This window comes from Cantharellus anzutake (assembly GCF_015039405.1).
Source record: "Cantharellus anzutake strain C23 chromosome Unknown EI90scaffold_111, whole genome shotgun sequence".
Taxonomy (NCBI): domain Eukaryota; kingdom Fungi; phylum Basidiomycota; class Agaricomycetes; order Cantharellales; family Hydnaceae; genus Cantharellus; species Cantharellus anzutake.
Window position 1 is genome coordinate 159,176 of NW_024067061.1, and position 67,257 is coordinate 226,432.

The window sequence follows — 67,257 nt, forward strand, 5'->3', positions numbered from 1 at the left end:
TCCGAATGTTCCGACTCGGGACCGAGCTTCCGGGATGGGAGTGGCCAAGGTTCGGTGTGCCACAACCAGACCGGAGCTGAGACAGTCAGGAGGGAAGGTGACTTGGGGAGTGGGGAGGCATGGTGTAGGGGATGGTGAAGTTGTTAGGAAGGTGTGGTGTGGTGGGAGTGCGCGGGGTCGGGATTCCGGGATATGACACTATTCCCATCCGGGGCTTGGACAGAAAACCTCTATCCAACGGCTCCATATCTCAAGTTGTGACTCTCAATGTTAAGATTGGGAATCATTCAGAATTCAAGTCATTTGGTGTTGTAAAGATGCCTTGGGATCTTCTGTTTGGTGTCGATTGGCTTCGGAGGCATAATCCTGATATAAATTGGAGTAGCGGCTCCATCCGGTTTGCTTGCTGCAATTCTGACCACTCACATGCCATTTGGTCAAAATTGGGAAATGTTGGTCCTATTGACATTGCAATGCTTTCAGCTTGTGATTTCTTTAGAATCAACGATGTTTCTCAATTTGGCCTTCTTGCTTATGATCCAACTCCAGTCTCAGTCCTTGGTGCTACAACCATGTCTTCGGGTTCAAAGGACATTCCCCAGCCCTCAGATGTTCCCGTCGCATCTAAGGTCCCAGCTAAATATCATGAATTCCTGAAAGTCTTTGTCGACAAAGAAGCCACAGAGCTTCCTCCCCATCGTCCTCACGATATAGGGATTGAGTTGGAAGAAGGGAAAGTGCCACCCTTCGGACCAATTTACTTGTTGACAGACAAGGAGAGGGAAGTTTTACGGGCTTATCTAGCCGACAATCTAGCGAAAGGGTTTATCCGGCCCTCCTGTTAGACACTGGTCCGGGGTCGGCACCGAGGGTTGCCGTTGCGGGCCGCTACAGGCCGCGATGGCCATGATGCCATGAACAAGGCCCGAGGGTAGGGCATTCGGCCTCAGCAACTCTAAAGGGAGTGCTGTGCCCCCTAGCTGTCTCTTGGCCCTCATTTCAGACTCACTGGGGTCAGGACTTGGGGGTCGTGGTCACATCGATATTAGAGCTAAGGTACAATAAAGTATCATACAGGATATATATAGGAGGAAGAAATGAATGGAAGCGGACCCGGGCCGAAGGCCGAAGGGTCCGGAAGCAAACAAGAATAAGGAGCGGGGTTGGCCGCATAGCGGCCGGCAATGACCGAGGGTCAAAACAAACAATAACAGATAAATAAAGGAAAGAGCGTAGGGCCGTGATAGCAGCGATGGTATTGTAGTGGCGCTGGACTCGGAGTTGGGCCAGAGTCAGGCATGGGGATGATAGCAGCCCTGTAGGGGCCAAGTGGGCAGGGTAGGGGAGTCGCACTGGGCACGGTGCTGGAGGCAGACTCAGGGTGGGGAGGTTGGTGCAGCTGTGGGGGAGTCGGCCAGGTGCAGGGGAGCCTAGGGGCAAGCAGGGGAGTGAGCAGGGAGTCCTCAGGGAGGATAGGGCTGAGGTTGGGGCTTGCGCTCACGCTCGCATAGCGGTAACGGGCTCGGGCGGCATCGGGACGGGCGGGGAACGGGCCGGAATGCACGGCCGTGACACCTCCACCTCCTCTGCTGCCTCGCCAATTTTGTTTATGAAGAAAGCAAACGGATCACTAAGGTTATGCATGGATTATCAGGGTTTGAATGCGATTACGAAATGGAATTGTTATCCACTGCCGCTTGTCAACGACCTTTTGGAGGCAATCCATGGTTGCAAAGTATTCACAAAGATTGATTTGAAATCTGCATTCAATCTGCTTTGAGTCGCTGCCAGGGATGAGTGGAAAACCGCATTTAGGACGAATGAAGGGCTGTTCGAGTATTTGGTCATGCCTTTTGGTCTCACAAATGCTCCTGCAGCATTTCAGAGTTTTATCCAATGGGTTTTACGTGAATATCTGGGAACCTTTTGCGTGGTCTATCTTGACGACATCTTGATCTTCTCGCGGTCCCAGGAGGAACATGATCAGCACGTTTTAAAAGTGTTACGGGCCCTTAGTGAACATGGGCTGCTCGCCTCAGTGGACAAATGCGAGTTTGACAAGGATGCGTTAGAATATCTGGGATTTATTATTGGACGAGAAGGCATTTCCATGCATCCGAAGAAACTCGAGATGATTATTTCTTGGCCAGTACCGAAGTCAACGAAGGAAGTGCAATCTTTTCTTGGTTTTGCAAATTTTTATCATCGGTTTATATCCCATTATTCCAAAATCGCATCTCCCCTCATTGAGGTCACCAAGGAGGGTCCTCTTGAAAGGTTTCCACTCAAGGGAGATGCATTGGAAGCATTTAATAGTCTGAAGAGAGCGTTCATGACGACACCCGTCCTTGCCCATCACAATCCTAGCCTTCCTATCTTCCTGTTCACTGATGCATCGGATTTCGCGATTTCAGGGATCCCCCACCAGCTGGATGAATCAGGGAACCTACACCCATTAGCATATTTTTCAAAGAAATTATCCGAATCTGAGATCAACTACAGCGTCCATGATAAGGAAATGTTGGGGATTATGGAATCATTCTGGGAGTTTAGGCCATGGTTGTCTGGAACGACTATCCCGATATCTGTCATTTCGGACCACAAGAATCTGGAGTATTTTATGACTTCGCAACATCTGAATCGCCAGCAAGCTAGATGGACTTTGGAATTGGCTGAGTACAACTTCAAATTGTCCTACGCTCCAGGTGCAAAGAATCCTGCTGATCCTCCATCTCAACAACCAGACTTTGTAGTGGGTGACAGAGATGTTCTGAAGGACATTAATGTGCAGAGGTTGTTATCTCCCTACCACACGGAGAGATTGTGGTCCAGCGATGCGGCATCCATTTCCGCTGCAGTCTCGAATCACGCAGTCATGTCAATCCAAACTATTCAATCATACTTGTCCAACGAAGAATTTAAGGAAGCTCTTTCCAGGGATGAGACCTGGAAGGATGCTTCTAGGTTGGATAAGGATAATTGGAAAGTGATCGATGGGGTCGTTTTGTATCAGGATAAAATCTACATTCTGCCCGATTTGCGTCCGATTATCATATCCGAACACCATGATAGTCCCCTAGCAGGGCATTTGGGCCCGGCAAAGACTATTAATCTGATTTCTAGGGATTACAGTTGGCTGGGACTTTCAAGATACGTTTGCAACTATGTGCGCTCCTGTGATTTGTGTCAGCACATGAAGGTGGACTGTCATGCACCATATGGTGAACTCATCCCACTGGAAATCCCTACCCGGAACTGGGAATCAATTTCTATGGATTTCATCACAGATTTGCCAGTATCCCATTCATATGACACTGTTCTAGTGGTGGTGGATTGTTTGTCAAAACAAGCACACTTCATTCCGACTCATAAGTCTTTGGATGCACCCGGTCTAGCTCAACTGTTTATTGCGAATGTCTTCAAATTGCATGGGCTTCCGTCATCGATCATGTCGGATTGAGGGTCTGTGTTTATATCGGAATTTTGGAATGCGTTGACTTCCCAATCACACATTTGGCTGAACCTCTCCATGGCATATCACCCTCAAACAGACGGGCAGACAGAGCGCATAAACCAAGTTCTGGAACAATTTCTTCGAGTATTTTGCTCATACCAGCAGGATGACTGGGTGGAGCTATTGGGCATCGCTGAGTTCCAGTATAATAATGCCAGACACGATTCTACAAAAGCATCTCCATTCTATGCAAACTATGGTTTTCACCCACGTATGTCATTTCCCCCACTCCGTTCGGTGTTACGGATACGGAGTCTCCAACGACCATATCCGTCGCATGGTCATGGACTCCTCCTCCCTATCGCTTCCCCTCTTTCTCTCTTTCGTCCTCTATCCCAATACCCTACCCTCCTTATTCGTTCTACCCTTTCCTCCCCCCCTCATGCAAAGCTTTCCCCATTGGGGTTTTGGTGCTGGCCGAGGTTACTTGTATTTTGCGGGATTTCCCACGACCTTACCATTTGTAGTTAGTCACGTGTCTTGTATGGAAACCGCCGAAGGCGGTTCCCGCTAACTAACAACTGCTCAACAACTGTCTTGCGTGTCATCTTCTGTAACAACCCTCCCTGTGACTCAACTGAACCCATGTGATTGTACAACTCTCAACATGTCTTATATGTCTGGTTATATCAAGTCCTCTAATGGCCCTCGTTGTGAGAACTCGAGGTCGCGAGTCGAAGACTCTCGACATGTATTTTGTTCTATGGAATCTGTACCCTATGGGTCCTCATCTCTCTGCTCTCCCCCCAGTACTCGACACACGATGTCCCATCACGATCATAGAGATCGTGAATACTCTGAGGCCCACTTACCCATGATGCTGGCACGTTCGCTACGCAAACGCCAAGTAGCCGCCCATCCACCGTCTGTTTCTTCCCTCGTCAGTCATCATGTTTCCCCGCCAACAGTACGTTCCCTTTGGGAATGCCAAGTCACCGAAGGCCCTGTTAGTCAATCCTCATTGCACGCTTATGATATCAACCCACTACCGGTACGTTCGCACTGCGAATGCCAAGTACCCGATGGCAGCTATACGAAGTTCTCACCCATCTCACAAGTCGCAACCTCGCACACGGTACACTCCATTGAGGAGCGCCAAGTACCCATGACTGACCCATCCATCCTGATATCTGTCATATCCATACAATCCTGACCTCCGCTCCGGGCTCCCGGAACTCCGAACTCCGACTTCCGGAGCCCTACTTCCCTTCCGTCACCTTCTCCTTGCCGACTCCCAAGAGGTTATCCCACCTCCGGCTCAGACACCACCTTCGGTCCGACTCCGGAACATTCCGGGTCCGACCCCAACCTCGACACCTTCCAGACGAGTACGCAAAACCTATGCCCCCAACTCCGGACCCCCGCTCCGGTATCCCGTTCACGTCTCGTCTCCGGAACCTCCGGTCTTAGCTCCGACCTCGGACTTTGACCCCACCTCCGCTTATACCCATTGTATTGGTTAGCTCATTCCATTTAATTACCTTTGCCAATATTCCGGAGTTTAACCTCCGAGTTCGGACTTTCCGGACTTACTCCGGACCTTGCAACTATTGCATTGTCCATTTCAATTCCGCTATTCTCCCTCATTCCTATTTGGGCTGCTGCTTCCTTTCTATTCAGTCAGCTAGCCATTCCTGACTCCCATCCTCCTTCCTTCCTTCTTGGGCCTTGGCCCTTCATTCCTCCTTTGGGAAACACCATTGAGTCAAACACTTGACCCTCGGTGTTGCTCCTCTTTCCATCTCCCTTTGTCTCCTTTTGTCCTACCCTTGTTCCTTTTGATTCCGGACCCCTCCTTATATACAATGTACCTAGTAACTTGTAACCTCAGTCCGAAATCGACTGGAATTCCCCCCAAGAGACTTTCCCTCTGCTAGATCCGAAATTAGGGACCCCTAGGACAACCAGCAATGGCACAGCGCTCCGCCTGAGTCGCTGAGGCCGAGGTCCTTCCATGCTAAGTCTCCGATTCCATTCCGGAGTCGTCCGAATCCACGCATTCTAACAATATCTCCGACTACCTACCATCAATCCCTTAATAGCTCACTACATCACCAATCGCAATTGATGGGAATTCGATCGTCCCCTCCCAGACAAGACTGGGACCACTCATCGATTACTTATCCCGTTATGGTACAGACCAGACATGACCTTCGTCATCCCACTATAAGAACAGATCGAGGAATGGGGAATTTTCCCCATCCCCGTAACATTCGGTCCAGAATCCCACTGCATCCGGTTGGGTTGAACACATGGCTGAGATTCAGGAGGAGCTGCATGCAGAATTGGCCTTAGTGCAAGATACCATGAAGGGCCAATATGACAAACATCGGAGTGCAGTGCCAGTTTTTCAGCCAGGTGAACAGGTGTTGCTTCTGCATCATAATATTCGCATTACAAGGCCGTTGAATAAGTTGGATTATCGAAAAATCGGGCCTTTTAGGATTTTGGAATCTGTGGGGAAGAATGCTTACCGTTTGCAACTACCTCCATCACTCTCCCGACTCCATTCGGTGTTCAACGTGAACCTCCTGGAACGATACACAGACCCAAATATTGTAAATGGTCGTGCAAATCTGCCGTGGCTGCAACCCAAAGTTGTATTTGAAGGAGAGAATCCACTGAATATCAAGAAGATATTGGACGTACGAAAAGTGGGACGCCGCTTCGAATACCTGGTGAAACATGTCAATTAGCCTCCTTCCAAGACTAGTTGGTATCTTTTAACTGATATTCCCGGAACTTACAACGAAGTAATCGAGACCTTCCATCGCCAACATCCAAAACTCCCATGTCCATCGTTCTTAAACTTGAGCCCAGAGCGTAAACAGAGGGAAGCACCTCACAGATCGCCGACGTACTCGCACCATTACCGAGCGATGAACAGGAGAAGGAACCAGGTTATTATACACCTCCCACTTGGACTACGACTCGCTCAGGACGTGTGGCGTGCCCACCGAATCGTGACAAGATCTTAGAACAGATTTCCAGATGATTATTTTTTTGATCGGGACTTGAGGATGAGGGCTGCGCATTTTCGGAAAGAGGGAAGGTAGTGTTACGGTTTAGCCGTAACCCCGAACAGACTTGATGGATGTCTCACGTGTCAGATTTGATGGACGTCTCGCATGTCTTTGTCTCACGTGTCTTGCCTATTTCAGTTCCATCTCAATTCATGTAGCTTTGCAACTACCTGTATGACTCGGATGTCTCTCTTGTTTCATCTCGCATGTGTTAGCCTGTTTTCATGTATATAAGGAGTTGACCAGTGAAGACGGATTCTTCAACTGGTCAACACAGGTCGCCAACCTGAATTGACTTCTTGTGATCTGGTGACTTGTGGCTCGTGATCTTCTTGCTTGTGACCTCACTTCTCGTGATCTCACAACTCTCGCTCCATTCTCACGCTCTTAGCACTGAGAGGTTTGTGACAGTGAGACTAGTTGGCGGTGAGATGGTTTGGCTGTCCACAATAGAGACAAAGATTTTCGCGGCAACGACGGTCCTTTTTGTCCTGACTGAGTCGAGGGCAATGAGTACCCTGAGGATCGTTACTAGAGCCTGAGGCGAACCTAGATCCACTCGCAGCAATCCTAGAACTTGTTCTGACAACATCGATCTCCATTGGGCTAGGACCATCCAAAGCTGAGCCAAGAGATGGGAGACCAGATTCCGTGAGAGTCTGAGTAGCAGGTATCATCTTCTTTCAGGTGATCATCTTAGACAGACGCAGATCAATCTCGATTGACTTAGCCATCAATACATCCAAATCGTTGGGCATGTTAATGATCAAGTAAGCCTGGATTGTGTTGTGTAGTCCATCAAAGTAAATCGACCTATAGTCATAATCGGAATGCTGGCAGTTGACTTTGATGTGCTTGAACTCAGCAGCGTAATCGGCAGCCTTTCCAATAGTAGTATGCTTGAGAGCTCGAAGTTTGTGATGAGCGGTCTCAACGTAATCCACATCTCCAAAGTGCTTCTCAAAAGCCTCTTTGAGATGCATAAAATCGCTCAACAATGTAGCATCAGTGCGAGTAACTCCCATAAACCATTTCATTGCGGTCTCGTTCTTGAGCCAAGTGCCAAAATATGTAGTTTTAGCGTAATCGGTATTGAACTGGTTCGGATAAAGTGTGAAGCGGGACTCGATTTCGGCGATGTAGGAGCGAACACCAGAAGGTTTGCCAGTAAAAGCCGTAGGATTGGGGAACCTGACGGTAGGATTAGAAGTCGTCACCACTGCAGAGACAGGAGCTGGAGCAGGCATCGCATTCTGAAGTTGTGTCATATCCATCCCCAGCCATCGACTTCCGATCCCTCCGATCCCTCCAGTCTACCTCCACTCCTTCTTCACTAACCTTGGAGTTCCTGTATTCCACAATCCCCTCGGTACCCCTCGATGGTCACCACCCCCTCCTTTCAATTTATTACCTACGCCTCCCTAAGTACGGAGCCCCGAAGACTTCCGGACAGCTCTGACATCCGCTAGCGCACTCCCACCTCCGCTGGGCAATACACTCACCTGCCCTGCAGAGCCCACCTTTGGGCCTATCCCTCCTTTCCGTTTCTGGGTTATTGCCTGCCTTTCCATTAACCCCGTAACCTGACTCGTCGGTAATATTCAGTCGGCTAATGTTTAACCCCGTTAGTTCCGCTCCACTTGGCTCCACCATTTGCGGACCCGTCTTCACTGTAACTATATATATATCCAACTTGTACATAGGTTACACTTCAGTAATAAAATCGACTAGAGTTTACCCCCCTTCAGTTCTGGTTGCCAGTTAGTAAGTTAGGGCAAGGACGTGTTACTTGGCACAGCGCTCCTGGCATAAGTCGCTGAGGCCGAAGCCCTCCACCATGGAGACTTTCCCTCGTCTCAACCTGGTCTCTGACAAGTTGCATCTGAACCGTGTTCATCAAAGTCTGTTGATCTTGTTGCTGCACCTGGATTGCAGTCATCAGATCCTGATGCTGAACCATCTGCTGCTGCAACAAGTTCAGCAAGACTTCCGAATTGAGCACAGTAGGGTCTTGATTGCTAGGACCAGGAGTAGAGCTTGCAGACATAGTTTGATCCGAGAAAGACATAACCTGTTCCGGAAGTTGTGTGTTTTGGAACTGGTCAAACTGTGACAAACCTCTCGGTGCTAAGAGCGTGAGAATGGAGCGGAACAGAGCAAGAGTTGTGAGATCACAAGAAGCGAGGTCACAAGCAAGAAGATCACGAGCCACAAGTCACAAGATCACAAGAAGTCAATTCAGGTTGGCAACCTGTGTTGACCAATTGAAGAATCCGTCTTCACTGGTCAACTCCTTATATACATGAAAACAGGCTAACACATGTGAGATGAAACAAGAGAGACATCCGAGTCATACAGGTAGTCACAAAGCTACATGAATTGGGATGGAACTGAAATAGGCAAGACATGTGAGACAAAGACATGCAAGACGTCCGTCAAGTCCATTGGGGGTTACGGCTAAACCATCCATTTCATTTCCTCTTCATTTATTTCGCTTTCTCTTTATTTTCTCTTTATTCTACACAGACGACCTTTCTCTGTATCAATGTACCATTGACCCACCTGCAGCGTGCTCATGACATGCCCAGCCTGGGCACTTCAGGCGACCCCCCACTATGTCCAGCTCACGCATTCACAGCAGATGCCCTTGGGATCCCCCATGGGGACACCCAGGTGACTACGGCTGTATGCGAGGATGATGTGGCACCCGTCATGTGACCCAAGCCGCATGTATATAAACATACCTGAAGTGGGAACCGAAGAAGTAGCCTTCTTCTCACCCTTTTCCACTTCAGGTAAGTAGCACAGCATTCCCTTTTAATAATAATAACACCCTTTTCCACTTCAGTCTAAGTGGCCAGGGACTGTCTCCTGAGCCAGGCCCACCAGTACACATGCCCGCTCCACACCCCATGAGACTTCTAGTGTCGGGCATCTCACCCGGGTCTCCTCTACCCCGGATGCATCCCTGACACCTTGCTCCTCGGTCTGGGCCATGCAGGCCTTAGATGCGTGAGAAGAAGACTTGGGACAATCCTTGACCATGTGGCCAGACTGACTGCAGAACATGCAAAGTTTCTTGTTGAGACGATGCTTACGCTCTTGTGGCATGAGCTTGCTAATGTCTCCGAGTTTTGGAGAAAGATTCAGCTTAGCGGAGCTGGCCTCAGACTTCTTGTTGTCCTTTGGAGGCTTGCTACTGGAAGCGGAGTTGAACAAGGAGGAGGAGGAAGGAACGGGGTCAGAGCGAGAAGCGGTAGTGGTCTTGTCAAAGACATTGGAGGAGGGTTTCACATGATGAGTTACTTCGGTTTTACGCTCCCAATAGCACACATCGAGGGTCTGTGAAAGGGTGCAAAGTTCCGAAAGGGTAGAAGGTTTCCCTACCCTGGCAATGTCATCCTTGGTACATTCCAGCAATCCATTATAGAAAAAATGATGGAGCATGGCTTCTCCATAACCGTGAAGTTGAGACGCATGTCGATTGAACTCAACGACGTACTTATTGATGTGGTGCCCGTCCTTCATATCCAGGTTCATAAGTTGGACTTCAGTGTTGCCCACAGGATCATGAGGACTGAAGTTGGTCTGAAGTTCGTTGACGAACTCCTGGTAGTTATTCATCCAACGAGGACAAAGTAGAGAATTTTGATCGAACAGCAGGTCCGGCTCGAACCAATCAAGAGCCATCCCTTTGAGGTAGGACTGCACGAAGATGACCTTGGCATGGTTGCTAGTGAAAGCAAGGGGGCATGTCAGGGACCGACCTGGGGTCAAGAGCGTCCGGGTATATCGCCTGGTGCTGAGGGCCCAGTAGGGTGTGACATGGGCATGTGTGGCAGCAGGTCCGATGCAGACAGATTTCCCTGGCCACTCAGGCTGAAGTGGGAAATGTGAATTGTTATTAATAGAAAGGGAAATAAGCTACTTGCCTGAAGTGGGAAATGTGAGAAGAAGGCTACTTCTCAGTTCCCACTTAGGCTATGTTTATATACATGCAGTTGAGGACACGTGGGAGGCGCCACGTCATCTACAGACACAGCCACACCCATCCGGGTATCTCTGCAAGAGATCCTAGGAGTGCCCGGTGCACAGGAAGTCACCCAGTGCACCCGGGTCCGGGCATGTTACATCACAGTCGGGTCAATGGTACATTGGTATAAGGAAAGTCGTCCATGTAATGAAAGAAGAGAAGGAAAAGGAAAAGGAAAGAAGAAAGGAAGGAGAAGAAAGAGGGGAGAAGGGAGGAAGCAGGGCAGCGGGAGGGTAGAAGTACTGGGTGGAGGACGACGGGATTGGGCGGGTCCGGGCCAGGCAGAGCAGGAGGGTCGACGAAATCAGGGACCTCGGAACCGAGTCCAAAGAAGTGAACTGGATCTATGGGCTGTTCCGTGGCATCTCCGAAGTCGGAATCTGCAACTGGTGATCAATTTCTAATGGGACACATGATCGGAGTCGATGGGAGAGGGGTTTCTAAATTAGAGAAGCTGCGAAACTCAACTGGGTTTCTCGCCAGATGACTAGGACCAGGCTGTGAGGGTTCAGGGGATGGTGAGGCAGAGTTAGGAACCAATGTGTGTAGTTGTGAACGAGTGCAAGGGGCTTTGGGTGCCATACAAGATGTGTACTGTCAGGGAGTGATAAAATACTGTTAGAGACCAGAAGCAAGATGAAGGAGTTGTCTCCATGGTGGAGGGCTTCGGCCTCAGCGACTCAGACCAGGAGCGCTGTGCCTAGTTACACGTCTGTGCCCTAATTTACTTACTGGCAATGAGAACTAAAAAGGGGGATCAACTCTAGTCGATTTTATCACTGGGGTGTAACCTATCTACAAGTTAAGTATATATAGTTACAACGAGGTGGGCCTGTGAATGGTGGGACCAAGTGGAGTGGAGCTAATGGAGTTAAACATCAGCCAACTGAATATTACCAACAAGTCAGGTTACGGGGTTAGTGGAATGGCAGGCGATAACCCAGAAACAGAAAGGAGGGATAGGCCCGAAGGTAGACTTGCAGGGCAAGCAAGTGAATTGCCCAGCGGGGGCAGGAGTGCACTAGTGGACATCGGAGCTGTCCAGAAGCCTTCAGGGCTCCATACTTAGGGAGGCGTAGGTAATATATTGAAAAGAGGGGGTGGTGACCATCGAAGGAGTCAGAGGTGATTGCGGAATACAGGGGCTCCAAGGTTAGTGAAGAAGGAGCAGAGGTAATCTGGAAGGATCGGAGGTAGTGGCCGTGGATGGATATGACATCTTCCCTGTCCCTGGGGAACCCCATAACCAGACAAATGGGTCTTGGTATCCTTCAGATGATGGAGTATGGAATCTTGTACTTTGACCTGTGTGGTTGGTGTTAGACACTGGTCTGGGGTCAGCACCGAAGGTCACTGTTAGCAGGCCACTATAGGCCACGATGGCCATGATGCTGTGAACAAGGCCCGAGGGTAGGGCATTTGGCCTCAGCGACTCTAAAGGAGTGCTGTGCCCCCTAGCTGTCTTTTGGCCCTCATTTCAGACTTACTGGGGTTGCCTTGCTGGGGTCGGGACTTGGGGGTCGTGGTCAAATCGATATTAGAGCTAAGGTATCATACAGGATATATATAGGGAGAAAGAATGAATGGAAGCGGACCCGGGCCGAAGGCCGAAGGGTCCGGAAGCAAACAGGAATAAGGAGCGGGGTTGGCCGCATAGCGGCCGGCAATGACCGAGGGTCAAAACAAACAATAACACATAAATAAAGGAAGGAGTGTAGGGCTGCGATAGCGGCGATGGTATCATAGCGGCACTGGACTCGGAGTTGGGCCGGAGTCGGGCGCGGGAATGGTAGCAGCCCTGTAGGGGCCAAGTGGGCGGGGTAGAGGAGTCACACTGGGCACGGTGCTGGGGGCGGACTTGGGGTGGGAAGGTTGGTGTGGCTGTGGGGGAGTCAGCCAGGTGCAGGGGAGCCTAGGGGCAAGCAGGGGAGTGAGCAGGGAGTCCTCAGGGAGGATAGGGCTGAGGTCAGGGCTCGCGCTCACACTCGCATAGCAGGAATGGGCTCGGGTGGCATTGGGATGGGTGGCTAACGGGCCAGAATGCATGGCCATGACAGTTGGGAGGCATTCAGACTTGCTCTTCATGTAAGTGTGTTCGGCAGGTGCTCGCTTGAGTTTTGATAGCTCCACTGAAAGCATGTCAGCAAGGGTGTCCAAAAACACTCACATAAAAACATACATTCCATCGATGCTTGAATTGTCTGCATCAGGGTTAAAATCGATGCCTCCATCTGTTGAGTCCTTCAGTCAGCTAGCATCCAATGCTCAAAAGAGAAAGCGAGCAGTCCGAGACCAAAGTAATAGCCTTATTGATGCATGCCTTCACGTTGCTTATATCGTTGGCGATATTTGATGCCATCACCATTCTCTTGAAGAGCCCTTGATGCTTGAGGAATTCAATATGGTTGATCTGTTCTTCCAATGCACTAGGAAGAAGCTCTGAGATTCTCCGAGTGACCAAGGGAGGAGTATGTAACATACCCGTGAAATTTTTTGAGTGGAGCAATTAATTCGGGAGGGACAGTTTGACCGGCATACAGTTCAAGTGGCTGCAGGATGGCAGTGTAAGCCTTTTGGACCTTGTCATTAAGGCCCTTAGGACTTTCATTATTGCTGTCATGTCAGGGCACAGCCCTTGACCCCACCCACCCTCAGACACCCTCACCCTTTCCCTAACCACCCTTTCCCTAACCACCCTCTCCCCACATTTCCCCATTCCCCCTATCCTTCCCCCCACTGTTTCACACAATGATGCACGTGCATGAACCCATTATGGAAAGTCAGCAGCAAGCGGGAACTGTATAGTTCCTAGGGTCCCTTTGAGTTGGCCTCACAGGGGGCTGAGAAGCTTACCCTTCTTCTCAGCTCATTCCCTGTGAAGGCTGAGGCTAGTCCCCTCAGCAACTTCGAGGAGTTAACAGCTGGGGAGAGCACCCCAGCTTCCACACCCGGCCTTGCCCTCTGGCCACTCCCAGCTGGGGTCCGGATCCTGACATGTCAATGGTCTGTGTGGGTAAGAAAAAAATGTGTCACCTGATCACTGATCGATCATGAAACCAAATTGCTATGCAAACCTCATAAGCTTGGAGCAATGCCAGAAGGAGGTCCAGGATTTGGCTGACATATGGAATAGGAGATATCTTGAGAGCAGAGGATGCGGTTTGGAGTAGGAGCTTTGTGGCGCTGAGAACTGTTTTCTTTTGATCACCATCTGGGATGGCTGATGACGAAGACGCTGGTTCTGGGGGAGGTGCAACAATGTCCATACCTGGGTGCTCTCTCTGTGTGTTGAGGATTGCATTGGGGCCATGAATGGGATATGTTATGGGCGTCGAGTGCAGGTTGTCAACACTCCGCCAAGGGCAGAATAGCGGCAGCTCCCAACCACCAAGGGCTGAAAGATCGGGTGTGGTTGGCATAGACCCTGGGGGATTTGGTGAGTCCAATAGGTTGGAATGAGGATTTCCTCTAGGGTCGCTCATTAAATGGTGCCCTGGAGACATCTGTCGTTTCGAATCTCGGGATCTGCTGGGGGAACGCAACATAGATGGGACCCCGGTAGGCTGGAGATTGGGACCTCCCGATCTATCATGTTGAACATAGCTGGTTTCATCATGGATTTGGTCTGTCCAAACTCTTGTGAAATGAATCTGGGGAAGTGAGGAAGTCAAGGGTTGTGATGACTGCGAGTCACCAGAAGATGGCGCAAAGGTGGGATGTTGAGACGAGGGTTTTCTCTTGGGAGCCATAGCACCAGCGCAGATCGTGATTGATGCAGGAGGTGAGAGAGGAAAACCCGGACAGCTTGCTCAACCACGTCCTACCCAATATAAGTCAAAGGCAGCAGATAGACACTGATGCAAATCCAATTGGGAGAACAAAGGGTTATTTGATGCTTCCCCTTTTGGAAATAGGACATCTCTAGTCAAAGCAAGGTGTGTGCATTGGCCACGAAATTGTGCAAATGAAGGGTTGCAACAGGACGTGAAGCTGATGTATCTACAATATACTTGATTTAGGTCAGCAATTTCAAAGTAGCCTTCATAGGCATGGACCACTATGATACTTGTATTATGAACAAAGAGATGTCCAATACTTCCACGGAAACAGTCTACAGAACCAGCAGCTCACTTGTCCAGGTACATGCAAACATCCGGGAGCGTTTTGTGGGCCCAGAGATTTGATGTGGGAAAATAGAGCCCCTTCATTGACATTTGGCAATTCAGGTGTCAAATGCTGGCCAATTATCCTCTGACATTAATTAATGGATGCACACGATCCATTTACATCTTGAACTGAAGCGGAAGATTTAGATTGACACTAGGTATATAGGGTGAGGCTCAAGACTCTGGGCATGTTGCAATTCATCTAAACTAAGTACTCGCACAAGTAAGGCAAAAGGAAGGGTTGGCAGCAGATAGACCTGCCAAGTGAGTGCAAAATTCCCCATACTCTAAATAAATTCATCCCACAGCCGGAAGTGTTGGATGAGCCCACAAAAATATACATTGAGAACATAACGTGTGGATGCCACCTGTTGTGGCACTCTTCCTCATTGGGGGTTTAGGATTGCATCAGGGCACGGCCTAACCAGCTACCCTGACTCCCTATGCCAGAAGGGAGTTGCCATAGGATGATCCGGAGTGATCCAAAGAACACAGGTAATCTCACTTAGCTCTCGCTTAGCATCCTGCTTCTATCTTCCATCCACATGTCACCCCTTTCCCACACCTCACTTACGATTACCTGAATGAATAGCTATCTTTTCATGTTGTCATCCTATCAGTTATCTCTTATCTCATTGTAGCTGCACTCTAGTGGGTAGCAGTACCCATGTATATAACCTCTATCTTCACTGAGGGTGGCACCTCAGCGTTAATAATGACTAGGATTCTCAGGAACACCCTCATCGCCGCAAACTGATGCACAGTCCCTGACAGATTGTTGATTATTTGGGCCCTCAGCGAAAGATACAAAATGGGGCTCGGATGTTGAACTCCTTTCAGGGTCAGCTGCGGAACGTAAATCGTATATCAAGATGGACCTAGATTAAAGGGAAGCATGCTCGGAGGAAGGTGCGAGTTGGAAGCCATGGGATTGGGATGAGTCTGGAGGTCTTGAAGACCTTTGGATGGTGATAGAAGTCTCGGGAGAAGGGAAAGAATTAATTGAACCATAAAATGGAATATAGCCATATGTCATCATGCCAAAAGCCTGCTTCATTTGGAGTCCTTCATGAGTAATGATATGGACTCCAGGAGAACTAAAAGTAGAGTCTGCATCCACGTGTCGAGTGCTGCCGAAGGGGAGTTAAAGCAATGGAAAGATAAGTCAGCTGAATTTCCCCTTGCCCACACAAGCCCACAATATTACCCGCATAAGTAGCCCACAACCTGACAAACGAACGGACCCACTGGAAACTCAAGGGGTTTAGGAAATACCCAACCTGAAGAATTTCATTATCAAGCATCGATGGACATTTCTGCTTGCACTCTCATTGGATGTATCAAGCAACAACAGCAAAAAAAAAGGGAATCAGGTTATCGGCACCTGCCACTTCCTCTTTGGTGGTGGCATGGAACGATAATGGCCAACATAGCTGTCCAGTGTTACTCTTGATAATGCATTTTCATGGAGTCCAATCTCGTGCCCTCATTCTGGTATCGTGTCAAGCTCCCAACACATTGATAGCATCTCTACAGGATTACTTATTTCTACCCTGATGCGCCTGCTTCATTTCCTCAAACATGACATCATCTAGCAGCTGATAGCCTGGTCGGGCGTGTCTCAGTGCCACTGGTGTGGAGTTGGTACTAGGCCGGATGTTGGGGGAACAGCGCTCATGTATATCCTTATCATTGAGCCACCTGCAGCCTTCCTAACATGTTGGACTTGGTTGACTACATAACTACTCCACTAAAAAGGGCTTCTACCAGGATCAACAGAGGGAAAATCCTTGCAGTGTCGTTGATTTTGACCTTGACCCAGGTGCTTTAGTTTTAGCAGACATTCTTCAGAAGTGTCCTGCAGCGCCAACAATTAAGAAGGATTTCGCAGGCTACCATGGAGTCAATAGTGTTGTATGGCACACACACATACATCTGACACATGGGAGCTTCTGATTACGAACAGGATCCGTTTCGTCATCGATGTGGGTACATTTATGTAAATTCATCTGTGCGATCGATGCATCTCACATCATTAACAAGCTCCATTGTGCACCCCACTGGATGCTAGGACCAAAACGGAATTAAGCCCAGCGCTTCCATGGAGGAGAGCCAGGAGGCTACGTCCCCTTTCTCTTCATAATTTAGGTGCATAAAGTATTTAATTTCATGCATATTAATTCCCCAGCGTCTCTCATTTACTTTGCCCTTTGCACCCATGGAGTCCCACATGTCACGCCCCATCTGTGTGAACTATTTCCCACCTTGAAGCTGTTGCTGTTCAAAGCGCCATGCAGGATCCCCCTGCATTTTGTATCCTCTTATTCGATGATTGTGTCATTAAATTCAATGACTCCATGGATGAAGCTGATACCCAGGCATTCATCTACACAGCAGCATTTAAAAGCCCTTCGAATGCACCATGCGTTCCAGAAAATTACGGGTACTTCTGTTGGGGCCGTGTCCAGTATCTTTTGTGTAATGGAGCATGTCAACCTTTCAACCAAGAGTAGGTTAGTGACACCATCAATGAGGCTGAGGTGCAGTCCTGCTTTTTGTCAGGTGGTTGCTGACGCCCTCAGCTGGCTCTTTGAGCTCCCTCCTCCAGCCAGTGCAGAAATTCGTCTAATCAATCAAAGAAATGCACACTCACATGCAAAATCGCAAAGTCCCACCCATTTGTATGGAAAGTGGCCATCCCATCCCTTTTTTGGCCACTCCAACGCACCATTTCGCTACACCACCATGCCTGCCCTAGAGCGACATATAAACACGGTGTCAGAGACCGGATTCGAGATGAGGGAGTGTCTCCGTAATGGAGGGCTTTGGCCTCAGCGACTTCTGCCAGGAGCGCTGTGCCTAGTGACACGTCCGTGCCCTAACTTACTGACTGGTGATCAGAACCTAAGGGGGGTAACTCTAGTTGATTTTATTACTGGGGTGTAACCTATGTACAAGTGGGATATATATATGGTTACAGCGAAGACGGGTCCGCAATTGGCGGAGCCGAATGGAGCGGAGCTAACGGGGTTAAACATTAGCCGACTGAATATTACCGACGAGTCGGGTCGCGGGGTTAGCGGAGAGGCAGGCGATAACCCAGAAACGGAAAGGAGGGATAGGCCCGAAGGTGGGCTCTGCAGGGCAGGCGAGTGTATTGCCCAGCGGAGGCGGGAGTGCGCTAGCGGATGTCGGAGCTGTCCGGAAGTCTTCGGGGCTCCGTACTTAGGGAGGCGTAGGTAATAAATTGAAATGAGGGGGTGGTGACCATCGAGGGGTACCGAGAGGATTGCGGAATATGGGAGCTCTGAGGTTAGTGAAGAGGGAGCGGAGTTAGTCCAGGGGAACGGAGGGACCGGAAGTCGATGGCCGGGGATGGATATGACAGTATCCCCTTCTTAGGCCTGAACCCTTGAAGGCCCAGAATTAGTAAGGTGAGGGGAGCTGTACTTACAGAGAAAGAGAAAGTGGGAAAATGAAAAACGGAAGTGAGGAGTGAAGGGAGAAGGAGAAATGGGAGAGGAGTCAGGGTTCCTAAGGAGCTTCGGGTCCAGGCTTCGCTGGGTACTGAGAGTGGAACGCTTCGACAAGGTCGGAGGCGTGATCGAGTTCACCGGCAAGGAGCCATTGTGTCTCCTCGTCGGTCCCTTCATAGCCTAGCCACTTGACCAAGTAGAGCAACTTGTTGCGTCTACGTTGGTCAATCTTGGAGTCGAGTATCTCCTCGATCTCGAACTCCATCTCGCCTTCGATTTCTACAGGAGGCGGAGGTGGCTGGTGGCGGTTCGGAATGGTGTTCAGGACGGAGGGTTCAATCTGCGATACATGGAATACCGGGTGAATGGCTCGCATGTTTTCTGGCAGGCGGAGAGTGAGGGAGTGAGTTCCAATGCGGGCGATGATCTCGAATGGGCCGAGGTTTTTCTCGGAGAGCTTTTTGGAAGGTCGGGTGGAGCGGAAGTACTTGGCCTTTACGTAGACCGAGGTTCCTACTTCGAAAGCTGGGGCAGGGCTCCGTCAGGAGTCTGCCGGGCCCTGATAACGGATCTGAGCGAGGTGCATTTCCTCGCGAAGGAAGTGGTGGAGGGAGTCGAGATCGACGGAGTACTCTTGGGCACGTACTGATGTCAGGTCTTGCTCCGGGTGAACGGTGATGTTCAGATGGTAGCCTTTGTTGGCGAAGAATGGGGAGACGCCCGTGGTGGCATTCGGAGCGTTGTTGTATGCGAACTCTGTGAGAGGCAGGAGTTCGGACCAATTGTCCTGCTGGTAGTTACTGTAGATGTGCAGGTACTGCTCGAGCGTCTGGTTCATCCGTTCGGTCTGACCGTCTCCTTCCAGGTGATAGCCGGAGGTGAAGTGGAGGCGGATGTCGAGGGCCTTACCAAGTGAACGGAAAAAATGGGAGACAAACTCCGGACCCCTGTCGGAGGTGACATGGGATGGAACTCCGTGCTTGGAGAATACATGGAGGAGGAAGAGCTTAGCCAGTTCCGGAGAGGTGATGGTATCGTGGGTAGGGATGAAAATGCACTGTTTGGACAGGCGGTCCACGACGACCAAGATGGAAGTGAATCCGGAAGAGGAGGGTAGCTGTTCGATGAAATCCATGGAGATGGAGTTCCAAGGATGTTCAGGGATGGGGAGTTGTTTGAGTAAGCCGTAAGGCTTATGACGGGGGACCTTGGCACAGGCACACGAAGTGCAGGAGGATACGTAACTCTTGATGAAGTTACGGATGCCCGGCCAGGTATACTCACAATGTACTAGATCCAGAGTCCGGTTTTGCCTGAAGTGTCCAGACAGTTGGTGGTCGTGTTTGTCTCGCAAAATGTGGAGACGGAGATCGTTAGAATCCGGCACGTAAATGCGATTGTCCAGCCTTAAGAGGCCTTCGGTGTCATATCCGTGCATACCCGACCCCGACCCGACTTCCGGACCTCCACCCTCTTCACCTCCGGGTTCATAACCTACCGTTGCCGTTCCGATACTCACCTTTGGTCTTGGCAAACACACCTCCCCCTTACCTCTCCGACCCTATCTCCGTCCGCTCCGATACTCATCCCGGACCGAACATCGCCCCACTCGCCACCCTTCCTACTACTCCGCTCCCCCTTCACAACACCTCCACCCTCCCATCATCCCCCTACACTTCCCCCGTCCGCTCCGATACTCACCTTCGGACCTGACTACTCTCCTTTCCACCACTCCTTCTCCCCTTACCTGTCCCCTCTCTCCTCCCTCCGTTACTCCTCTGCCACCCTTCCGCCAAGTTACGACCGTCCACCGCTGTTCCGTACTTCGCACTCGGACACCGCTCGTACCTTACACCGAGCCTCTGTCATAGTCCCTACCTCGGACTTTGACTCCACCTCGGTCTTAGTCCATTGCATTGGTGACCTCATACTACGTAAACACCATTGCCAATATTCCTCGGACTTCCAACCCCGCCTCTGTAACCTCCGTAAGCTCCGCAACCCCCGAGCTTCACGGACCGCCTTCGGCACTCTCGCCGCTTGTAATGTATTTCTCGCGTTTTCCCCTCATCCCTATTTGGACTACTGCTTCTTCCTATTCTAGCCAGTTAGTCATCATCCCCACTTCCCCTCATCCTCCTGCCCCTCTGGGCCTCGCCCTCCCTACCTCCTTTTGGACGTATCACAGGTCTTGCCCTATGACCTTCGGTACCGCTCCGCTCCCTCTACCCTTTGTTCCCATTCGGACGTCTTCGTTCCGATTCGGTCACCCTTTGTTCTCCTTGTGCTTTTGCCCCTTCCATTATATATATCGGCGCTTGTACATACTCGTCTTGGTTTCAGTCCGAAATTGACCTGAAATGCCCCCTAGAGACTTCCTGCTCACCTACTGTGAAATTAAGGACCAAATGGACAAACAGCAATGGCACAGCGCTCCGCTTGAGTCGCTGAGGCCAAGGTCCCTCCACGCTAAGTCTCCGATTCCACTCCGGAGTCGTCCGTTTCCGCCCCATTCTAACATTCGGCATCAACGGACCAGCGGGAGTTGGGGAGGTTGGGGGAAGCGAGATGAGAAGAGATTGAGGTGTCGGAGGAGAGGGAGGTTAGGATGTCTCAATGAAGAGCCTCTGTGTCGACGAGTACGGCTGCTCAGATTACTGTGGCAGCTAGGAACGTAGCTCATAAGGACGCAGTGAGCTGCTCTGAAGTGAAGACTGGTCGGAAGTTCTGCGGATTGATGCGAGCGTAGTCCATATCCCCTTCTTTGGGATAGACGTCCCAGCGTCTAGTCAACGCATCTGGTTTAACTCCGAGTCTTCCGGGACGGAATCGGACTGTCATGTGGAATTGGGAGAGGAACTCTGACCAGCGGGCTTGCCACCAGGTCAAGAGTTTGGTGGTGGAGAAATACTCGAGGTTCTTGTGGTCGGTGATGACGTCGATTGGGGTTCCTGAACCTTCGAGGTAATGACGCCATGATCGGAACGCATCATGAATGGCAAGCAGTTCCTTGTCATGGGTGTCGTAATTGAGCTCCGGCGCCGAGAGTGTTCTAGAGCGGAAAGCGACGGGGCGAATCTCTCCGTCATCACAGCGAACGGAAAGGATTCCGGAGATCGCGTAATCGGAGGTGTCGGTTTCTACAATGAGGGGGGTGTTGGGTAGCCAATGTGTGAGGATAGGAGCGGAGGTGAAGGCTTCTTTCAAGGTGTTGAAAGCAGAGCGACAATCGTCGGAGAATAGCCAGGGGGCTCCTTTACGCGTGAGGCGCATCAAGGGGACCACAATGTCGGAGTATTGGTGAATGAAACGCCGATAGAAGTTAGCGAAGCCAAGGAAGGATTGGACATCCTTGACTTTATGGGGCTCGGGCCAATCTTGGACGGCTTTGACCTTCTCAATGGACATGGTGAGTCCGGAAGGAGAGAGGCAGTAACCGAGATATTCCGTAGTGTCCGTATGGAACTTGCATTTCTTCGGATTGGCGTATAGGCCGTGTTTGCGGAGTCTCCTAAGAACTTCTCGGACATGCTCCTGATGCGAAGCCATGTCTTCCGAGTAGGTAAGGATGTCGTCTAGGTAGACTACCACAGAAACGTCCAAGAGGTCGGCAAAGATCGTGTTGACGAATCGCTGGAAAGCCGCAGGTGCATTCGTGAGACCGAATGGCATGACAAGCCACTCATAGGAACCATAGCGCGTGCGGAAAGAGGTCTTCCATTCGTCGCCTGCTGCAATGCGAACCAGGTGGTAAGCATGTCGGAGGTCGAGTCTGGTATAAACCGTGGCACAGCTAGGTGCGTCAAGGAGGTCGGAGATGCGGGGAAGTGGGTAGCGATCCTTTTTGGTGATCTTGTTCAGCCCTCGGAAGTCAACGCAAAGACGGAGGGATCCATCCTTCTTGTGGACGAAGAGGACCAGTGCTGCATGAGCGGAGGTAGCGGGGTGAATGAAACCGGAGGCCAGGTGTTCATCTAAGAACGCCCGGAGGGCCTCGAGTTCCGAAGGAGAGAGAGAGTACATGGTACCCAAGGGTGGGGAGGTGCCTTCCTCAAGGTCGATCTTTAGGTCGTGCTCACGGTGCGGTGCCAGCGTCGAGGCTTTGCTCTTACTGAACACATCCGCAAACTCGTGATACTCCTTTGGAACGGCCAAGAGGTCAACGTAGTCGGTGTGGGATGAGGCAGCCCTCAAGCGGCTTTCCTCGGAAGGGATGGTTAGGCTGAAGGATACCAATCCTTCAAGTCGGCAAGCCTTCGTGAATGCGGAACGGCTGACGAACTCGATAGATGGTAGCGGAGGAGTAACAGCCTGCGACTGAGGTGCTGGCGAAACATCAGATGGTTGGATGTCGGACGACGGCAGTGGTGCTGGAGACGATGGGGGAGAGCTCGGAGTAACTGTCTTGGTAGGTTCGGAAGTTCGGAACGTGATACTGCTTGAGACCCAGTCAATCAACGGATTGTAGTGGGTAAGCCAGTTGTGTCCTAGGACTAGGGAACATGATCCATCCAGCGATGTGACAAAGAAAGTCGTGGGGGTGATGTTTCCGGAAGCGAAGCGGAGGGGGATATCAACGGCGTGGGTTATGATTGAGTTGGTGCTACCGTCGAATAGGCGTAGTTGCAGGGGTTTAATCTGGTACGTCTTCAAGGCCAACTTTTTTACGAATGTGTCGTCGATGAAGCAGTCCGAAGACCCAGAATCTACGAGTGCGGGTATGTTCTCATAGGAGCGGAAAAGTTTATTTTGTGTCCTAATATTGGACGAAGGAGAAACAGGAGGAGAAAAAGAAGAGAAGCGGAGAGAGGTGGATCGATCTACGGAAGTAGTCGGAGGGGGCAGAGGAGAGAGTGGTACATCAGCAACACTATCTACAATGGGTAGAACATTAACCGAAGGGTCAACATTGAGAGGAGAAAATAGACCATTTGAAAGAGAAAAGGAAACAGGAATGTGGAGGGAGGATAAGTCGGAAATGGAAGACGCGTTTAAATGCACTTCTTTGAGCGCACGGAAGGAAGGATCGCAACCCCCGGTCCGTGTGGAGTCCATGGGGGTGCGGACTAATTTTTTGCTTCTGCGGAAGCAGATCCTTGCTCCTCGGTCTGGGCTGAACGGGCCTTAGACGCGCGAGAAGAAGACTTGGGACAGTCCTTGACCATATGGCCAGACTGACCGCAGAACATACAAAGTTTCTCGTCGAGACGGCGCTTACGCTCTTGTGGTGTGAGCTTGCCGTTGTCTCCGAGTTTAGATGAGAGGTCCGGTTTTGCAGAGCTAGCCTCAGACTTCTTGTTGTCCTTTGGAGGCCTACTACCGGAAGCAGAGTTGAAAGAGGAGGAAGGGATGGGGTCGGAACGAGAAGCGGCGGTGGACTTGTCGAAAACGTTAGAGGAAGAGGGTTTCGCGCGACATGTAACTTCCGATTTACGCTCCCAATAGCGTGCATCGAGAGTTTGGGAAAGGGTGCGGAGTTCAGAGAGAGTAGAGGGTTTACCTACTCTAGCAATATCGTCCTTGATACGTTCCGGCAATCCGTTGTAGAAAAAACGACGAAGCGTGGCTTCTCCGTAACCGTGAAGTTGAGAGGTGTGTCGATTGAACTCGACAACGTATTTATTGATGTGGTGCCCGTCCTTCATGTCCAGGGTCATCAGTTGAACCTCGGCGTTGCCCACAGGATCGTGAGGGCCGAAGTTAGTTTGAAGTTCATTAACAAACTCTTGATAGTTGTTCATCCATCGCGGACGAAGCGTGGAATTCTGGTCGAATAACAGGTCCGGCTCAAACCAATTGAGGGCCATTCCCTTGAGATAGGACTGCGCAAATATGACTTTAGCGCGGTCGCTAGCAAAAGTGAGGGGACGGTCCTGGAAATTGAGCTCGCATTGGACCAAGAATACTCGAAGTTCTCAGGGATCCTTTCCATCGAACTGTTCGGGTTTGCGGACCTTGGTCCGGAGAGCAGAGGATGGTCGTCGTCGTCGTTGTCCGGTGTGATGAGCCAGACTGGCAATGGCTTGGGCCAATTGTGCAATAGCCACGTTGGAGGTGGGTTCGGCATCGTCAGTGGTTGGGACAGTGGGGATGGGAGGATCAGCAGGAGGAGGATCGACAAAGTCGGGGACCTCGGAACCGAGTCCAAAGAAGTGGACGGGGTCTATGGGTTGTTCCGTGGTGTCTCCGAAGTCGGAGTCTGCAACTGGTGATCGATTCCTAATGGGGCGCATGATCGGAGTCGATGGGAGAGGGGTTTCAAGGTTAGAAAAGCTTCGAAACTCAACTGGGTTTCTCGCCAATCGACTAGGACCAGGCTGGGAAGGTTCTGGGGAAGGTGAAGCGGAGTTGGGAACTAATGTGTGTAGTTGCGAACGAGTGCGAAGGACTTTTGGTGCCATACAAGACGTGTACTAGTCAGGGAGTAATAAAATACTGTCAGAGACCGGATTCGAGACGAGGGAGTGTCTCCGTAACGGAGGGCTTTGGCCTCAGCGACTTCTGCCAGGAGCGCTGTGCCTAGTGACACGTCCGTGCCCTAACTTACTGACTGGTGATCAGAACCTAAGGGGGGTAACTCTAGTTGATTTTATTACTGGGGTGTAACCTATGTACAAGTGGGATATATATATGGTTACAGCAAAGACGGGTCCGCAATTGGCAGAGCCGAACGGAGCAGAGCTAACGGGGTTAAACATTAGCCGACTGAATATTACCGACGAGTTGGGTCACGGGGTTAGCGGAGAGGCAGGCGATAACCCAGAAATGGAAAGGAGGGATAGGCCCGAAGGTGGGCTCTGCAGGGCAGGCGAGTGTATTGCCCAGCGGAGGTGGGAGTGCGCTAGCGGACGTCGGAGCTGTCCGGAAGTCTTCGGGGCTCCGTACTTAGGGAGGCGTAGGTAATAAATTGAAATGAGGGGGTGGTGACCATCGAGGGGTACCCAGAGGATTGCGGAATATGGGAGCTCTGAGGTTAGTGAAGAGGGAGCGGAGTTAGTCCGGGGGGAACGGAGGGACCGGAAGTCAATGGCCGGGGATGGATATGACACACGGTATGGTTGAGTGTCAGTAGGTCTTCTAGTCAATTACTGACAGGTTTTACTACAGGCTCTCTGCGATCATCATTCAGGTAGGACCCTGCCACTAGGGGCCAAGATCTTGGACGAGCGCATGGTGACGGCTCAAGGTGACATCAAGCCACCACACATCCTCATCGACCCTCAGACCCTGCAGGTGAGCATCATCGATTCTGGCAGTATCAGTGCACTGCTGCATTCGTTTGTCACCTTCACACGACAACATTGCCGAGTTTTTGCCTTGGAGTCAGTTCGATAACTCTTTGGTGATGGAAGTGGCTACAGGGTTGTATCGGCCAAAACCGGACTGGGGCAAGAGTTTTGGTAAGCCATTCCATTACAAGTTGACGTTGGCTGAGAGCATTGACAAGGATGGTTCCCCAGTGCAGAAGGTGACATCTCGTCGAGTTCATTCCTTTGACCCACATCGAACATCATATTAGAGAATCACTTTGACAATGAGATAATTGCACATGATGAAACTGAATATGCCAAGGGAATGTGCTCCAAATTTGGTCTTGGGTTTGCCCCACAGAACCAGTCTAAGGAAGCTTCCGATTGAATTGTTTGGTGGTGATAGAGACCGGAGTGAGACGAAGGAGTTGTCTCTGTGGTGGAGGGCTTCGGCCTCAGCGACTCAGACCAGGAGTGCTGTGCCAAGTTACATGTCCATGCCCTAATTTACTTACTGGCAACGAGAACTAAAGGGGGATCAACTCTAGTCGATTTTATCACTGGAGTGTAACCTATCTACAAGTTAAGTATATATAGTTACATTGAGGTGGGCCCATGAATGGCAAGACCAAGCAGAGCGGAGCTAACGGAGTTAAACATTAGCCAATTGAATATTACTGATGAGTCAGGTTACAGAGTTAGCAGAGTGGCAAGCAATAACCCAGAAATGGAAAGGAGGGATAGGCCCAAAGGTAGACTTGCAGGGCAAGTGAATTGCCCAGCAGGGGCAGGAGTGCACCAGCAGATGTCGGAGCTGTCCAGAGGCCTTCAGGGCTCCATACTTAGGGAGGCGTAGGTAATATATTGAAAAGAGGGGGTGGTGACCATCGAGGGAGGTGGAGGTGATTGCAGAATATGGGAGCTCCAAGGTTAGTGAAGAAGGAGCGGAGGTAGTCTGGAAGGGTCAGAGGTAGTGGAAGATGATGGCTGTGGATGGATATGACAGGTGGCCGAATCAACAATAGCATCCTACCCATTGAATCAACTCTGAACGAGACCTGATTCATATCTGCACAGGACCATTGGAGTGGCTGCATCGCAAGTCTCAAGAACTCCATTGGCATGCCTATTCACAGTCAACTCCCAAATGTCACTTAGTGTTCGAGGTCTCACCTTGGCAGTGGGAACAGTGTAACAGGTCTATCGCCTAGACTCGAGACAGAGAGAAGGGGGAGGGTGGTAGTGTGTGTGGGTGTGGTTTGTGGGCCAGGTTCTGGTCCTGGGGCACTACTGGGTCTGCTAGAACCTCAAACAAACGCTCACCTACATCTCTCTTGGATGTCAAGGCTGAGGATTATGATGAGAGGGGTCTTAGACGTAAGCAACTAGCTCAGAGGGGGTGTTAGGGTCGTGGATGGCGTCTTTACCACTTGGATGTAACTTCTGCTTGTCCCTTCACGGGTCTATTCAGTACTAACTTGTTATGTACAAGCTATTATCTAGTTTATATGAGTTGGAAATGGAATGAATGGACTGGGGGAATGTAAACGGGCCGTTAGGCAACCATAAATGATGAATACCCAATTGGGAACAAAGAAACAATGAAGAAATATGAATGAATGGGGAATATATGATAACGGGTCCGAAATGGGAATTGTGAAAGTTAACTCCGCAACACTTCGCCACAGCGCCCGCCTATCCTCCCGTCAGCAACCTCCTCGTCTCCAGCTTTCCAACGAGCCCTTATTTGTCCCAATTGGTGCAGTGGTTCTTGAGATGTGGCCATTGACAGGTGCTGTCAAGACCACATGAGGCTATACACCATGCTGAACCATCCGAATATGGGGTTGCCATTCTGGGAAATGCTCCGTGGTTAAAGGAGGAAGGTATAGCATCACTATCGGGTAGAAAAACAGCTGGGTTGTATGTGTGGTTATGGAGGTCTGGAGAGGGGGTGAAATTGGCGGTGTGGTTGGGCGTGGGAATTTGGCTTGGGACTGTCGGGAATGATGGGGAAAATAAGGAAAAATAGGGAATGGGTGTATGGAGTGTTTGATAGTGTGGGGACGAGCAATGGAAGCGTCAGAGGGTATGTGGTGTATGTTGGTGGGCAAATTCTGCAGAATCCGACTTTTTGCAGTACACAGAGTTGTCCCCACAACAACGGCCTGATTGTCCCACATACTCTTTTGCTAGACAGGTCTTCCCTCTGAATAGCTCAGAAAATTGCCCTTGTTTGACCTCCCTCCAGACTAAATGCTGTGAGATACCACTATGGCTGGAATTGCCTGATTCTCGTGGTGGAGTTGGTTGGCTGTTGCTGAAATCACAGTCCTCCGATGGGTCCAAGAAAACAATGCCCATCTTGGCTTCACAGATGTGCCATCCTGGAATTTCTCGCTTTATAGCACCTTGACAGCTTGTAATTTATTCTTCGCTCATCATGCTTGTAAGACTGTTTTCTGTGCTTCAACCTGCACTTTGACACTGTCCGTATGCTGCATCTATCTTCAAGCTGGTGTTATCACCTCATTGCTACACCTTCAGCAATGTGCACCCAGCTCTCCTTGTGGCTGGGTGATCTCACATCATAGAGACACAAGAAGATGATAAGATGGGAAACCTCCTAGCTAATGGACAGTTGTTGGCCAAACACGATGGATTCAGTTTGTTCCACATCTATCTGGTTGCATGGTCTACATGCCTCGTTCTCAACACATTCAAATGACCCCAAGTGGGGCCTACCATAGATCTACACATCTGCATGATTCTCCTCTTTGATTCTGAAGCTTCGCTGCTAGATCCACTCACTCTCACTCAAATTTTGCTCTTACCATGTGCACGTCTTCATGATGCTGTCAGAAACTGTATTCGAGGTGATCATGGGAAGTGGAGCGGAGTACGGCAGCATGAGTGGTCACTTAGCTAATGAGCTACTCTGTTGCAAGGCATTGTGGGGGTTGGGACTTTGGCTTCAACAACTTGGCTAGAGCGTTGCGCCATGCATTCTAGGCTGTCCCGTATTTCAAGTTAGCAGGTGGTACCTTGCAGCAACGTTGACTTAAGTGGAGATGGGACTGAGAGGCAAACTTAAGGTGAGAGTACTTGGGGGGGAATTCTAGTCGATATTCGAACTGAAGTACATTGACAGTAAACTACAAGTATAAATACAAAAGGAGAACAGAGAAGGGGCTGGTCAGTCCGGCACGGGATGGGAGTGGGATGGCAAGTACTAAAAGAATGATGAGGACCAGGGAAATGGAACAGAAGAAATGGATGGGACAGAGGACGGCAAAGTTGGGAGGCAGAATGGATAGCCCGACAATCTAGGCACCAATATGGTGGTGGATCAGAATGTCAATATACGAATAAATCAAATGTCAATAAAGGAACAACCAAGTGTCAATAAAGGAATAAACCAAATGTCAATAAGGAGCAGATCAGCGGCGACAACGTCGACTGCTAGTAAGTTAAGCAAATGAATAAGAATAAAACGGTATCGGCCGAATGGCTGAGGAGCTCAAGTAGTGGTGGGAGAAAGAAGGAGGCGCTGCTACAGGGCCATAGATGGGAACCACTATCGGCGCTGCTAAATGACAGAAGTGGTAGAAGGGTGGGGACTTTGCGGGGCCATGACAGATGCAGACATTACTGACCAGGTAAGTTGATTTGTTGGTTGAGTAGATGATAATGTATCACTATAGCCCCATGACTGACTGTCTGGCACAATTGGTCTTTATTCTGGCTGGACACATCGAAGATTTCGAGGTTTATTTACACATGCAGATGGAATCTGTGGGGTTTTGATTCCGATACTTGGGGGCATTTGTCATTCTCTCAATGCTCTAGGCCTGATCAATTCGTTTATCCTTGCACTCACCCTTGGCTCAGTGGTGTCAATGTCCAATAATAGTAAGTCACCTGTTTTTCTGTGGTCTGCATTGTGCTACTCACAGATCTCTTGGCCCTTGATGCAGTTGTCACTTTTCAGCAGCAACCCGATTCCCAGACAATGGGAATTGGACAGGAGAACATGGCAAGGCATGCAGCTGTGCAGGCAGGGGGGAAAGTGATGATGAACACTGGCAAGATTACGATTTCACTCAACAAGTTCAATATGTGTTCACACATAAGCTTAAAATTCAACATATATATCCGGGGGCACTAGAACATCGTTATTGATATCATACTTGAACAATTTTAGAGTTGCAAATGTAAAGATGTGCATAAAATAAATAGACAATGCGAAATCCTATACAAAAGTGAAACACTAAAGCAGTCGATCTTGGGGACTATCAGATGTTTCAGAAGAAGAATCATCTGATGATATGTCACAGGGAGAAGAAGTGTCAGATGCAGTGCTGCAAGGAGAATAATCGTTAGGCACTGGGAAATCATAGTCAAGCATGGCACTCGGATACCAGGCAGCTTGGCCAATATCGACAACAATGGGAGCTTTCATCTTGCCCTGAAGCAGAAACCGAGTACCATCCTTGCTGGACTGAGGATGGTAGAAATCATTGATATAATTGATCAGTCGATCACCATACCAGGGCTGTATGCCATTGGTGCTGTTTGCCTTGACAGAAACCATGCGATACTCCTGTGGGACAGCAAGTTGTGACCTGCCATTGAACCACACTCCTAGCCAGATAGGGGAAGCATGATAGACTAGTGGGGTCCTTCCTGCAGCAAATGAATAGCCCCTTTCATGTTTTGGGAAGTGATGGAAAAATGGACACTTGATCCAAACCTCATCCAACTCTGGCCCTGCATCTACCCAGGAACAATGTGCATAGACTGTGTCACCTGCCAACAGAAGAGTGGGTTGAGTAGATACTGGATGAGGGATGTGATATGGGCAAGTAGGAGCCATGCCAGTATTTATAATCCAAGATTTGTCTCCCCGTATGTCATAATGTGCAATAAAATCACCTAATTCTGTCGACCAGGTGAAAGCGCTGTGCCCATCAAAGGCAGCAATATATCGTGCCCCTGGAGAAAATGCAACTGTGTGACGCTCAGGAAAGGCTGGCTCAGCATTGGATTGGAGGGATGGAATGGAAGGAGGAGAGGCAAGGAGCTGAATGTGTGGGTCACCTAAAATGTAGATACATGCCACATTGTTGTACCAAGGCTTTCCAGGATCCCGTAGGACTCGTATGATGAGCAATCCACTATCTGAGACTGCAGTTACAACAGGATAGGCACCTATAGGGAGAGTGCCAAGTTTCACAGGGAGCATACCATGGCTATAGATAGTGATGTTCCCATTGACATCCTCAGTAGCAACATGATGACCACCATGGATAAACTCAATCCATGCTGGTGGACTGGGTGGATGATTCTGGAACTGAGAGATTGTATGCTGATCATCAATATCAGCAATCTCAATCACACCACTACCAAACCCAAGTGCAATGTATCGACCATCTCTTGAGAGTGCTGCACATGTCACAATGCCATTACGGACATCAGGTTCATGGAATTCAGCTTCGTAATTGATCTCTTTAACACCCCACTTGTTAACCTTGTTTGGTAAACCATCTAATTTTGCCTCCATAAGCATTTGGGCATTAAGTGAAGCCTCACTCAATGGAATCAAGTGGTTCAAAATCTTGCCAGAAATGCCAAAGATTTGAACAGGGTCAGAGAGGTGGCCATATAGTTTATAAAGAGACGATTTGGGTGGGCAGAAAAGAGACATAGATCGATGAAGCAACCATTTACGGACCCCATGCATCGCTGCACCTTCTCGGAAGAGTTCAATTCCATTGTGATTCTGTCAAAAGTGATGTTCAAACAAACATAATATGAACCCACTCAGACTTACATCAAATTCATAAAATCTTGGTGGCACGAAAGGGACCCCTCCCATGTGCCGGAATGTAAGGAAGTTTTGTGTGAGGAAGGAATTGAACTCATTCTGCAATTCATTGTCATTGGACTCTCGTGAAAAGAGTCGTGCAGGGTCCAGGTGGTCAAGTACATTGCCAATGACATACTGGATGTGTTTGGGTTGATCCCGGAAGGGTGTAAAATCAACCCATTTGTCTTTGTCACTGAGAGGGGGATTAGTGGGTATCCCAAATTCATTCCGCTTGCAACAATTATTGAAAATTCGAAGGAGTAGCGGTCCGAGAAAATATCCTTTCTTGTCATTGATAAAAAATACTCTGTCATTTTCGTTACCAATCGGATTTCCCATTATGAATTCTTGCACTGTGGCATGATAGAAGTTGACACCTTTCGTATCCTCCAAGGGAAGTTCAATGATTGAGCTGATCGGTTCCAATATGGCATGGGCCTCATCCGTGGCAATTCCTAAAAGCTGCGACATAGAATACACACTGAGTGATTCATATGCCGCGATAATCGTGCCAACCAATAGGCGATACATTTTGGCTATATCCAGGGGAACTGCAGATGAGCCACGCATGTAGGCTTTTCGGAGTATTCGCAAGTACTCCGAGTTGAGATCGATGGGTGCATCAGGATTGAGCAAGCCCTGGAACTCCATTTTCAAGGTGCGGCCATGCCCGGTCCACCACATGACATCACGGATTCGGATTGAGGCCATAGCAGGCAATTCACGACAAGCCAAAGTAAAAGCATTGAGGTCTTCCTCCGAAGGTTTCCACCGAGATTTCCTGATACGATCTCGAAGGCCATCCTCCACCATGCAACGGATCGTGTGATACTTGTCCTCCTTCGTAATTTTATCCACATCTTCATATGGTATGACAAGGCCCCGTTCCCGAGCTTCATCCCAAGCCGACACAACCAACGACTCAGGACGACAGCTAACGAATACTGCAAACGTGGCTGGCAGCTCTTCAAGGATAAGGACAAGCTCCATCAGACGTTCGAGTGCCTCTAGATCTCCACACTCATCCAAGCCATCTAAGACGATGACGAGGCGATCTTTTCCAGAAGGCAATATCTCCATTAGATTACGCATAGGCTCGATAACAAGAGCCTTCATTTGCTTTTCCAGAGACAGATGCTGAGGCAGTTGCAGATCTTGCTGCCGAAGGCACCTGACAAGTGACATCATGAACTCCCTATCGAAGCATGCGAGTTGATGTGCCAGCGTGGAAGGGAACAGCTCAATGGAATCAAGGCCCGTTCCGACCTGGTTTTTATCCCAAAAAAAGGATGCTGCCAGAGTGCCCTGCGCTTTGAGGGCAGATGCAATGCTCATAGCTATCGCAGTCTTCCCTGTCCCTGGGGAACCCCGTAACCAGACAAATCGGGTCTTGGTATCCTTCAGATGATGGAGTATGGAATCTTGTACTTTGACCTGTGTGGTTGGGAGGCATTCGGACTTGCTCTTCACGTAAGTGTGTTCGGCAGGCACTCGCTTGAGTTTTGATAGCTCCGCTGAAAGCGTGTCAGCAAGGGTGTCCAAAAGCGCGCACATAAAAACGTACATTCCACCGATGCTCGAATTGTCTGCATCAGGGTTAAAATCGACGCCTCCGTCTGTCGAGTCCTTCAGTCAGCTAACACCCAACACTCGAAAGAGAAAGCGAACAGACCGAGACCGAAGTAATAGCCTTATTGATGCACGCCTTCACATCACTTATATCCTTGGTGATATTTGACGCCGTCACCATTCTCTTGAAGAGCCCTCGATGCTTGAGGAATTCGATACGGTTGATCTGTTCTTCCAATGCACTAGGAAGAAGCTCTGAGATTCTCCGAGTGACCAAGGGAGTAGTATGCAACGTACCAGTGAAATTCTTTGAGTGGAGCAATCAATTCGGGAGGGACAGTTTGACCGGCATACAGTTCGAGTGGCCGCAGGATGGCAGTGTAAGCCTTTCGGACCTCGTCATTAAGGCCCTTAAGGCTTTCGTTATTGCTGTCAACGGTCTGTGTGGGTGAGAAAAAAATGTGTCACCCTATCACTGATCGATCACGAAACCAAACTGCTACACGAACCTCGTAAGCTTGGAGCAACGTCAGAAGGAGGTCCAGGATTTGGCTGACATATGGAATAGGAGATATCTTGAGAGCAGAGGATGCGGTTTGGAGTAGGAGCTTTGTGGCGCTGAGAACCGTTTTCTTTCGATCACCATCTGGGATGGCTGACGACGAAGACGCTGGTTCCGGGGGAGGAGGTGCAACAATGGCCATACCTGGGTGCTCGCTCTGTGCATTGAGGATTGCATTGGGGCCATGAATGGGATATGTTATGGGCGCCGAGTGCAGGTTGTCAACACTCCGCCGAGGGCGGAATAGCGGCGGCTCCCAACCACCAAGGGCTGAAAGATCGGGTGTGGTTGGCGTAGACTCTGGGGGATTCGGTGAGTCCAATAGGTTGGAATGAGGATTTCCTCTAGGGTCGCTCGTTAAACGGCGCCCTGGAGACATCCGTCGTTTCGAATCTCGGGATCTGCTGGGGGAACGCGACGTAGATGGGACCCCGGGAGGCTGAAGATTGGGACCTCCCGATCTATCACGTTGAACATAGCTGGTGTCGTCATGGATTTGGTCTGTCCGAACTCTTGTGAAATGAATCTGGGGAAGTGAGGAAGTGGAGGGTTGTGATGACTGCGAATCACCAGAAGTCGGCGCAAAGGTGGGATGTTGAGACGAGGGTTTTCTCTTGGGAGCCATAACACCAGCGCAGATCGTGATCGAAGCAGGAGGTGAGAGAGGAAAAGCCCGGACAGCTTGCTCAACCGCGTCCTACCCGATATAAGTCAAAGGCAGCAGATAGGCGCCGATGCAAATCCAATTGGGAGAACAAAGGGTTATTTGATGCTTCCCCTTTTGGAAATAGGACATCTCTAGTCGAAGCAAGGCGCATGCATTGGCCACGAAATTGTGGTAATGAAGGGTTGAAACAGGACATGAAGCTGATGTATCTACGATAAGGTGCGGTATACTTAATTTAGGTCGGCAATTTCGAATTGTGGCAAAAGGTAAAAGTAACCTTCAGAGGCATGGACCACTATGATACTTGTTTAGCGATGAACAATGAGATGTCCGATACTTCCACGGAAACAATCTACAGAACCAGCAGCTCACTTGTCCAGGTACATGCGAACGGGAGCGTTTTGTGGACCCAGAGATTCAACGTGGGAAAATAGAGCCCCATCGTTGACATTTGGCGATTCAGGTGTGTCAAATGCTAGCCAATTATCCTCTGACGTTGATTATTGGATGCGCGCGATCCATTTACATCTTGAACTGAAGCGGAAGATTTGGATTGACAGGTAGGGTGAGCGCGAAAGTAGGCTCGAGACTCTGGACATGTCGCAATTCATCTGAACTACTCGCACAAGTAAGGCGAAAGGAAGGGTTGGCAGCAGATAGACCTGCCAAGTGAGTGCAAAATTCTGTTGCGGCACTCTTCCTCATTGGGGGGTTGATTATTGGGCCCTCGGCGAAAGATACAAAACGGGGTGAGGATATCGAACTCTTTTCAGGGTCAGCTGCGGAACATAAATCGTATATCAAGATGGACCTACATTAAAGGGAAGCGTGCTCGGAGGAAGGTGCGAGTTGGAAGCCGTGGGATTGGGATGAGTCTGGAGGTCTTCAAGACCTTTGGATGGCGATAGAAGTCTCGGGAGAAGAGAAAGAATTAATTGAACCGTAAAATGGAATATGGCCACATGTCATCACGCCACGCATCGAGTGCTGCCAAAGGGGAATTGAGGCAATGGAAAGATATATAAGCTGGCGGAATTTCCCCTACCTGAGCCCCACAACATCACCCGCATAGCCCACAACCTGACACACGAACGGACCCACTGGAAACTCAAGGGGTTTAGGATATAGCCAACCTGAAGGATCTCATTATCGAGCATCGATGGACATTTTTGCTTGCACTCTCATCGGATGTATTGAGCAACAAGGGGAAAAAAAGGAAGTCCGGATATCGGCACCTGCCGCTTCCTCTCTCGTGGTGGCATGGAACGATAATGGCTAGGCAGGTGACCAGCCTCTCTTTAAGGGGAAGAGAGATAATGGCCAACGTAGCTGTCCAGTGTTATTCTTGATAATGCGTTTTCATGGCGTGCTCTCGTTCTGGTATCGTGTCAAGCTCCCGACACATGGATAGCATCTGGGATTATTTCTACCCTGCTTGATTTCCTCAAAACATGATGTCATCTAGCGGCTGATAGCCCGGTCGGGCGCGTCTCAGTGCCACCGGTGTGGAGTTGAACGAGGTCGGTACTAAGCCGGATGTCAGGGGGACATTAAGCCACCTGCGGCCTTCCTAACATGTTGGACTTGGTTGGCTACATAACTAAGTACTCCGCTAAAAAAAGGCTTCTACCAGGATTGACAAATCTTTGGGGCGTCGTTGATTTCGACCTTGACCCAGGCGCTTCAGTTTGAGCAACATCTCCAAACATTCTTCAGAAGTGGAAGTGTCCTGCAAGCGCCAACAATTAAAAAGGATTTCGCAGGCCACCATGGAGCCGATAGTGTTGCACGGCACACATACATACATCTGACACACAGGAGCTTTCGATTGCGAACAGGATCCGTTTCGTCATCGATTCAGAGCGAATACGTCTATGCAAATTCATCTGTGCAATCGATGCATCCTACGTCATTAACAAGCTCCGGCCTCCATCGTGCGCGTGGCTGGATGCTAGGACCAAAACGGAACTCAGCCCAGCGCTTCCACGGAGAGGAGGCAGGATGCTACGTCCCCTTTTCTTTTAGACGCATAAAGTATTCAATTTCACGCATATTGATTCCCCAGCGTCTCTCATTTAATTTACCCTTTGCGCCCATGGAGTCCCACATGTCACGCCCCATCTGTGTGAACTATTCCCGCCTCGAAGCTGTTGCCGTTCAACGCGCCATGCAGGATCCCTCTGCGTTTCGTATCCTCTTATTCGATGATTGTGTCGTTAAATTCAATGACTCCATAACGAAGCTGATACCCAGGCGTTCGTCTACGCGGCAGCATTTAAAAGCCCTTCGAATGCACCACGCGTTCAAGATGTTTTCGGGTACTTCTGTCGGGGCCATATGTGTCCAGTATCATTTGTGTAATGGAGCCCGTCAACCTTCCAACCAAGATCGAGTAGGTCAATGACACCACCAATGAGGCTGAGGTGCAGTCCCGCTTATTGTCGGGCGGTTGCTGACACCCTCAGCTGGCTCTTCGAGCTCCCTCCTCCAGCCGGTGCAGAGATTCGTCTAATCGATCGAAGGAACGCACGCTCACACGCAAAGTCGCAAAGTCCCACCCGTTCGTACGGAAAGCGGCCATCCCATCCCTTTTTCGGCAACTCCAACTCGCCATTTCGCTACACTGACGCGCCTGCCCTAGAGCGACATATAAACACGGTATGATTGAGTGGAAGTAGGTCTTCTAGTCGATTACTGACAGGTTTCACTACAGCGATCATCGTTCGGGTAGGACCCTGCCACTAGGGGCCAAGATCTTGGACGAGCGCGTGGTGATGGCTCAAGGTGACATCAAGCCGCCAAACTTCCTCATCGACCCTCACCCCCTGCAGGCGACCATCATCGATTTTGGCGGTATCAGCGCACTGCCGCATTCGTTTGTCAGCTTTCACACTACCACATTGCCGAGTTTTTGAGTCCGATAACTTTTTGGCGGTGGAAGCAGCTACAGGGTTGTATTGGCCATAACCCAAGAGTTTTTGGTAAGTCATTCCTATGGCTAACGTTAGATTACGAGTTGACGTTGGCATAGACAAGGATGGTTTCCCGGTGCAGAAGAAGGTGGCGTCTCGTTGAGTTCAATAGAACGTATTAGACCACCGCTTCAATAATGAGATAATGAAAACCATATGTGCGATGTTGGGGAACAAGCCTCCGATTGAATTCTTCGGGTGGCTGATCTTCGTTCGAAGCTGAGGACAGTCCCCTCGGCTTCTGCGAGGAGCCTCATACCCGGCCTGGCCCCGACGTTCGTGCCTTCCGTGGGCACATCTTAACCCTGGTGAGGGGGGATTCACTCTCAATGAGACCTGCTCCATATTCATACAGGACCATTGCCCCAAGTAGAGTGGCTGCATCGTAAGTCTCAAGAACACCGTCGGCATGTGTATTCACAGTCAACTGCCAAATGTTCGAGGTCACTGCCTCGGCGGCGGGGAACGGCATGATCACCCCTCAGGCTCTTTTACTGGACGGGCCCCCCTCTGATTCGCTCAGAAAACCGCCCCTGTTAGACCTCCCCTCAGACCAAATGCTGAGAGATACCACTGGCTAGAATCACTTGATTCTCGTGGTGGAGTGGGTTGGCTGTTCCCGGATGGGTCCGAGAAAGCAATGCCCATCTGATGGCCTTTGGCTTCGCGGATGTGCTATCCTGGAATGTTGACATTTCTCGCTCTATATCTCTTTTTGTGCCTTGACAGCTTATAATTTGTTCCTCGCTCATCATGCTCGTAAAACTATTTTGTGTGCTTCAACCTGCACTTCAACATTGTCGCATCTATGTATCTTCAAGCTGGTGCTATCCCCTCGTCTTCCCCCATCCTCAGCTTTCCAGGCAGCTGCATTGCAAGATCATCGCTACTCTCTCATCCACGTGTACCCAGCTCTCCTTATGGTTGGGTGAGATGTTTAAAGTTACAGATGTAAAAAACGCACATAAAATAGACATATAATGCGAACTCCTATACAGAAGCGAAACACTAAAGCAGTCGATTTTAGATGTTTCAGAAGCAGAATCGTCTGATGATGCTCTGCAAAGAGAATGATCGCTAGGAACTGGGATTTCATAGTCAAGCACAGACTCCTCTCCAGTCGCTCTCTGGTTTATCTAAAACTTCGAGGGGAGGTTTGAGTCAAGCGTGGCACTTGAATACCAGGCAGCTTGGCCAATATCGATGAGAATGGGAGCTTTCATCCGGCCCTGGAGCAGAATCCGAGTACCATCCTTGCTGGACTGAGGACAATAGAAATTGTTGATATAATTGATCAGTTGATCACCGTACCAGGGCTGTACGCCATTGGTGCTGTTTGCCATGACAGGAACTGGGCAATACTCGTCTGGGACAGCGAGTTGCGGGCCACCATTCAACCATACCTTACGGGAGGCATGGACTAGTGGGGTCCTTCCTGCAGCAATTGAATAGCCCCTTTCATCTTCTGGTAAGTGATAGAAAAATGGACGCCTGATCCAAGACTCGTCCGAGTCAGGCCCCGCGTCCACCCAGGAATGATGCCCATAGACTGTGTCACCTGCCAACGGAAGAGTGAGTCGAGTAGATACCGGATGAGGGATGTGATATGGGCAAGTAGGAGCCAAGCCAGGATTTATAATCCAAGATCTGTCTCCCTGTATGTCATAATGTGCAATAAAATCACCCGATTCCGTCGACCAGATGAAAGCGTTGTGCCCATCAAAGGCAGCAATATACCGTGCCCCTGGAGAAAATGCAACCGTGTGTCGCCCAGGAAAGGCTGGATCGGAATTGGAATGGAAGGGTTGAATGGGAGATTCGGAAGGAGGAGAGGCAAGGAGCTTAATGTGCGGGTCATCTGAAATGTATATACGCGCCATGTTGTTGTACCAAGGCTTTCCAGGATCCCGTAGGACTCGTATAATGAAGAATCCACTATCTGAGACTGCAGTTACGACAGGATAGGCACCTATGGGGAGAATGCCAAGTTTCACAGGGAGCGCACGATGGCCATAGATAGCAATGTTCCCATCGACATCCTCAGTGGCAACACGATGATGACCATGGATAAACTCAATCCATGCTGGCGGATTGGGTGGATGATTCTGGAACTGAGAGATCGTATGCTGATCATCGATATCAGCAATCTCAATAACACCACTACCAAACCCGAGTGCAATGTATCGGCCATCTCTTGAGAGTGCTGAGCACGTCACAATGCCATTACGGACATCAGGCTCACGGAGTTCAGCTTCGTAATTGATCACTTCAGCACTCCATTCTGTAACCTTCTTTGGCAATCCATCTAATTTCGCCTCCATAGACATTCGGGCATTAAGCAAAGCCTCGCTCAATGGAATGAAGTGGTTTGAAATCTTGCTGGAAGTACCAAAGATCCGAAGAGGGTCAGAGAGGTGGCCATACAGTTTATAAAAAGACGACCTGGGTGGGCAGAAAAGAGACATAGATCGATGAAGCAACCATGGATCGAGCCTATACATCGCTGCACCTTCTCGGAGGAGTTCAATTGTGTCATGTTTCTATCAAAAGTGATATTTAAATAAACGTAATACAAGCCCACTCAGACTTACATTGAATTCATCAAATCCTCTTACATCAGGGTACCCTTCCATGTGCAGGAATGTAAGCAAGTTTTGTGTAAGGAAGGAATTGAACTCGTTCTGCAATTCATCATCATTGGACTCTCGTGAAAAGAGTTGTGCAGGGTCCAGGTGGTCAAGTACGGTGAGAATGACGTATTTGATGTGATCAGGTTGGAACCCGGAGGGTTCAAAATCTGCCCATTTTTCTTTGTCACCAAGAGGGGGATTAGTGGGTATCCTAAATTCATTCCGCTTGCAACAATTATTGAAAAATCGAAGGAGTAGCGGTCCAAGAAAATATCCTTTCTTGTCCTTGATAAAAAATACTTTGTCATTTTCATTACCAATCGGACTCCCCGTTATAAATTCTTGCGCTGTGGCATGATAGAATTTAACATCTTTCCTATCCTCCGAAGGAAGTTCAATGATTGAGCTAATCGGTTCCAATGTGGCTTGGGCCTCATCCTTGGCAATTCCTAAAAGCTGCGACATAGAATACACACTCAGTGATTCATGTGCCGAACTAATCGTGCCAACCAATAGATGATACATCTTTGCTACATCGACAGGCACTGCAGATGAATCGGGCATATAGGCCCTTCGAAGTATTCGCAAGTACTCCGAGTTGAGACTGGTCGGTGGATCGGAGAGATTGAGCAGGTACTGGAACTCTGTCTGCAGGGTGCGACCATGCCGTGTCTGCGAGATGACTTCGCGAATTCGGATTGACGCCATAACAGGCAATTCACGACAAGCCAAAGTAAAAGCATCGAGATCTTCCTCCGAAGGTTTCCACCGAGATTTCTTGATGCGATCTCGAAGGCCATCCTCCACCATACAACGGATCGTGTGATATTTCTCCTCCTTCGTAATTTTATCCACATCTTCATATGGTATGACAAGGCCCCGTTCCCGAGCTTCATCCCAAGCCGACACAACCAACGACTCAGGACGACAGCTAATGAATACTGCAAACGTGGCTGGCAGCTCTTCGAGGATAAGGACAAGCTCCATCAGACGTTCGAGTGCTTCTAGATCTCCACACTCATCCAAACCATCTAAGACGATGACAAGGCGATCGTTTCCGGAAGGTAATACCTCCATCAGATTACGCATCGGCTCGATAATAAGAGCCTTCATTTGCTTATCTAGAGGCAGATGCTGAGGCAGTTGCAGATCTTGCTGCCGAAGGCACCTGACAAGTGACATCATGAATTCCCTATCGAAGCATGCGAGTTGGTGTGCCAGCGTGGAAGGGAACAGCTCAATGGAATCAAGGCCCGTTCCGACCTGGTTTTTATCCCAGAAAAAGGATGCCGCCAGAGTGTTCTGCGTCTTGAGGGTAGACGCGACGCTTTTAGCGATCGCAGTCTTCCCTGTCCCTGGGGAACCCCGTAACCAGACAAATCGGGTCTTGGTATCCTTCAGATGATGGAGTATGGAATCTTGTACCTTGACCTGTGTGGTTGGAAGGCATTCGGACTTGCTCTTTACGTAAGTGTGTTCGGCAGGCGCTCGCTTGAGTCTTGATAGCTCCGCTGAAAGCGTGTCAGCAAGGGTGTCTAAAAGCGCGCACATAAAAACGTACATTCCACCGATGCTCGAATTGTCTGCATGAGGGTTAAAATCGACGCCTCCGTCTGTCAAGTCCTTCAGTCAGCTAACACCCAACACTCGAAAAAGGAAGCGAGCGGACCGAGACCGAAGTAATGGCCTTATTGATACACGCATTGACATCACTTATATCCTTAGCGATATTTGACGCCGTCACTATTCTCTTGAAGAGCCCTTGACGTTTGAGGGATTCGATACGGTTGATCTGTTCTTCCAATGCGCTATGAAGAGGCTCTGAGATCCTCCGGGTGACCAAGGGAGAAGTATGCAACGTACCAGTGAAATTCTTTGAGTGGAGCAATCAATTCGGGAGGGACAGTTTGACCGGCATACAGTTCGAGTGGCCGCAGAATGGCAGTGTAAGCCTTTCGGACCTCGTCATTAAGGCCCTTAAGGCTTTCGTTATTGCTGTCAACGGTCTGTGTGGGTGAGAAAAAAATGTGTCACCCTATCACTGATCGATCACGAAACCAAACTGCTACGCGAACCTCGTAAGCTTGGAGCAACGTCAGAAGGAGGTCCAGGATTTGGCTGACGTATGGAATAGGAGATATCTTGAGAGCAGAGGATGCGGTTTGGAGTAGGAGCTTTGTGGCGCTGAGAACCGTTTTCTTTCGATCACCATCTTGGATGGCTGACGACGAAGACGCTGGTTCCGGGGGAGGAGGTGCAACAATGGCCATACCTGGGTGCTCTCTCTGTGCATTGGGGATTGCATTGGGGCCATGAATGGGATATGTTATGGGCGCCGAGTGCGGGTTGTCAACACTCCGCCGAGGGCGGAATAGCGGCGGCTCCCAACCACCAAGGGCTGAAAGATCGGGTGTGGTTGGCGTAGACTCTGGGAGATTCGGTGGGTCCAATAGGTTGGAATGAGGATTTCCTCTAGGATTCCTCGCTAAACGGCGCCCTGGAGACGTCCGTCGTTTCGAACCTCGGGATCTGCTGGGGGAACGTGACATAGATGGGACCCCGGGAGGCTGGAGATGGGGACCTCCCGATCTGTCACGCTGAACATAGCTGGTGTCGTCATGGACTTGGTCTGTCCGAACTCTTGTGAAACGAATCTGAAGAAGTGAGGAAGTCGAGGGTTGTGATGACTGCGAATCACTAGAAGACGGCGCAAGGGTGGGATGTTGAGACTTGGGTTTTCTTTTGGGAGCCATAGCACCAGTGTAGATGGTAATCGATGCAGGAGGTGAGGAGAGGGGAAAGCCCAGACAGCCTGCTCAGCCTGCTCAGCCACGGTCTACTTGATATATGTCAAAGGCAGCAGCTAGGCGCCCATGCGATGCAAATCCAATTGGGAGAACAAAGGGCTTCCCCTTTTGGAAACAGGACATCGCCAGTCAAAGCAAGGCGCGTGCATTGGCCACGAAATTGTGGGAATGAAGGGTTGAGTAGTACCCTCTTGGAGACAGAGCATGAAGATGTACCTACAATAAAGTGCGGTATACTTGATTCAGGCCGGCGATTTCAGAGTAAAAGTAGCCTATATAGGCATGGACCACTATGATACTTGTTTAGTGGATGTCCGATACTTCCGCGCAGCAGCTCACTTGTCACGCACATCCGGGAGCGTTTTGTGGGCCAGAGATTCAATGTGAGAAATAGAGAGCGCCCTATCGTTGACATCTGGCGATTCAGGTGCGTCAAACGCTAGCTAATCATTGCGATCCATTTACATCTTGAACTGAGAGGCGGCTTCAAATTGACAGGTAGGATGAGCACGACAGTGGGCTCGAGACGCTGATCGATCCGGACACGTTGCGGTTCATCCGAGCTGCTCATACAAGCAAGGCGAAAGGAAGGGGTGGCAGCAGACTGGCCTACCAAGTGAGTGCAAACTCAGCCAATCGGTTGGATCTTGCAAGAGATTATCTAACTCAGTCCCGGACACCAAGATTTCCCGTGCTCTAACTAAATTTGTCCCACGGCCGTGAGTGTTGGATGAGCCCACAAAAATATACATTGAGAACATAACTTGTGGACGCCACCTGTTGCGGCAAGTACCCACTACTCTTCCTCATTGGGGGGTTTAGGATTGTCGATTATTTGGGCCTTTAGGCGAAAAATGCAAAACGGTACGAGGATATCGGACTCCTTTCAGGGTCACCTGCGGAACGTAAATCGTAGATCAAGGACAAGAGATGGACCTAGATTAAAGGGAAGCGTGCTTGGAGGAAGGTGGAAGCCGTGGGGATTGGGCTGAGTTCGGAAGTCTCCAAGACCTTGGATGGCGATAGAAGTCTCGGGAGAAGGGAAATAATTGAACCACAAAAAGAGCTTATTTGCAGTTTTAGGAGTTGCAGATTTTCGAATCGGAATCCAAAGCATAGAAGATCCAAGAGCTATCAGGGACCTGGAATATAGCCACACATCACGCATAGCCTGCTTCATTTGGAGTCCTTCATGAATAGCGATATGGACTCCCAAGTAGATATGAGAATTGAAAGTAGTGTTTGCATCCACTGTCGAGTGCTGCCGAAGGAGAGTTGAAGCAATGGAGAGATAAGTCGGCGGAATTTTCCCTGCCCACGCGAGCCCCACAATATTACCCGCATAGCCCACAACCTGACAAACGAACGGACCCACTGGAAACTCAAGGGGGGAAATAGCCAACCTGAAGAATTTCATTATCGAGCATCGATGGACATTTCTGCTTGCACTCTCATCGGATGTATCGAGCAACAACGGCAAAAAAAAGGAAATCAGGTTATCGGCACCTGCCGCTTCCTCTTTGGTGGTGGCATGGAACGATAATGGCATGGCACTTTGAACGGCAACAGCTTCAAGGCGGGAATAGTTCACATAGATGGGGCGTGACATGCGGGACTCCATGGGCGCAAAGGGAAAATCAAATGAGAGACGCTGGGGAATTAATATGCGTGAAATGAAATACTTTATGCACCTAAGTTATGAAGAGAAAAGGGGACGTAGCCTCCTGGCTCTTCTCCGTGGAAGCGCTGGGCTCAATCCCGTTTTGGTCCTAGCATCCAGTGGGATGCACAACGGAGGTCAGAGCTTGTTAATGACGTGAGATGCATCGATCGTACAGATGATTTACACAAACGTACCCGTCGATCTTCGTCATAGATCTAGAGTTCGTCTCGGCCTGCATCGATGACGAAACGGATCCTGTTCGTAATCGGAAGCTCCCGTGTGTCAGATGTATGTGTGTGTGCCGTACAACACTATCGACTCCATGGTAGCCCGCGAAATCCTTAATTGTTGGCGCTGCAGGACACTTCTGAAGAGTGTCTGCTAAAACTAAAGCGCCTGGGTCAAGGTCGAAATCAACGACGCCGCAAGGATTTTCCCTCTGTTGATCCTGGTAGAAGCCCTTTTTAGCGGAGTAGTTATGTAGCCAACCAAGTCCAACATGTTAGGAAGGCCGCAGGCGGCTCAATGATAAGGATATACACAAGCGCTGTTCCCCCGACATCCAGCTTAGTACCAACTCCACACCGGTGGCACTGAGACGCGCCCGACCGGGCTATCAGCCGCTAGATGACGTCATGTTTTGAGGAAATGAAGCATGCGCATCAGGGTAGAAATAATCCCATAGAGATGCTATCAATGTGTCGGGAGCTTGACACGATACCAGAACGAGAGCGCGAGATTGGACACCATGAAAACGCATTATCAAGAGTAACCCTGGACAGCTACGTTGGCAGGATGCCTCTGCGTTTCGTATCCCCTCGTTAAATTCAATGACTCCATGGACCTCCTTAACGATACTGATACCCAGGCGTTCGTCTACGCGGCAGCATTTAAAAGCCCTTCGAATGCACCACGCGTTCCAGAGAATTACGTCGGGGCTGTGTCCAGTATCTTTTGCGTAATGGAGCGCGTCAACCTTTCAACCAAGAGTAGGTCAGTGACACCACCAGTGAGGCTGAGGTGCAGTCCCGCTTATTGTCGGGCGGTTGCTGACGCCCTCAGCTGGCTCTTCGAGCTCCCTCCTCCAGCCGGTGCAGAAATCCGTCTAATCGATCGAAGGAGCGCACGCTCACACGCAAAGTCGCAAAGTCCCGCCCGTTCGTATGGAAAGCGGCCATCCCATCCCCTTTTCGGCAACTCCAACGCGCCATTTCGCTGCACCGACGCGCCGGCCCTAGAGCGACATATAAACACGGTATGATTGAGTGTCAGTAGGTCTTCTAGTCGATTACTGACATGTTTCACTACAGCGATCATCGTTCGGGTAGGACCCTGCCACTAGGGGCCAAGATCTTGGACGAGCGCGTGGTGATGGCTCAAGGCCGCCAAACTTCCTCATCGACCCTCAGACCCTACAGGCGACCATTATCGATTTCGGTGATATCAGCGCACTGCCGCATCTGTTTGTCAGCTTCACACTACCACATTGTCGAGTTTTTGAGTCCGATAACTTTTTGGCGATGGAAGCGGCCACAGGGTTGTATTGGCCATAACCGGACCGGGACAAGAGTTTTGGTAAGTCATCCCTCTGGCTAATGGTTACGAGTTGATGTTGGCATAGGCAAGGATGGTCTCCCCTGCAGAAGAAGGCGACGTCTCATTGAGTTCAATCGAACCACCGCTTCAACAATGAAAACCATATGGGCAATGTCGGGGAACAAGCCTCCGATTGAGTTCTTCGGGTGGCTGATCTTCGTTCGAAGCTGAGGACAGTCCCCTCGGCTTCTATGAGAAGCCTCATACCCGGCCTGGCCCTGACGTTCATGCCTTCCGTGGGCACATCTTGATCCTGGTGAGGGGGGACATTCCAAATGACTCGTCGAATCAACTCTGAACGAGACCTGCTCCATATTCATACAGGACCATTGCCCCAAGTAGAGTGGCTGCATTGCAAGTCTCAAGAACACCGTCGGCATGTGTATTCACAGTCAACTGCCAAATGTCACTTAGTGTTCGAGGTCACTGCCTCGGCGGTGGGGAATGGCATGATTGCCCCACAGGCTCTTTTACTAGACGGGCCCCCCCATTTGAATAGCTCAGAAAACCGCCCCTGTTATACCTCCCCTCAGACCAAATGCTGCGAGATACCACTGTGGCTAGAATCGCTTGATTTTCGTGGTGGAGTGGGTTGGCTGTTCCCCGATGGGTCCGAGAAAGCAACGCTCATCTGATGGCTTTTGGCTTCGTGGATGTGCCGTCCTGGAAGGTTGACATTTTCTCGCTTTATACCTCTTTTTTCACCTTGACAGCTTATAATTTAGTCCTCACTCATCACGCTCGTAAAACTATGTTCTGTGCTTCAACTTGCACTTCGACATTGTCGCATCTATCTTCAACCTGGTGCTATCCCCTCGTCTTCCCCCATCCTCGCTACTCTTTCATCCACGTGTACCTAGCATTCCTTGTGGTTGGGTGAGATGTTTAAAGTTACAGATGTAAAAAACGCACATAAAATAGACACGTAATGCGAACTCCTATACAGAAGCGAAACACTAAAGCAGTCGATTTTAGATGTTTCGGAAGCAGAATCATCTGATGATGCTCTGCAAAGAGAATGATCGCTAGGAACTGGGATTTCATAGTCAAGCACAGACTCCTCTCCAGTCGCTCTCTGGTTTATCTAAAACTTCGAGGGGAGGTTTGAGTCAAGCGTGGCACTTGAATACCAGGCAGCTTGGCCAATATCGATGAGAATGGGAGCTTTCGTCCGGCCCTGGAGCAGAAACCGAGTACCATCCTTGCTGGACTGAGGACAATAGAAATTGTTGATATAATTGATCAGTTGATCACCGTACCAGGGCTGTATGCCATTGGTGCTGTTTGCCTTGACAGAAACCGGGCAATACTCTGGTGGGACAGTGAGTTGCGGGCCACCATTAAACCATACCGCTTCAGTAAGAGTATGGACTAGTGGGGTCCTTCCTGCGGCAAATGAATAGCCCCTTTCATGGTTTGGCAAGTGATGGAAAAATGGACGCTTGATCCAAGTCTCGTCCGACTCATGCCCTGCATCCACCCAGGAATGATGTGCATAAACTGTGTCACCCGCCAACGGAAGAGTGGGTCGAGTAGATACCGGATGGGGGATGTGATACAGGCAGGTAGGGGCCATGCCAGGATTTATAATCCAAGATTTGTCTCCCTGCACGTCATAATGCGCAATAAAATCACCTGATTCCGTCAACCAGGTGAAAGCGCTGTGCCCATCGAAGGCAGCAATGTATCGTGCCCCCGGAGAAAATGCAATCATATGACGCTCAGGAAAGACTGGCTCGGAATTGGATTGGGAGTATGGAATGGGAGAGTCGGAAGGAGGAGAGGCAAGGAGCTGGATGTGCGGGTCACCTAAAATATATATACGTGTCACGTTGTTGTACCAAGGCTTTCCAGGATCCCGTAGGACTCGTATGATGAACAATCCACTATCTGAGACTGCAGTTACAACGGGATAGACCCCTATGGGGAGAGTGCCAAGTTTCACAGGCAGTGTACCATGGCTATAGATAGTGATGTTCCCGTCGACATCCTCGGTAGCGACACAATGATGACCATGGATAAACTCAATCCATGCTGGTGGATTGGGTGGATGATTCTGGAACTGAGACATCGTATGCTGATCATCGATATCAGCGATCTCAATAACACCACTACCAAACCCGAGTGCAATGTATCGGCCATCTCTCGAGAGTGCTGTGCACATCACAATGCCATTACGGACATCAGGTTCACGGAATTCAGCTTCATAATTGATCACTTCACGACTCCACTTGTCAACCTTCCTTGGTAAACCATCTAATTTCGCCTCTATAAGCATTTGGGCATTAAGCGAAGCCTCGCTCAATGGAATCAAGTGGTTCGAAATCTTGCTGGAAGTACCAAAGATCCGAAGAGCATCAGAGAGGTGGCCATATAGTTTATAAAAAGACGATTTGGGAGGGCAGAAAAGAGACATAGATCGATGAAGCAACCATGGATCGACCATAAACATCGCCGCACCTTCTTGAAGGAGTTCCATTACATCATGTTTCTATCAAAAGCGATATTTAAGTAAACGTAATATGAGCCCACTCAGACTTACATTAAATTCATCAAGTCCTGTTGGCACGTCAATGTTCCCTCTCAGGTGCAGGAATGTAAGCAAGTTTTGCGTAAGGAAGGAATTGAACTCGTTTTGCGATTCATTGTCATTGGACTCTTGGGAAAAGAGTCGTGCAGGGTCCAGGTGGTCGAGTGCATAGTAAATGATGTATTGGATGTGTTTGGGTTGAACCTCGTAGGGTTTAAAATCTGCCCATTTTTCTTTGTCACTGAGAGGGGGATTAGTGGGTATCCCAAATTCATTCCGCTTGCAACAATTGTTGAAAAATCGAAGGAGTAGCGGTCCGAGAAAATATCCTTTCTTGTCCTTGATAAAAAATACTTTGTTATTTTCATTACCAATCGGACTCCCCGTTATGAATTCTTGCACTGTGGCGTGATAGAATTTAACACCTTCTGTATCCTCGGAGGGAAGTTCAATGATTGAGCTGATCGGTTCCAATGCAGCTTGGGCCTCATCCTTGGCAATTCCTAAAAGTTGCGACATAGAATACACACTCAGTGGTTCATGTACTGCGGTAATCGTGCCAACCAATAGGCGATACATTTTGGCTACATCCAGGGGAACTGCAGATGAACCGCGCATGTAAGCTCTTCGGAGTATTCGCAAGTACTCCCAGTTGAGATCGATGGGTGGATCGGAGAGATTAAGCAGGTACTGGAACTCCCTCTGCAGGGTGCGACCTTGCCGTGTCTGCGAGATGACTTCGCGAATTCGAACCGAGGCCATAACAGGCAATTCACGACAAGCCAAAGTAAAAGCATGGAGATCTTCCTCCGAAGGTTTCCACCGAGATTTCTTGATACGATCTCGAAGGCCATCCTCCACCATACAACGGATCGTGTGATACTTCTCCTCCTTCGTAATTATATCCACATCTTCACATGGTATGACAAGGCCCCGTTTCCGAGCTTCATCCCAAGCCGACACAACCAATGACTCAGGACGACAGCTGACGAATACTGTAAAGGTGGCTGGCAGCTCTTCGAGGATAAGGACGAGCTCCATCAGACGTTCGAGTGCTTCTAGATCTCCACACTCATCCAAGCCATCTAAGACGATGACAAGGCGATCCTTTCCGGAAGGTAATACCTCCATCAGATTACGCATTGGCTCGATAACAAGAGCCTTCATTTGCTTATCTAGAGGCAGATGCTGAGGCAGTTGCAGATCTTGCTGTCGAAGGCACCTGACAAGTGACATCATGAACTCCCTATCGAAGCATGCGAGTTGGTGTGCCAGCGTGGAAGGAAACAGCTCAATGGAATCAAGGCCTGTTCCGACCTGGTTTTTATCCCAAAAAAAGGATGCTGCCAGAGTGTTCTGTGCCTTGAGGGTAGACGCGACGCTTTTAGCTATCGCAGTCTTCCCTGTCCCCGGCGGGCCCCGTAACCAGACAAATCGGGTCTCGGTATCCTTTAGATGACGGAGTATGGAATCTTGTACCTTGACCTGTGTGGTTGGAAGGCATTCGGACTTGCTCTTTACGTAAGTGTGTTCGGCAGGCGCTCGCTTGAGTCTTGATAGCTCCGCTGAAAGCGTGTCAGCAAGGGTGTCTAAAAGCGCGCACATAAAAACGTACATGTCACCGATGCTCGAATTGTCTGCATGAGGGTTAAAATCGACGCCTCCGTCTGTCAAGTCCTTCAGTCAGCTAACACCCAACACTCGAAAAAGGAAGCGAGCGGACCGAGACCGAAGTAATAGCCTTATTGATACACGCATTGACATCACTTATATCCTTGGCGATATTTGACGCCGTCACCATTCTCTTGAAGAGCCCTCGATGCTTGAGGAATTCGATACGGTTGATCTGTTCTTCCAATGAACTAGGAAGAAGCTCTGAGATCCTCCGAGTGACCGAGGGAGGAGTATGCAACGTACCAGTGAAATTCTTTAAGTGGAGCAATCAATTCGGGAGGGACAGTTTGACCGGCATACAGTTCGAGTGGCCGCAGAATGGCAGTGTAAGCCTTTCTGACCTCGTCATTAAGGCCCTTAAGGCTTTCGTTGTTGCTGTCAACGGTCTGTGTGGGTGAGAAAAAAATGTGTCACCCGATCACTGATCAACCACAAAACCAAAATGCTATGCGAACCTCGTAGGCTTGGAGCAACGTCAGAAGGAGGTCCAGGATTTGGCTGACATATGGAATAGGGGATATCTTGAGAGCAGAGGATGCGGTTTGGAGTAGGAGCTTTGTAGCGCTGAGAGCCGTTTTCTTTCGATCACCAGCTGGGACGGCCGACGATGCTGGTTTCGGGGGAGGAGGCGAGTCCATACCTGGGTGCTCTCTCTCTGTGTGTGCATTGAGGATTGCATCGGGGTCATGAATGAGATATGTTATGGGCGCCGAGCGCGGATTGTCAATACTCCGCAGAGGGCGGAGTAGCGGTGGCTCCCAGCCACGAAGGGTTGAAAGATCGGGTGTGGTTGGCGTAGACTCTGGGAGATTCGGTGGGTCCAATAGGTTGGAATGAGGATTTCCTCTAGGATCCCTCATTAAACGGCGCCCCGGAGACGTCCGTCGTTTCGAACCTCGGGATCTGCTGGGGGAACGTGACGTAGATGGGACCCCGGGAGGCTGAAGATTGGGACCTCCCGATCTATCACGTTGAACATAGCTGGTGTCGTCATGGTCTCGGTCTATCCGAACTCTTGTAAAACGAATCTGGGGAAGTGAGGAAGTGGAGGGTTGTGATGACTGCGAATCACCAGAAGACGGCGCGAGGATGGGATTTTGAGACGAGGGTTTTCTTTTGGGAGCCATAGCACTAGCGTAGATGCAAGAGAGGAAAGCCCGGACAGCCTGCTCAGCCGTGGCCTACTTGATATATGTCAAAAGCAACAGCTAGGCGCTCACACGATGCAAATCCAATTGGGAGAACAAAGAGCTATCAGATATTTCCACTTTTGGAAACAGGACATCGCTAGTCGAAGCAAGGCGCGTGCATTGGCCACGAAATTGTGGGAATGAATGGTTGAGTAGTACCCTCTGGGAGACAGAGCATAAAGATGTACCTACGATAAAGTGCGGTATACTTGATTCAGGCCGGCGATTTCGTTGCAAAAGAGTAAAAGCAGCCTATATAGGCATGGACCACTATGATACTTGTTTAGTGGATGTCCGATACTTCTGCGGAAGCAACCAGCAGCTCACTTGTCACGCACATCCGGGAGCGTTTTGTGGGCCAGAGATTCAATGTGAGAAACAGAGAGCGCCCTATCGTTGACATTTGGCGATTCAGGTGTGTCAAACGCTAGCTAATCATTGGATGCGCACGATCCATTTACATCTTGAACTGAGAGGCGGCTTCAGATTGACAGGTAGGACGAGCACGACAGTGGGTTCGAGACGCTGATCGATCCGGACATGTTGCGGTTCATCCGAGCTGCTCATACAAGCAAGGCGAAAGGAAGGGGTGGCAGCAGACTGGCCTACCAAGTGAGTGCAAACTCAGCCAATCGGTTGGATCTTGCAAGAGATTATCTAACTCAGTCCCGGACACCAAGATTTCCCGTGCTCTAACTAAATTTACCCCCACGGTCGTAAGTGTTGGATGAGCCCACAAAAATATACATTGAGAACATAACTTGTGGACGCCACCTGTTGCGGCAAGTACCCACTACTCTTCCTCATTGGCGGGTTTAGGATTGTCGATTATTTGGGCCCTTGGGCGACAAATGCAAAAACGGTACGAGGATATCGGACTCCTTTCAGGGTCACCTGCGGAACGTAAATCGTAGATCAAGGACAAGAGATGGACCTAGATTAAAGGGAAGCGTGCTTAGAGGAAGGTGGAAGCCGTGGGATTGGGCTGAGTTCGGAAGTCTCCAAGACCTTGGATGGCAATAGAAGTCTCGGGAGAAGGGAAATAATTGAACCACAAAAAGAGGTCATTTGCAGTTTTAGGAGTTGCAGATTTTCGAGTCGGAATCCAAAGCATAGAAGATCCAAGAGCTATCAGGAACCTGGAATATAGCCACACATCACTCATAGCCTGCTTCATTTGGAGTCCTTCATGAGTAGCGATATGGACTCCAAGTAGATATGAGAATTGAAACTAGAGTTTGCATCCACTGTCGAGTGCTGCCAAAGGGGAGTTGAAGCAATGGAAAGATAAGTCGGCGGAATTTTCCCTGCCCACGCGAGCCCCACAATATTACCCGCATAGCCCACAACCTGACAAACGAACGGACCCACTGGAAACTCAAGGGAGGAAATAGCCAACCTGAAGAATTTCATTATCGAGGATCGATGGACATTTTTGCTTGCACTCTCATCGGATGTATCGAGCAACAACGGCAAAAAAAAGGAAATCAGGTTATCGGCACCTGCCGCTTCCTCTTTGGTGGTGGCATGGAACGATAATGGCCAACGTAGCTGTCCAGTGTTACTCTCGATGCGTTTTCATGGTGTCCAATCTCGCGCTCTCGTTCTGGTATCGTGTCAAGCTCCCGAGACATTGATAGCATCTCAACGGGATTATTTCTACCCTGATGCGCCTGCTTCATTTCCTCAAAACATGACGTCATCTAGCGGCTGATAGCGCGTCTCAGTGCCACGGGGAACAGCGCTTGTATATATCCTTATCATTGAGCCGCCTGCGGCCCTCCTAACATGTTGGACTTGGTTGACTACATAACTACTCCGCTAAAAAGGGCTTCTACCAGGATCGACAGAGGGCGAATCCTTGGGGTGTCGATGATTTCGGCCTTGACCCAGGCGCTTTAGTTTTAGCAACGTCTCCAGACATTCTTCGGGAGTGTCCTGCAGCGCCAACGGTTTTGCGGGCTACCATGGAGCCGATAGCATTGTACGGCGCACATTCATACATCTGACACACGGGAGCTTCCGATTACGAACAGGATCCGTTTCGTCATCGATGCGGGTACTGTACCCACATGACCAACTACCGGCTGGGTCCTGAGCGTGACACAAAATTTTCAACCGGCGACTCAGTTTGATGCGTGACACCCAACCGGCCAGCCGGGCCCCAAAAGGGAGGCAGTGCTAATTTCGGGAAAATGGCTGAGCCTGATGAGGTTACTTTGGCTCCCTCCGACCTTGGTCATGGAATGCAAGCTAGAAAAACACACAATTTGGACGAGGTGGCTGTTTTTCACTACGTATTGACTCGATTGAGCCCTCTTATCCCCCGTGAGAACCATTCAACTCTGGGGTATAGATGTCCCCCAAATCGAGTACTCGGCTAATGCCGGTGCTTCTCGTCTACTTTACCGCCTGGGAACCTTCGTACGTGATGCGCGCGTCGATCGACGCGTTCAGCCTCCGATGTCACCGTTTGATATGGTACAGACAGACCTTTGTTCACAGGTTGTGACTCGATACTCTACTTATTGCGATAGTTGGCATATTCGGTGAGCGCAAAATTTGTCGTTTACAGCCATGCCTGACCCATGCAATGCCCTCGCTCTCCTTCCACAACGCTCTAGGATACTACACGCAGGCTCCCTCATCGTTTCCCACTTCCGTCGCATCTCTGGCGGCGACTCCCTTGACCGCAGGCGCTTGTCTTTGAAAACTGTTCACGCAACCCCGCATCTCATAACACCCCTTGCCTTCCGCCCAACCGCCCCCCGGATATTTCTTAGGAAGTTTCCCTTCTGTATTTAACTAGAGACGACCAGAGACGTTCAGTGCGTCGCTGGTGTATCGCGGTTAAAGCAACCCCTTCAGCACACCGATTCCCCGCTTCAGCACACCGATTCCTCGCTTCAGCACATCGATTCCCCGCTTCAGTACATCGATTCCCCCCTTCAACACACCGTCTGTGTGAAACGACCCTCGCTCTAGACGTTTAAATATATCCTGCACAAGGGAAGAGTCTCTTCGCAGACCTCCCTGCACTGCTGGTGCTACGCAGTCGTTCCCCTGCACGTTACGAAGGCGGGCCTTACCTCGATCTTGCATAATACCCTCAACAACCATACACATTTTGTGGCGCCTCATTGACGTCCTTGAGCTTAACGGTTCATCGCATTCCGCATCCACGCCCAGCCTGCTGCCTGCCCGTACGCCGACGCCGCCTGTAGCCGGGCATTCCAAAAATAGAGATAAAAGCCCTGTACGTCGTTCTTTCCATAGAACGAGCGTAAACGATCTCAGCCGGTGGCGGTCCTGCATTCCGTTTTGCACGCCTACCCCTATCCGATTCGTATTGTAGCTTGTATCCACATTGCTTGTCTGGGTATCACGCAACCCCTCCGTCGGTGCTGATCGATCCAAAACGACGTGAGCAGCGGTACGTCCCGTTGCCGGTGAGGCTTCCTTGAACCGCCTCGTTTCGTGTCCGTTCCTGTCGGTATGTGTCGCAGCTACATGCACGTGAATATACAGCTGATTGCGTCGTCCCCCCACCCCACCAAACCGATTTCCGAAATGAACTGCGCAATTGGACTGCACCTTCAAGTCATTCTGTGCCACTGAACTGCACCCGGTAGCTTTCCCCAGCAGTTAGACCTCATGCCTAGACATAAAGCTAGAATCCCTCCTCTCACCACTTCGCCTCTTAAGAAGCCCCGACCATCTAATGCCCCAAAACCTAAATATGCCGAATATCTTGATCCACCGCCCGTGCTGTACCCTGAATCCTCGTCGTCAAAGAGAAAACGGAGTAAACACGCTTCAGCCACTGGACAGTCTGTCCCTGAGATGTCCCGGAGGGTTGAAATAGCGACTCCTAGCGGGACGGTGCTCACGCAACGCTGGGGGCCGGGGATCGAATCTAGTTATGGTTGGCAGGTGCCTAATCGCTATGATCATGTGGGAAACGCGCTGGTAGAAATGGGTGGTGCCCCTTCACCCACTCCAACCTTCAGTCCAAAAGAAGAGTCCTCAATGCGGGAGGCATCCCCTCAGGGTTGGGGGGGGAATATCGCGGATGCCGCTCCTAACCCGGATACCCCGTCACCTACCATACCATCGCCCTCCCGAAAACGAGCCAAGAGGGCAGTGCGAAATCCACAAAAGAATGCCGCGTGGCTCCATTGGCGCCAGGATGTAATATATAAGGCAGTGGAAATATATTTAGATCTGGAGGCAAAGAAGGCAGAACGCGTGCCCCTTGCCGCCCCCGACGAAACGTCGTTCGAACAGAACGGACAACTGCATACACTTGCGATGGCCCTGTGCTCTCGTTGCAACACGCCTCTCCGGTTTCATTCTGTAATGACGATTGCGTTCACGAGTATGTTTGCATCTTGACCTCGTTCACCATGTCCCATTGACCTCGGTGTAGATGCTGTGCGGCGTACATTCGAATATTGCAAATGTCCATCCAATACCCTCCCGCTTGGGATCATTCAGTGTGGCTACTTCCCTGGGTCACCGGTAATGCCTCAAATCGCCTTCCATTTCGACATTCTTTCGCTATTCTCAGCTTTAAATGTGAACTCCTCTACACCAATTACCTCCTTTCATACCGCCCTGTTTACGATATTGCAGGAGAATGGCTATGAATTCTCCGCCAAGGTAATACCTAGTCATCATTTAGGTGGAGTTGACATGCACACGGTCTCCTATTCATATAGGATCCCTTTCTAGGTTCGCTCAGTGAAGCAATAACATGGTTTAAAGCCCTACGCGACTTGACAGAGGTTGAAACGGAGAGAGAGTTCCTTCTGCCCACGGACCCTGTGGAGTCCGATGCACCGCTATCTATTTCCACACCCCACGAGCTTACCCGTCACCTACCTGCGCATAACGGGGACCCCACGATCACCACATCTGAGAGCATGATATCCGGTGATGATGACATACCGCCCTCCACAGAAACGACAACTGACTCTGCGTCATTGACCCTTGCTCGATCAAGGCTGTTTCGAAACCCCTCGCACAACAGGGCTAGCCCATACCTCCGTGCGAGATGCCTGCAATGTTTCGGAGGCTCAACATGGGGTGGTCCCGTCAACGAGTTTGTCCCACGCACCTCTGCTTCAAGAACGGGCCTTGTACTAATTCTGTCCCCAGGAATCCTGATGTCATTGTCGCTATGGATGGTAATATGCAACACAAGCAATATATGTTTGTTGGCGGAGAGATGATTCTTCCCTGGAACGAAACCTGCAGTTTCCTGACCCGTGCTGAAGTCGGTGAAGCTGCCTGCCATGTCTTTGAGGCGCGAGATGCATCTCGAAGCTCTTCGGGATCTCGTCCTTCATCTCTTGTGCCAGATGGCGCTATTGAGGAGTGCGAAGAATCGCACCGAGCCACGAAGCATGGAAGGCAGTCAGCGTCGAAAACCGATACCTTCCGTTCGAAGGGTCTGATGGCTACCGTCTGCCGCCATGATATCCCCCTCTTTCTTTGTGACGTGGACACCCCGGGCGAGCAGCAGCACTTTTCCATTGCCATGCTCATCGCACTCAGCCGCCAGCTGCCCTCAAACACCACCATCGGATTAATGTATGATGTTGGGTGCGTTCTCGATCGATCAATCGCTAAGGTATAACTTTACACTACCTGCAATACAACAGCTGATGTTTGAATAAAGTATAATCTTATCCCCAACATAGCTCCTAGATTGAGTATCGCCGTTTCGGTCTTTCATGCGTATGCACATCAGTTCTGTTGCCAAATCGCATTCCACCCATGGAAACGAAGTGGATTTGGCAAGTCAAATGGGGAGGGAAACAAGCAACTGTGGTCCTCGATCGTAGACACGATAGCGCCTGAACGTATGATGAGCGTGAGTCCGACAGTGCCTAACGCTGTTTGCACGTCAGTGAGACCTGATAAATGTCGTTGCATAACTATAGCCAGCAAAGCGGATAACAACTATCGACAGCAAAATCAAGCTGATTGCCTCCCGGGGCCGAGATCGTCTGGCTTCATTGGCAAGGTCCAAAATGGGTGCCATCCATCAACAGGAAGCCCTTACGACTGATCTCCTTGAAACACTAAAGGAGAATAGGGGATTTACACCTCAATTCCTTCAATCCCAGTGGGAGGCACAAAAGACTCTGCAACTATCCGCTCGAGCCTGTATGCCGCTTTCCAACCTCATGTTTGGTATTAACCAACGTTTCCGTACTCTAGACAATGACCAAGCTGGAATGAAAAAGTTTGCCAAATTGTTGGAAGCTGAACGGTCGGCTCAGGCGCATTCGGATGCCTTGGATGCCGTAAAGAAGGAGCTGGACCGTATCTCCCTGGCGCGAACGATGTCTCACAGGCCTATGGATCTGAAGGAGCATTATCAAGCTGCTCTGCATGTACGATCATTGCACGATGAATCCCAGGCACGCTTGCACGAACTGACAGCCCAAATTGGTTTATCCGATTTGAAACTTCCGCAAAACCCATCTGACAAAGAAAAAGAATACATCGAGAAGTATATTCTGGCTCGGTTCCGCAAGCATTCTATTCTTATCCGCCTAGCTAAGTATCAGGATGAGATGAACCCTATTCGCAGCTCACAACGGCGTGGAGGACGACTAGTTACAAAAGTCGGTACGTGCTCCATGCACGAGGTGAATGATGTTGTGGTTGAAGCTCGTCTGATACTTTAGGATACACAAAAATGGTCTCGGTGCTCAGTAGCGCAAACGAGCGTGCCCGGATCATTTCTACGCAAGTCCGCCAATATAACGAGCTTGTCGACTACCTCGAGTGTTCCGAGAGACCGCCCTGGCTCCCAGATTCTCTAAGCCACACAAAAATGAATGTCAAGGAGTTGCTTCAGATGGATCCCAGTGATGAACGATGGGCAAAGATGTGGGAGACCTTATGGAACTCCAACTGGTCCTTGGACGAAAAACCGCCTGCCTTTGTCATTGATCAGGAAGTTTGCCATGGCATAGTAGCAGTGCTATCACTCGCTCGCATAAAGGAAGAAAAGCTCAGGCTCGCTCGAGAGGAACTCAATGCACGCACTTGGATTGTCGAATCGTTCGACTCGTTGGTCCAGATCGTAGACAGTATTCATCGTATGTCATGCGAATTCCACTAATATTTGTGTGATAATCTGTCCTCTTCGATCCTAGCACTATTCAAGTATCGATTACGGCTGCGCCTCAAGTCATTGCTCAAATGCCGCGACTCGATCATAAATGGATCAACTCCCAACGTCAATCTCCGGCGTGCACCAATACGTCATCTACTCGAAAACCTAGAACGACCAGACCCCGCCGCTGCGCCAAGTTACATAGACTATACCTCCTTCCGCCTTCCCCTCCCTTATTCCTCCACCTTGCCTTCAGGAAACAACAGCATAGATCCTGACGATGACGTTGAGGTCAGGAACGAGCTGAGCGTACTTGATGGACTTATTAGAATGAGCCCGGAGTCAGATTTAGGTGGTGCTGAGGACATCGAGCCCCCTATCGACAGTGCCGGTGGCTCAGACGACCTCGATGTGCCTGGAGATATCTCAGACGATGAGTCTGAGGCACCACTGGATGAGCCCACTGAGAGCGCTGAAACAGACGGTGGGCTCCATGCCAAACCAGTTTCCCCCGAGGGGCTTTGGTCAGCAGGTCTGGACAATTCCAACGATGAGCAGAGCATCGAGGAAAAGTTCTGGGACGAGAACCCTCGTCCTCAATCCCTTCCTCCGATTACAATGATCATCGATGCCATTCGTTCACCCGGCCAATCTGTTCAAGAACAAATTCCAAAAAAGATTTGGAAGGAAATTATGGAGCTGCATTTGCCTCGAGAAACTGAAAGAGTAAGAATGACCCCAAGTTCCCCTATGCTCGATGCCGCTGATGTCCCGTTAGATAGCGAATGACGGCCAAACGAGGTATTATAAACATATCTCAATCTTCTGTGATGCATTGCCAACGGTCAATCGCCTGCGGCGGATACATGGGACAATAATCGATACCTATATCGAGATGTTGAAAGATCTTACCGACGAAAACCTGCGGGATGTGCTCAGGACCACTCGACCCCGTGTGATCATGTTTCCTACCCAGTGTGAAGGAATGAGACATCATTTGGCAGTTCGCCTATTAGACGTATGCCGGAGCGCCCTAGTCAACGCTGTTACTGACCAAGTCCTTAGCGAGAAATGGAAAACGTGCGAACCGATCTTTTTGAAGTAACCTCCTGGACGATCCCATGCTACTCACGGAAGCGGTCTCACTGGCTCCTTGGCGTTGTGAACTTCGAAAAACGAGAGCTCCGCTATCTGGATAGCATACCTCTCCCTGAAACCTTCGACATAAGTCATCATGGCCCACAGTGGGTTTTCGCAGTGCGTCATCTATCGTAGTCCACACTGCAGTGTTGGAAATCCCCTTTCCTCAGATACTTGGGCAACTGGTTGATGCCGTCTGGTCATTCGTTCACCCTACCCGTGTATTCGATTGGTCTAATTGGGGATCCAGAGTAGTCACCGTAGGTGTCCCATCCTTCAACATTCTGAGCATGATATAATGAAAAACCCTAGAAAGAAACTCGCCAGTGGAACGGACACGACTGTGGCGTTTGGACTATGGCTGACATTCAGGCCGTGCATATCGGGCTCGATGCCGCTCCCAACGGTACAAACGTCGATCACTTTCGAAACAGGGTGAGGCACCAGATCCTTTCCCTTCCCGTTTCAAATCCACGCTGGCAGCCCACGTGGAAAACCTTGGACGCAAGTCTCCTTCGTGAACTGCGGTCGCAAGCTGCTATGGTGGCCTCGAGATTTCCTGTTGATTATGCCCAACTTGGGATTGACCATACTGACGCGCCGTTAGTGATGGACGGTGAACAAGATCAGATAGATTTGTCCGACTAGTCGAGATCCTGTATGCTTGGTTCTGAATTCAAGTTTACCAACAAGATATTTAACATAGCAATCTGGTGAATCGCCCCTTCCTTTATCTCGACATTAAGGAGCTTTCCATCAGTGTCGGAGTATAAGCCACTCTTCGCCACTCCTTTGTCCCCAACTCGTCCGTAGTCCTTCCCCATGCCCGAGACGCCTCTCGTCTTATTCGCCTCACTCGAACAATGTACTCCCACTGTGAGGAACGGAAGATCACTCGCCAAGGTCAGAAAATAATGCATTTGTGTCCTGGGTCACGTCTGACACCCGTTGAGAAAGCCTACCAGCCCGATAAATCCATTAGAAATAATATATTTATGGCAATCCAGTGTTAAGACGAAAGAAAGAAAGGTATCATGGACGAAACCCAGTGTCATAAATGCATAACTCGCCACATGTGTCGGCAGTCCACATCGATACGCTCGCAGGAGATCGACCCTTGCGGGCCTCTGAGCGGCCCGGTCATGGTTCATGAGAAACAAGCTGGGTCAACCTGCCTGCGCAGTCACTAGGCATGTTTTCATTAAAACTGACCCAACTCCCTCATCAATGTAAAGTGTTCCCTCGCTTGTGAATCCTGCCACTAGCACTCTACTTTCCCCGATGCACCAAACAAGCTGGGAACCCCTGTATAGCACGTTTGACAGGTTGCGAAGGCGACACTGGACCACCAGGTGTCTTGGTGGACATTATACCGAGGTCAGTACGAAGTGCCGTGTTGGACAAATTAGTCAACGGCGTCGCCGGAACAGAACGAGCACTCGAGAGAGTTGTGTGTCTTGTCAGACTCGAGGCATCAGAGAACGTGGGAGGAGTCCACTTTCTGGACACGTCAGGGCTTTGAGTCACGATTGGAGTTGGTACAGACAATGTAGAAGGGCTATCTGGTCCGATGCCGATGGCTAGGTTGTGCGAAGAGCTACGAATGTTGAGGCGAAAGCCACCAAATTCCGCACGATGAGAGAATTGGGATCATTCTAACGATGTGAGACCAACACTGTCGGTAATCCTAGAACTGAACAGCCGAGACTGCTGCAGTGGTGCCAGGTCAAGTATAGCTGACCCAACTCCCTCATCAATGTAAGTGTTCCCTCGCTCGTGAATCCTGCCACTAGCACTCTACCTTCCCCCTGGCACCAAACACGCGTGACTTGGCTACCACCCACGCTGGGGATGGCACCTCAACGGCTGCTGATCTTCGTGACAGCTGTCACACGTCATCCAAAACGCCACTCGATTTCTTGCTCACCCCTTCACACTACCACTACCAAGCGGGCGATACAGGAACTACTACTCGGTAAAAACCCTTGCCCCCTCCTTCAATTCTTTCTGCTGCAAACTCATCCGAATACTACAAATTAGTTCGAACCTGCGAATCGTTCGAAACCCCCCCACCCCCCCCCAATTCCAAATGTCGAGACCCCTTCGCCTCAAAACGATGCCAGGACCTGAGTTTACTCGAGTGCAGGTCCATTTGCCACCCTGGAATAGATCGTACAAGCGGGTGTGGGCGAAATATCACGTCAACTTTATCGCTCAAAACCAAAACCATGTATCGGATCTCTTCGTGTACTGCGACGGGTCGCAGTACCGGAACAATGGAGTCGCGAAGACAGGGTATGGGGTGGTTGGCTACTCCAACCAAAATGTAGTGTTTGAGGAGAGGGGGAGGGTCGGCAATGTCGATACATTCGAAGGGGAGATGATGGCCCTTCAAGTAGCGGCAGCGGAAATAGAAAAGACAATCAAGGCTATCAGCGCGGCACCCCAGCCAACCCGCATTTTCATATACTCCGACGATGTTACATCGATCGAACGAATCATCGAGCCCACGCCGAAAATAGGATGCCAGTACTCGAAAGAATTCCGGAAAGAGATGGGCAAGTTGCTGCAAAACCGGCCGCATATTGATATTGTGATAAGTTGGTGCCCATCCCACCAGGGCATTCAAGGAAACGACTGAGCAGATAGCCTAGCTAAGGCTGGCGCCCTTGGATATTAATGTCTTCGCTGTTGAATGCACACATGTATCATAATTTTCTTTTTTCTCGTGCATTGCACATGGATAATTATGTGTCATAGTTCTCCTGTTCATTCCCATTGTGCAGCACGTATGTTTTCCAGCCCTACATTATACCCAAACCGACCCCCCTCATTTGAACGAGGTGTTCACTCACTGCACCAATATTAGTCATCCATTCAGCCACATTGTCATCATTCACATGTGTAAAATATGTATAACAGTGTTCCCTAATGAGTACAAAGATTCGCCCACACCATGAAAGAGATTTCGCATCACTGAGTCTTGTTGGCACTCATCGAAGCTTCGGCTCGAAGCTTCTGAAGCTCGTCCTCCAACTCCTTGCATCTCGATTCCAGGTTTGTATACTCGTTTAAATCGACACCGCAGTGTTGGCACCTTGGGTCCTCCCCAATAGGGGGCCAACGTTCCATAGCTGAGAGTGGGTCGAACTCATCATGTGTTCGTACCATGCCTAAACGCATAAGTGAAGCTTGTTTGATTGCCCTTGGAAACACTTGATTAGTACCTTGTCATCCAATCATATAAGGCATCTTACCGCTTCACCTTGTGGGATCTGGCTGAATGAGTGGCGGATTGGGTTCCCGTAGTTAGGGAGTCCGATACAGGGTCGATCTCTCTTATTTAATGACCTGTTAGCTCAATATCTTACATATTAGAGCGATGTATAATCATCTCCTACACTCTGAGCTTTTCCTGACGATTGCGCTGTTGCTGCGTATTAGCCGCCCGGCGCTCATCGGCTGTGGCATACAAACGAGGACGTCCGCGACCTCGTTTCTCCTTAGCATTGGTGATTCCCGCCTACGATAGACCAACTCAGTATTAAAAAGCTATTGGGATGGCAAAATCGCACCTGAGGAATATCCATGACAGCTTGATCTGAACTTCGTCAGAGTTAATCCCACGCCAATTGAGGTCACGAGCCTATTCTCGTTTCGACAACCTTTGACGTCGTCTGGTCTCTTCACTGCATCCCGACAATCCGAGGGTAACTGCTGGTCATTGTAATGTAAGTACTATTCTGTTCGCCTTTCATACATGATCTAAATCCTTTGCCTTCTCTAATAATTTGTGGTCTCGACCTCATTGGACAGCGCCGCAGCCACCAATCCTTGTAACTGTTAAGTACTTTCCCTGTTCACCTTGCGTACATGTGTCATTTGAAACTCGTTCTGATCTTTCGTTTGCTTGCAGCCTTGTCACGACGTCACCGTGACACCTGCTTAATCGACCAACCTGTCTCAGGCTCCAGTGGGTACGAATCTCATTCCCTTGTACACACCTCGTTCACGTTGCGACGAGACACAGGAATCACAATCGGGTTCGTGCTGGCGTTGTTCCGTTCAGGAGCCTTCGGTGTTTCTAGAAGGCAGAGAGTCTTAGTGGCTCGCTGCCATCACGGAGATATCGATTGATCCTAGACAGTCTGGTCACCCAGGCCATTGGACCTCTTCCACGATAGGGGTGTGATCGGTCCTTCTACTTCACTCTCCGCGTTGTAGCCTTTTCCCCTGCTTGATTGGCTTCCCAGATATTGGTCGAGCCCCATCCCAGGTCGCACGACGCTTTCTACACGGTCGATCTTGTCGCTGCCACCTTCCGTGAGGCCGGAAACCTCCAGTTGGAGGCCATTCACTTGACTATGAGCTCTGAAGCCATGGAGGCCTCGCCTATTCCCATTCCCAACGCTAATCGACTTTGCCAGGGCTGGAAAATAAATCCTCAGGGCATTTTCTATATTCGCCCACTTGGGCTGCCGTCGCATGATGGCTCGCTGCACCCCAGCCGCTTTCTCTACGACCAACGGATTGCGAGAGTGGAGGAGGTGATTAGTCTTGTTGTCGATCATTCACTGGGTGGAGCGATTCAGAGATGCAAGCTAAAGTTACCGTACTCCCACCATTACTACCATGCTGTGTTTGAGGTATTTGTCCTTCCATCCGAATCTCTCATTCCCCGACCATGGCTTCGAGAAGCCATTGATTCATGCATACAAAATGAATCCGAAATCTCCCCTCCAGAATACAGCCGCTTTCCTCATGGGGCGCGACGGTATTTGCGGTGCTTCGTTCATCCCATGCCCCCGCCTACACCATCACCCGAGCCCATTTCTTTCCCATATCCTGATCGCAAGGAAGGCTGGACTGTAGGAAAGACTTTCGGTGAGGTCTTCCTCAAGAGGCTAGACCCATCGAAGTGGACCAAATCCATGAAGAGGGCGATAACGGATAATAACGAGAGCATTGCGGAATGCATCTGCGTGCAGCACTGGGAGCAGCATCTCATCGGAACTACATCATCAGGATCGATTGGTATAGCCGATGAGGTGGCCTCTGCATTTTCCAATGCCCGTTATCACGACCGTTTCAAACCCGCTGGACCAACATATCCCCCTGGGGCGGTTCGGTTCTTTTCCCTGTGTACTCTTACCGGGGATGGAGATATCCTGCTGAGACTCGCTGGACATCCATTCCACCCGCCGGAGGATGATGATGGGGTCTCTTCTGAACCAGAAGAGTTCTTTAGCGAGAACGACTGGGCGGAAGAAGAGGAGCCTTCTACGTCACCCTCAGAAAGGTATGATTCCTCAGTTCCATCAACACCACATACCTCTCGCCTCTACTCTCGTTCTGGTCGAGGGTTTCGTCGACGAACTCGATCTCCCCTTCGACGAAGCCCTTATCCCCGTCGACGCTCAGGCGCACCAAGGAGGGGACCTCCAGGGCTGCGGTGGGATTTACGCTGTCCTTTCGAGGTGCGAGAGGATCAGGAACGTCCAGTTCATCGAGCCCAACGGTGTGCACGTTGGGCGCCTCCCAGGTTGCCTTTAACCCGGGAAGTCTCACATCATTCCTCTCGTCCCACAAACCGCCCAGGATGGCGGACCGCCGGATATGATCACTGTACGGCTGTAGAGTGCTCCTATGCACCAGAACACCGTTGCCCTCCTTCGCCTCCGGCCATGGAGGGTGTCCAGGAAGCCCAAAGCCCGTTAGCCCATGCCTCGGTCCCCACTTCCCAATCTCGACAGGAACTCCGTCCACTCCCCCCGTCATCCTCCTATGAGTCGTCGTCAAGATCGAAAGCACTTCCGTGTGTGCCCGGACAGCATCACCCATCCCTCGCTATGAAAGGCGTTCAGTTCGAAGCAGCCCAAATCTCACATATGTCGGCTCCTACCTCCCAATACCGACCAGGACCCCCTCTACCCCTCCTGCCATCCTCCTTCGAGCCACCATCAAGACCGAGAGTACCACCAGATATCACACGTTTCACCTCAGTCGAACAAATTGTGGCACAGGATGGAGGGACAGCGTCTTTGCTAAAGGACACTATGATCATTCGAGGTACGCATAGTATGTTTAGTAATGTCCTATTTGCTATTCTCATGACGATGTTGATAGGTGCGCCTCGTTCACCCGTTCCGCTACTTTCCCCTGGTCCTGAGGCTGCAAGCCATGTTGAGAAATGGAGAACGGAGTTGTCTCGTAAGCTCTACTGTTTCCTTTTCTATCGGGATACCTCCAGTCTAATACATAGAGGATGTCTAGAAGGTAGTATCAAGCGGGCGTACCGTCAGACGCTGATCCGCATTGTGGCCGTGAACACTGATAAGATTTGCCCCTACAATGGAACATACGCCTCCTGGGTGAGCGCTACACCCTCAGCGAAGACAAGCGTCTTGAACGCTTCTCCAAAATATCGAGAGTTCATGGACTTTTGCCGGAGACCAGTCAGCTTCGATCCACTCCGCCCATACCTTGCGCTCATTGAGCTCCGCCCCCCTTTTCATTATATCAAAGCGCCACTCGTTAACATCGACTTGCTTCGTGCTCCTGATGGTTTGAATTGGCTCCCAACGTCTGAGTGGAGAGAGAGACTCTTAGGCACACAGTCCGTGCTGAAGCAACTCCTTCGCCTCGTTCAGAGCACTGTCTCTCGTCTCTGCCGAGCAGAAATCCTTCCCTCTCACCGTGAAATCATCAGAATACTCAAGCACGAGTCAGAGCTCTATCTCAACAAGCTGCTTCAATCCCGCATGATTGCGGGATCCGAGACATATCACTGTGAAACTGTTGGCGAGATCGAGCGCCAGATTGGAGAACTACGAGGACTTCTTCGCTATTGCCTTCTCGTTTCCCTCGATGCGTGTGCCGTATTGGGTGGTATGGAACTTCCGACGTGGCCAGTTCAAGAAATAGCCATTGGAACTATTTTTGACGGCTCAGACGGCACTCACTCTGAGGTTCACGACCTCACTCTCAGCACCTCTGCCCAAGCCTTTGCCCTCACTCTAGAACGGTGGGGAATTCCCCATTGGAGCGTGGAATATGGTGAAAAGCGCTTTGCAGTTTGTCGATCATGTCCCCCTCTATTCGATCATGCAGCAGAGCATGCCCTTCAACAGGAGATACGGAATCGTGCTCAATCCAAAGACTCGAGAGGCATTGTGAAGGGGGATATTATTGTCGGGTTCGATTTTGTTGTTACGGGAACCATCACATGTTCTCGCCCTCAGCATTACGTGTTCGCGGCTCCACGAGATGATTCCTCCAGTCAGCAATTTGTCATGGAGCAATGCCTGAATGCGCTTGCCCCCGAGGGGAATCCTATTCCGTTCAGCGACTTCACTGTTACAATGAAGAGTGTGCTACAAGGAGTCTGGCTAGATTTAAAATACGAAGAGGGCCTTCACCGTAGAGCGACCCTGGAAGGAACAAAATGGGAAAAGATGAGAATTCCATTCGCCATTGGCGCCCATACTCCACTGTTGACAGCATTTGTCAAAATACCTCCCTCGTACTACCAACCTAACCATCCCCTTCCATCGTCTAATCAATCTGTACCCTTTATTGGCCTGTCTAGCGCTTTTTCGTCGCCTAGGATTGACTCTGCCGCCGCTGATGTTTGGGTTGGCATATCCATACGCCTATCAGGTCCGGTACTGGAGCTACGTGATGACTTGGAAGCGGTCAAGACGCGGGGCATTCTTGCCTTTCGAGAAGTCCGTGATCCCTCCTTGAACCGGAAAGTGGAGGGCTGGGATGGCTCGACGCACACTCTGAAGT

At 50.0% G+C, this 67,257-nt stretch overlaps 14 protein-coding genes across 14 annotated transcripts; 4 read left to right on the top strand and 10 right to left on the bottom strand.

Annotated features, from left to right (window-relative positions):
• Positions 1-12,310: 12,310 nt before the first annotated feature.
• On the bottom strand, positions 12,311-14,319 carry EI90DRAFT_3133994 (uncharacterized protein; the record flags this gene model as incomplete). Its single annotated transcript, XM_039064621.1, has 5 exons — positions 12,311-12,699; positions 12,750-12,801; positions 12,864-12,996; positions 13,052-13,119; positions 13,645-14,319. 5 exons carry the CDS (start codon positions 14,317-14,319, stop codon positions 12,311-12,313), a joined length of 1,317 nt encoding a protein of 438 aa, XP_038909391.1.
• Positions 14,320-29,687: 15,368 nt separating this feature from the next.
• Positions 29,688-31,503, bottom strand: EI90DRAFT_3085410 (uncharacterized protein). Its single transcript, XM_039062131.1, has 3 exons — positions 31,468-31,503; positions 31,296-31,409; positions 29,688-31,244 (listed from the first exon to the last, which is right to left on the bottom strand). The coding sequence occupies exons 2-3, from the start codon at positions 31,338-31,340 to the stop codon at positions 29,733-29,735; spliced, it is 1,557 nt and encodes a 518-aa protein (XP_038909392.1). The 5' UTR covers positions 31,341-31,409; positions 31,468-31,503; the 3' UTR covers positions 29,688-29,732.
• An 845-nt stretch (positions 31,504-32,348) lies between these two features.
• On the bottom strand, positions 32,349-32,711 carry EI90DRAFT_2847127 (uncharacterized protein; the record flags this gene model as incomplete). The annotated part of the gene is made up of 1 exon (XM_039053726.1): positions 32,349-32,711. A coding segment is annotated over one exon (363 nt), but the record flags the coding sequence as incomplete, so codon positions are not given.
• Positions 32,712-33,041: 330 nt separating this feature from the next.
• On the bottom strand, positions 33,042-34,268 carry EI90DRAFT_209842 (uncharacterized protein). The gene is made up of 3 exons (XM_039052579.1): positions 33,410-34,268; positions 33,198-33,340; positions 33,042-33,131 (listed from the first exon to the last, which is right to left on the bottom strand). Coding segments are annotated over exons 1-3 (822 nt in total). The 5' UTR covers positions 34,088-34,268; the 3' UTR covers positions 33,042-33,130.
• A 1,263-nt stretch (positions 34,269-35,531) lies between these two features.
• Positions 35,532-36,521, top strand: EI90DRAFT_3158750 (uncharacterized protein; the record flags this gene model as incomplete). The annotated part of the gene is made up of 2 exons (XM_039066189.1): positions 35,532-35,706; positions 35,763-36,521. A coding segment is annotated over exon 2 (495 nt), but the record flags the coding sequence as incomplete, so codon positions are not given.
• A 20-nt stretch (positions 36,522-36,541) lies between these two features.
• On the top strand, positions 36,542-37,682 carry EI90DRAFT_3021389 (uncharacterized protein; the record flags this gene model as incomplete). Its single annotated transcript, XM_039057647.1, has 5 exons — positions 36,542-36,787; positions 36,817-37,008; positions 37,074-37,110; positions 37,457-37,486; positions 37,525-37,682. 5 exons carry the CDS (start codon positions 36,542-36,544, stop codon positions 37,680-37,682), a joined length of 663 nt encoding a protein of 220 aa, XP_038909396.1.
• Positions 37,683-37,874: 192 nt separating this feature from the next.
• Positions 37,875-41,366, bottom strand: EI90DRAFT_209479 (uncharacterized protein). The gene is made up of 3 exons (XM_039052572.1): positions 41,293-41,366; positions 39,693-41,242; positions 37,875-39,641 (listed from the first exon to the last, which is right to left on the bottom strand). The coding sequence occupies exons 1-3, from the start codon at positions 41,318-41,320 to the stop codon at positions 38,238-38,240; spliced, it is 2,982 nt and encodes a 993-aa protein (XP_038909397.1). The 5' UTR covers positions 41,321-41,366; the 3' UTR covers positions 37,875-38,237.
• A 2,064-nt stretch (positions 41,367-43,430) lies between these two features.
• On the bottom strand, positions 43,431-44,147 carry EI90DRAFT_3134000 (uncharacterized protein; the record flags this gene model as incomplete). The annotated part of the gene is made up of 1 exon (XM_039064622.1): positions 43,431-44,147. The coding sequence occupies one exon, from the start codon at positions 44,145-44,147 to the stop codon at positions 43,431-43,433; it is 717 nt and encodes a 238-aa protein (XP_038909398.1).
• Positions 44,148-45,112: 965 nt separating this feature from the next.
• EI90DRAFT_209801 (uncharacterized protein) lies at positions 45,113-45,700 on the top strand. The gene is made up of 3 exons (XM_039052577.1): positions 45,113-45,194; positions 45,264-45,456; positions 45,512-45,700. The coding sequence occupies exons 1-3, from the start codon at positions 45,163-45,165 to the stop codon at positions 45,527-45,529; spliced, it is 243 nt and encodes an 80-aa protein (XP_038909399.1). The 5' UTR covers positions 45,113-45,162; the 3' UTR covers positions 45,530-45,700.
• Positions 45,701-48,535: 2,835 nt separating this feature from the next.
• EI90DRAFT_209771 (uncharacterized protein) lies at positions 48,536-50,304 on the bottom strand. Its single transcript, XM_039052576.1, has 5 exons — positions 50,245-50,304; positions 50,051-50,189; positions 49,943-49,994; positions 48,905-49,892; positions 48,536-48,830 (listed from the first exon to the last, which is right to left on the bottom strand). The coding sequence occupies exons 2-5, from the start codon at positions 50,126-50,128 to the stop codon at positions 48,815-48,817; spliced, it is 1,134 nt and encodes a 377-aa protein (XP_038909400.1). The 5' UTR covers positions 50,129-50,189; positions 50,245-50,304; the 3' UTR covers positions 48,536-48,814.
• On the bottom strand, positions 50,305-51,418 carry EI90DRAFT_209770 (uncharacterized protein). The gene is made up of 2 exons (XM_039052575.1): positions 51,384-51,418; positions 50,305-51,288 (listed from the first exon to the last, which is right to left on the bottom strand). The coding sequence occupies exon 2, from the start codon at positions 51,126-51,128 to the stop codon at positions 50,427-50,429; it is 702 nt and encodes a 233-aa protein (XP_038909401.1). The 5' UTR covers positions 51,129-51,288; positions 51,384-51,418; the 3' UTR covers positions 50,305-50,426.
• Positions 51,419-51,976: 558 nt separating this feature from the next.
• Positions 51,977-52,541, bottom strand: EI90DRAFT_3085459 (uncharacterized protein). The gene is made up of 3 exons (XM_039062132.1): positions 52,526-52,541; positions 52,200-52,362; positions 51,977-52,176 (listed from the first exon to the last, which is right to left on the bottom strand). The coding sequence occupies exons 1-3, from the start codon at positions 52,529-52,531 to the stop codon at positions 52,082-52,084; spliced, it is 264 nt and encodes an 87-aa protein (XP_038909402.1). The 5' UTR covers positions 52,532-52,541; the 3' UTR covers positions 51,977-52,081.
• A 2,304-nt stretch (positions 52,542-54,845) lies between these two features.
• Positions 54,846-60,114, top strand: EI90DRAFT_3134003 (uncharacterized protein; the record flags this gene model as incomplete). Its single annotated transcript, XM_039064623.1, has 12 exons — positions 54,846-55,569; positions 55,621-55,853; positions 55,913-56,295; positions 56,352-56,826; positions 56,875-57,069; positions 57,140-57,833; positions 57,893-58,309; positions 58,367-59,052; positions 59,105-59,344; positions 59,392-59,583; positions 59,637-59,726; positions 59,779-60,114. 12 exons carry the CDS (start codon positions 54,846-54,848, stop codon positions 60,112-60,114), a joined length of 4,665 nt encoding a protein of 1,554 aa, XP_038909403.1.
• A 2,325-nt stretch (positions 60,115-62,439) lies between these two features.
• Positions 62,440-63,056, bottom strand: EI90DRAFT_3134004 (uncharacterized protein; the record flags this gene model as incomplete). The annotated part of the gene is made up of 4 exons (XM_039064624.1): positions 62,440-62,671; positions 62,724-62,804; positions 62,868-62,989; positions 63,042-63,056. 4 exons carry the CDS (start codon positions 63,054-63,056, stop codon positions 62,440-62,442), a joined length of 450 nt encoding a protein of 149 aa, XP_038909404.1.
• Positions 63,057-67,257: the final 4,201 nt, after the last annotated feature.

Excerpts from the sequence above, each read along its gene's own strand:
- EI90DRAFT_3085410 (XM_039062131.1), bottom strand. The coding sequence starts at position 31,340 with ATGGGAGGGGTCCCTTTCGTGCCACCAAGATTTTATGAATTTGAT. Across the intron at positions 31,245-31,295 it reads CAAGATTTTATGAATTTGAT|AATCACAATGGAATTGAACT; the intron begins GTAAGTCTGAGT and ends CACTTTTGACAG.
- EI90DRAFT_209842 (XM_039052579.1), bottom strand. The coding sequence starts at position 34,087 with ATGGCTCCCAAGAGAAAACCCTCGTCTCAACATCCCACCTTTGCGCCG. Across the intron at positions 33,341-33,409 it reads CGTTGCTCCAAGCTTACGAG|ACCGTTGACAGCAATAACGA; the intron begins GTTCGTGTAGCA and ends TCACCCACACAG.
- EI90DRAFT_209479 (XM_039052572.1), bottom strand. The coding sequence starts at position 41,320 with ATGCAGACAATTCGAGCATCGGTGGAAT. Across the intron at positions 41,243-41,292 it reads AATTCGAGCATCGGTGGAAT|CGGAGCTATCAAGACTCAAG; the intron begins GTACGTTTTTAT and ends ACACGCTTTCAG. Across the intron at positions 39,642-39,692 it reads GAGGATTTGATGAATTCAAT|AAACATGACACAATTGAACT; the intron begins GTAAGTCTGAGT and ends CACTTTTGATAG.
- EI90DRAFT_209801 (XM_039052577.1), top strand. The coding sequence starts at position 45,163 with ATGGAGCGCGTCAACCTTTCAACCAAGAGTAG. Across the intron at positions 45,195-45,263 it reads AACCTTTCAACCAAGAGTAG|CTGGCTCTTCGAGCTCCCTC; the intron begins GTCAGTGACACC and ends TGACGCCCTCAG.
- EI90DRAFT_209771 (XM_039052576.1), bottom strand. The coding sequence starts at position 50,128 with ATGGTGACGGCGTCAAATATCGCCAAGGATATAAGTGATGTCAATGCG. Across the intron at positions 49,995-50,050 it reads AGGCTATTACTTCGGTCTCG|ACGGAGGCGTCGATTTTAAC; the intron begins GTCCGCTCGCTT and ends AGGACTTGACAG. Across the intron at positions 49,893-49,942 it reads AATTCGAGCATCGGTGACAT|CGGAGCTATCAAGACTCAAG; the intron begins GTACGTTTTTAT and ends ACACGCTTTCAG.
- EI90DRAFT_209770 (XM_039052575.1), bottom strand. The coding sequence starts at position 51,128 with ATGGCTCCCAAAAGAAAACCCTCGTCTCAAAATCCCATCCTCGCGCCG.